General features: G+C 47.4%; 1 protein-coding gene across 2 annotated transcripts; it reads right to left on the bottom strand.

Moving 5' to 3' along the window:
- Positions 1-20,489: 20,489 nt before the first annotated feature.
- On the bottom strand, positions 20,490-48,675 carry Klf3 (KLF transcription factor 3). Of its 2 annotated transcripts, none has more exons than XM_059275898.1 (6): positions 48,439-48,675; positions 34,472-34,567; positions 28,218-28,698; positions 27,512-27,662; positions 23,190-23,350; positions 20,490-21,671 (listed from the first exon to the last, which is right to left on the bottom strand). In XM_059275898.1, exons 2-6 carry the CDS (start codon positions 34,526-34,528, stop codon positions 21,490-21,492), a joined length of 1,032 nt encoding a protein of 343 aa, XP_059131881.1. In that variant the 5' UTR covers positions 34,529-34,567; positions 48,439-48,675; the 3' UTR covers positions 20,490-21,489. The 2 variants fall into 2 exon arrangements, with proteins under 2 accessions (XP_059131881.1, XP_059131882.1); XM_059275899.1 differs by lacking the exon at positions 48,439-48,675 and adding an exon at positions 39,317-39,620.
- Positions 48,676-71,608: the final 22,933 nt, after the last annotated feature.

Below are 71,608 nucleotides of genomic sequence, written 5' to 3'. Positions count from 1 at the left end.
GGGCTATACGGTGAGACCCTACCTAAAATGAAACAAGCAAACTTGTGAGGGCCAGTAAGGTGGGTCGTCAGGTCACCATCACAGACGCCTCAGCACACACGCCTGGGACCTGAGTTGGATCCCAAGAACACGTGGCAGAAGGAAAGAACCGACTCCGGCAGGCAACCTTGGGAAAGCTCCTCTGACCTCCACACCGGGGCACAGTCTGGAACACAGGGAGAAACGGGTGGTCTGCCAGTCTTCTCAAAGCTAGGTTCTAGAAGGCAGGTACCACTCCTGAGTTAATGCTTGCCCTCGTGATTCGCAAGACTGTGTGTGTGTGTGTGTGTGTGTGTGTGTGTGTGTGTGTGTGTGTGTGTGTTAGTGAACCAAGCATTGTGCATCATATTTAAAATCGGTCAGAATTGAGAGTGTGGAGGGTGCAGCGGTCTGTGCGTCTGGGCTGGGGAAGGCAGGGACTGCGATTTGGGGAAGGTGGCCTTGGCTGCTGTCATTTCTGAGAACGCCAAAAGACCTTAACATATGACAGCTCCCAGGTCACCGGGGCAACTCTGGAGACAATGAATTCAGAGACCTGGGATGTCCCCTCTGTTTCCTCCCTTCCTCTTCTGTGACTCTCTCCCCAGCTGCTTAACACCTCTTCCCTTTCCACTGTGGGAGCAGAACCACGGTGGGGAGGCCCGGGCGGCCTGGGTTTCTCTTACTGGCTGCAGATGCATTTGGTCATCAGCCAGGTGTACAGCCACATGGGGTCAGAGGTGCATTTCCTGCGAAGAGGCTGCGGCTTCATGGGTCTTTCCTAACCCCGGGAGGGGCTTTGGATTGCACATGAACATTAATGTTATTTTAACTACCCACTGCTTCCTCCCTGACTTCCCTTCGTGTTAATGGGCCTGGAGCAGCTGTGGGCACTTTCGGCGGCTCGGGGAAGGGGGGTTCACCTAGAGGAATATTAACTAGGATCTGTCATTGAGTTTGGGCTAAGTAGGCTCTAGTCACATGTTCTGTGTCATATCCAGGGTGTGTTTTGTCAGTTCATCCCAGTGTGGGAACACTGCCAAGAATCCTTTAATCCCCCCCTTTCCACTGCCTGCACCTGACTGGAGAGGAAGCGGTGGACCCGGGGTTGTGTCACAATAAGAGTCTCTCCTGCAAGGATGAAATTTCAAATAAAAGCTCCCCAGAAGTCCTGATAAGCATCTCAGGTAATTAGGGACTGTCCACCAGGAGCTACTATTGTGGGGATTGGCTTGCCTTGGGATTCCTTGTGTTGTTAGTTTGAATTTGTTCCCAACTGATCATCCACAGAAGTAACTGGCCAGTTATGCATTCTTGTTTGATTTATTGTCCTTCCTTTTATCACTCCCCCCCCCCCTCTTTTTACCGGTGGTTTTTTTTTTTTGGGATAGACTCTCTAATACAATTAAAAAGAAATGAGGGGGCTGGTAAGATGACTTTTGAAGGGGATGGAGTTCAGTTCCCAGCACCCACATCAGGTAGCTCACAACCACCTATGACTCCAGTTCCAGAGGATGCAATACCCTCTGGCCTACAAGGACACCTGCCTGCAGGTGATACACATAACTCAAGTACACACACACACACACACACACACACACACACACACACTTTTTAAAAATAAATGAATATTTTAATTAATTAACTAATTTAAAAAGAAACTGATTAACAAATATCCTGTGGCACCTGGCCCAGACATACCAATAAAAGAGAAACAAGGTTGGATGTATGCAGGGTCAGAGGCTAGCCCACGAATAGTACTGACAGACATCGGGTACATAAAATTCTAAGCATGGTACTTGTCACCAGCTCTGCTCCAAGCAGAAGCTCTTTCCTGTCAAGAATATGTCTAGTCAAGTAATGCAACCAGTGCATTGGTGCGTGAGTCATTTACGGTTTTTCTTTAAAATGTTTTACATGTATTTATTTATTGTGTGCGTGTGCCCGTGCCATGGTGTTCATGGGGAGGTCAAAGGACAACTTGCAGGAGCTGGTTCTCTCCTTCAACCGTGTGGGCTCCTGGTATTGACCTCAGGTTGTCAGGCTTAGCGGCAGGTGCCCTTGATAGAATGAACCATCTTTCCGGCTCTACATGTTTCCTTTTGACAGAATCACAAGAAACAGATTTTATCAGAATTTCTACAGAAACAAAGTATAAAGTTACAGTAGCTATACCTGGCATCTACCCATCTATGATGTCAAGCATTGAATTATCTAATGACTAGTAATAAAAAAGAAATGTTAGGGCTAGTGGGGCAGCTCAGCAGGTAAAGGTACCTGCTGCCAAGCTGGATGACCCGAATTCAATCCCCGGGACGGTCATGGCAGACAGAGAGAACCAACTCCGTGAAGCTGTCCTCTGACCTCTTCACACAGGTACAACAGACCCTACATACAGTAAATAAATAAACATAGAAAAACATTTTAAAGAAATGTTAGTTACCCAAACTATGGAAGACAGACTTGTCTTCATGTTCTCCAAGAAATATTATGATTAGCCAGAAGTGATGGCTCACACCACGAATCCCAGTACTCTAGAGGGCTAAGGCAGGAGAATGGCTGTAAGTTCGAGGCCGGCCTGAGCTACATAGCAAGACCCTGTGTTACCTCGCCCTGCTACTCAAAAGAGCAATGGGACAAAAATTATGTCCTTGAGATATAAAGACTATACAGACGAAAAAAAATATGGTCAAGCTGGGTATGGAGGCCCATGCCTTTGATCCCCAAATTTGGGTGACAGAGGCAGGTAGACAGCCTGGTCTACACAGTGAGTTCCAGGATAGCCAGGGCTATATAGAGAAACCCCGTGTCAACAGACAGACACACATCCACAATGTGATCAACAAGCAGGTGTGTATGGTCAGGTAGGTCATTAGGAGACACCAGGAGACCTCTAGATTTTCTAATGTTTAGATACCTATTTCCTTGAAATACAGTTTCTTTGGGATTTCTTTTCACCATTGAAATGACCGTTGATGGCTGTAAATGATTTTGTGTTCATCTTCTTGTAGTCTTTGTTAGCCCTCCTGGACACCATAGTCCGTGACATCAGGGGTGCTAGACAGCCCTGAGCCTGGGACGCTCCTGGCTCATTACATTGTATTTCTGAGAATGCCCGTGAGGCTGCCAGCCCAGCTCTCCCTTCCTCCCACCCCTCCCAGTAAAGATGGCTTTCTCCTGGAGTTTGTGTCCTCCTGAGCAGGTACTGAATTCTTGTAAAACCAGTGACGATTTTTTTCGATGCCTGGCAAGCAGAAGACCGGGCAGCATATTCAACGAGGTCTCATTAAAGTTCACGTACAGTCACTCCTTCCCTCCATTCCTTACAAGGGAAAAGAGGCATCAAAACGAAACCAGCCAGAGGACTCCTTTCTCATTCCAAATATCCAGCTCAGCCCTTTGCTCAAGCGTTTGATGTTTAGAAAAAGCGAGTTCCGATGAGTGAGGTTGAAAGCTTTTGCTTATTGAAGGAGAAATCAGCAAACGTAGGCTAGCTTGAGGATGTCACAGAATTTCAGGGGGTGGAGGAAAGTGGCTGACTGAATCGAATAGCTGGCACAGGGCAGGACCAGCTGGATCTTTTGTGAATGCTCTCTGGACTAATTTTTTTTTTTCTGCATAGAACTGAGTTGTGCGGAGATAGAGTAATGGAGCCCCAAGCTGAGTTATAGGGCTCTCATTTTTTTTTCCTTCTCTTTGTTTCTCCTTTTTGCACTGATGTCCAATTCGAAGTTGGAAGCTTACGCCGTTGTGCATGCGTTAAAAAAAAAAATAGAATATGTAGCTTTGAGCGTTTCTTCCTCTTCCTTCTCTTCTTCTTTCACCTTCTTCTCTTCCTTCTGGATTCACTACAAACCCTGGCTGGCTTGGGACTCAGTGTGTAGACCCAGCTGGTCTGGATCTCGTAGAGATCCTCCTTCTTTGCCTCCCTAAAGCTGATAACACATGCACATCACACCCTTCCTTTACATTTGTTTTCAATTTTTAAAAATATTTGTTTGCTAGGTGGTTGTGGCACACACCTTCAGTCCCGGCATTTGGGAGGCAGAGGCAGGAGAATCTCCAGTTCGAGGCCAGCCTGGTCTACAGAGTGAGTTCCAGGACAGCCAGGGATACATGGAGAAACCCTGTCTTGGAAAACCACACACACACACACACACACACACACACACACACACACACACACAGGGTAAGAAATGATTTATTTATGAGGGTATCTTAGTTACTTTCCTGCTGTTCTAAGATGATCAAGGCACCTTATAGAAGAAAGAGTTTTTGGTCTGTTTCAGGGGTGAGTCCATGACCATCAGGGTTGGAAGCGTGGTGACAGACAGACAGACACAGCACTGTAGCTGTACCAAGACAATAACCACAAGGCAGAGAGAGAGCTAACTAGGAATGTGGGCCATTTTCTTTCAAACCACCACACTTTCCAAATTGAAAGTCTTTAACCAGTGGTGGTGGTGGTGGCCGTGGCACATTCCTTAATCCTTTAATCTATGAGTTTAAAGCTAGCCTGGTCTATGGATTGAGTTCTCTGAAACTCTGTCTCAAAGAACAACAGAAAGAAAGAAAGAAAGAAAGAAAGAAAGAAAGAAAGAAAGAAAGAAAGAAAGAAAGAAAGAAAGAAAGAAAGAGAGAGAGAAAGAAAGAGAGAGAAAGGAAGGAAGAAAGAAAGAAAGAAAGAAGCAAAGGAAGGAAGGAAGGAAGGAAGGAAGGAAGGAAGGAAGGAAGGAAGGAAGAAAATAATGTCTTTCATTTCTTTCTCATGACCTAGTTGTTCTTCTGGGGGTTCTGTTATTCATAAATAAGAGGACTGGGTATATACACCCTTGTTTTACTTCCAGTCTTAGAGAAAATGCATTCAGATTCTCCCCATTCTGTTGATGTTAGCTATGCTTTCAATGGTCTTCTCTCTGTTGGGATACAATCTTCCTATCTATAATATTTTTCAGGGCTTTTATCACAGAGATAAGTTGAATTTTATCAAGTATCTTTTCTGCTCTATTGAGATATTCACATGGTTTTTGCCCATCATTCTATTGGTGTAAGGTGTCACACTGGTTGATTTACATCTTAGGCTGATTAGGGTTTTTTTTGTCAACTTGGCAAAGGCCAGGGTTATCTGGAAAAAGGAACCTTCAATGGAGAAAATGCCTCCATCAGATTGACCTGTAGGCAAGTCTGTGGAGCGTTTTCTTCATTAATGATTGTTGTGGAGGGCCCAGCCTGCTGTTGCCAGTGTTACCGATGGACAGGCGGTCCTGGGTTGTATAAGAAAGCAGACTGAGCAAGCCACAGCAAGCAAGACAGTAAGCAGCACCCCTCCATGGCCTCTGCTTCAACTCCTGCCTCCAGGTTCCTGCTTGAGTTCCTGCCCTGATTTATCTTCGTGATGGACTGTGATCAGGATCTATAAAACAAATAAACCTGCCAGGCGGTGGTGGCACACACTTTTAATCCCAGCACTTGGGAGGCAGAGGCAGGAGGATCTCTGTGAGTTTGAGGCCAGCCTGGTCTACAGAGCGAGTTCCAGGAAAGGGTCCAAAAGCTACACAGAGAAACCCTGTCTTGAAAAACAAAACAAACAACAACAACCAACCAACCAAACAAACAAACAAACAAAATCCACAAATAAACCCCCTTTTCCCTAGTGGTTTAAATGATACCATTCTTGGGCCACAAATTCTCAGGCATTTGCATACTTGATCCCTAGTTGGTGACAATTTGGAATGGCTTAGGAGATGTGCCCTTGCTAGGAGAAATGTGTCATTGGGGGTGGGTTTTGAGATCTAAAAGCATCCTATCATCCCTAGTATACTATCTTTGATTTCTACTTGTGGTTTAAGATGTGAACTCTCGGCATGGTGCTCCAGTTTCCATGCCTGCCACACTTCCCAGACTTGCTGTCAATGGACTCTTACCCCTCTGGAACAGTAAGCCTAAATAAACCTAATGTGTGTTGCCTTGGTCACGGTGTTTTATCTCAGTAATAGAAAACTAAGACAGAAGTTGGTACTGGAGTGGGAGTACTTCATTGAAGAACCGGATTCTGTGGTTTTGGGGAGAAATGTAGAAGACTTTGAGACTTTAAAAAAGTGATTGACGACTGTAAGAAGAACTTAAAGGTACTTGCTAGCAGGAGCTTGGAGGACAGTATTGCTGAGAGCTATGTGGGCTGTGGAGGGTGGAGGTCCAGCTCAGGAGCTTTCAGGGGGGATAATATTAGTGACCGTGCTAGAGGGTATTCTGTGATATTTTGGCAAAGAATGTAGTGTTTTTCTGTCCTGGTCCTAAAAATTTGCTTGAGGCTACATTTAAAAGTAAGTGACTAATTTCCTTGGAGGAGGAGATTTCAAGACAGTCTAAAATTGATTCTGTTGCATGGTTATTAGTAATCATGCTTATGCAGATCTTCAATGAAATAAAAAAAGTGGGGCAAAAAGAAACACAAAATGTACAATTCGAAGAGAACAGAAGCAGGAGGCAATTCAGTGTTGTAGACAAGGCTAGTGCTAAAAGAGACAAGGAAATTAAGGGGTAGCCTGATCTGCAGTGGAATAAAGCGAAGTGTGCCCTCAGGGCAAGATCCCACCCAGATAAACTTCCAACTTGTGAAAGGCAAAGACATAAGGACTTTTCTGCTCCTAGAGAAGAACAGCAAACAACTGTAGTTGTATGTTTACTCAGGTCCTGTCCGGCCCTGAGGTCCCTCAGCTGCTTATAAAATTCAGAGGCTTAATATTATTTATAAACTGTATGGCCTATGGCTCAAGTTTCTTGCTAGCTAGCTCTTATAACTTGACCCATTTCTATTTATCTATAAGTTGCCATGTGGCCGTGGCTTACCAGTACTTTCACATCTTGCTTCTCCTGGCGGTGCTGACATCTCCCCAGACTCCACCTTTCTCCTTCCTTTCTTCTCCTTGGATTTTCTGCCTGCCTCTAAGCTGCCTTGCCATAGGCCAAAGCAGCTTATTTATTAACCAATGGGAACAACATACATTCACAGCGTACAGAAAGACACCCCACAGCAAACAACAGCTTCTGAAAATGTGACTCTAGAGGGCTAGGGTCTATCCCAAGCAGTAGAACTTGATCATGGTGTCAGTTTTAGGGTCATGAAGGATACAACAGTTAAGGGGTTGTGGAATCTCCTCCCAAGGTTTCAGAGAACCACTGAGGCCAGGCAACAGGTGACAGGGGGGTCCATATGGGAGGGCCCTGAGAGGGCAAGAGATTCCAAGAGGCCATTATAGGAAACTATGGAAGTGAAGCCTGGGTTGTGTTGTAGGCTCTAAGATGCTAGAGATGCCAGGCTGTCGGGCATCAACCAAGGAGAGGGACATACAGGGAGTGAAAATGTTCCAAAAAGGAGAAGTATGCTGCAGGAAACAACAAGGGAAGAGTGAATCCATCTGAGGCCTTTAACATCAGATATAAAGCTATGGGGTTTAATGTTTGCTCTGCTGGGTTTCTGCCTTGTTTCCGTCCAGTATTTCTTCACTATATCCCCACTTCTCCTCTTTGGAATGCATATTCTGTGCCATTATATGTTGAAAGTATGTAATTTTCTTTTACAGGGAGTTACAAATGAAGAGATTATCTTGAAGCTGGGTGGTGGTGGCACACACCTTTAATCCCAGCACTCAGGAGGCAGAGCCAGGTGGATCTGGATCTCTGTGAGTTCGAGGCCAGCCTGGTCCACAGAGCGAGTTCCAGGACAGACTCCAAAACTACACAGAGAAATCTTGTCTCAAAAAACCGAGAGTGAGAGAGAGAGAGAGAGAGAGAGAGAGAGAGAGAGAGAGAGAGAGAGAGAGAGATTGAGATTATCTTGAGTCTCAGAAGAGACTGGACTGAACTTTTAAACAGTGTTGTGACTGTAAAAGAGTGTGGGAGTCTTTTTAAAAATTGGACTAAATATATTTCTCATTATTCTAGTGTCTAAAGATCACAGGGCCCAGGAAGTAGAATGAGATGTCAGTCATCTTCTCGGCCATTTGAATACTTGGTCCCCAGTTGGTGACATTGTTTAGGGAGACTGAGGAGGTGTGGCCTTGCTAGAGGAAGTGTGTCCCTGGGGGGTGGGGGCTTTGAGACTCAAAAGCCTCTCACCACCCGCAGTTTGCTCTCTTTGCTTCCTGCCCGTGGTTTAAGATGTCAGCTCCTAGCTTGCTGCTCCATCCTCCATGTCTGCCGGATGCCACACCTCCCAGCGATAATGGTAATGGATTCTTATTCCTCTGGAACCGTAAGCCTAAATAAACACGTCCTTCCGTCAGCTGCCTTGGTCGCAGTGTTTTATCACAGCAGTAGAAAAGTCACTTAGAAGCTTTCCAGGTTGGCTTTGCAAATGGTCTTTGTCGCAGCAACAAAACTAAGACGCATAGGTTGAAGTATCCCTGCATCCTTGGGATTCTGCCAACTTGATCGTGGTAAATTACCTTTTTAATGAGCTATTGAGGTTAACTTGGTGATGTTCTGCTGAGAAGTTTTGCTCCTGTGGCCATCAAGCCTATTGGTCGACAGCTTTCTTGTGTTTTGCTCCCCTCTTACTTCAGTTTGGTGACGGCATAACGCTGGCAGGACAAAAATGAATCGGGAAAGCCACCAAATACTGTCAAGTCACCCATTAACGTCAGCGATACGCTTTCAGCACAACCACTCCGTTTGAGGTTTATTATTTTTTTTCCCCCCTTTAAATAGGCTAACACGTTGGGGACTGGAGAGATGTGACTCCCTAACAGCTGTTAGACCCCCTTCCCTGCTGCCCCAGCTGCCTTGACTAAATGACGGTCAGGCAAGCAGCCAGCCAAACTGCCCTCATTGCGAGCCAGCTCTTTTGGACACTTTACAGTCGCTCTGAGGACACTGCAGCAGCTGCAGTGGACCACGACAATCACAGCTGAAGATAAACTCCAGACAGCCTGCGCCGGTGGGGTTGGGGGGCCTTGGTGAACTTTGGATGACCCTCAGCCATTTTTATCCAGGCCAAAGAGGGGAGGGGGGGGGGGGACACAACACGGGACATGACACTGCCTAAAGGAACCCAACCGAAATCCTGTAACTGATTGAGAACCTGTGCCGTGATTGCTTCCATTTCCAAGAAAGATTGCTCTGATCGCTGCCAGCTCCTGTGCCCCACTTTCTTCTGGAATATAAGCGACTCGTATGGTCCATTGTGGGTGGTACCACCCCCGGACTGTTGGTCCTCAGCTCTAGAAGAAAGCGGGCTGAGCAGGCCAGGAGGAGCAAGGCACTCTTCTGGCTGCCTCAGGTAGTAGTAGGCATGCACATGGCGCACAAACACGCAGGCAAAATACTCACACGCGTAATAGAAAAATAATAATTTAAAGTAGGTGCCCATGGTGGTGTGGGAGAAGCTGGTGTGAGTGACACGGATGGCCCACGTGAGCACAGTGCCTTCTCCCTAAGGTCGCTGTTTCAAGACAGCTGTCGGCTTTTGAAGCAGGAAGTGGGTCTTTGCAGGAGGTGTGTCTTCTCGGAGCCGGGTGGATCAGGGCGGGGGCAGACTAGCCAGGCTTGCAAGCACTCAGGAGCTCCGTATCAGAGTTCTTTGCCTGCAAGACCCTGAGTGGATGGAGGTTCTGAGTTTTCAGAGAAGAAAGGAACATTGAGTACAGTGAGTATGTACGGTGCCCGGGACTCGATCTGGGAATACATGCGTGCACACATACACACCACTGAACAGGTTCCCAATTTCTGCTTTGAGCCAGAGTGTTTCTCTTCTGCTGTTTGCGGCTGCGTATGCTGGGCTAGCTGGCCCGTGAGCTTCTGGGAATGGTTGTTTCTTTCTTCCATCTTGCCTAACGAACACTAGGGTTACAGACACGCCCCACCGTGCCCTGCTTTCTGTGGATTCTGGAACTTTTCCTTGGTTTTAGTTGCCGTCTCCAGCCTCTGTCTTTTTTTGTTTTTTAAGATTTTATTTTATTATATACACAGCATTCTGCCTGCAGGCCAGAAGAGGGCACCAGATCTCATTACAGATGGTTGTGAGCCACCATGTGGGTGCTGGGAATTGAACTCAGGACCTCTGTGGAAGAGCAGTCAGTGCTCTTAACCTTTAAGCCATCTCTCCAGCCCCCAGCCTCTGTCTTTTGTTCTTAATCATGACGGTAATCATGACGGTGCCGGGTGCCATAAAGGGTGGGAAAACCAGAATTCCTCACAGCCACTGTGTCCAGTCTCAACGAGACTCCATCCACCAAAGGTTACACATTTAAAAAAAATCTCTCAGTTCCAGTGTGTAACCATCAGCTGTGACTGTGTTCTGTAACTGGGTTGTTTTACCTATCTTAAAATGGATGTACCTGTGGAGCTGGAGGTTCATAAATGTCTGTAAGTCCAGTCCCAGGGAATCTGATGCCTACACAAAACACCCATGTGTAGCGGTAACTCCCGCGCTACCACCACCCATTCACCATGTCCAAGTGAGGGGCTGTGGATCAAATAACAGAGACAAGAACAGCGGGGTCATTCGCCTCAGCAGAATGCCCAATGCGTTTATTGAAGGAGGGAGGAAGCCTTAAATACAGGCTTACAGCACAATGGGAGAACCTCGGAGGGCAGAAGTTTGCTACCGGTGTTCTACATTCTTGCATCTAAGCTGTTTACACCAAATGCAGGATACACAAACAAAGAACCTCTGGTGAGCATTCAGGAAGAAGGAAACCTGCAGGGAATCAGCATAGGGAGGACATCTGTTCAAGGTCAGCAAGCAAGGCAACAGCTACCCAAAATGGGGCCAGGGCCCTACACCCATGTACATTACACACACACACACACACACACACACACACACACACACACACATTTTAATGGATGCACTTTGAAGAGCAATTTATTGCTTAGGTTTGTGCAGACACATTGGTCATTCTGCTCTCTAATTATTAAACATGTACATAAATAATATGTCAGTTTAGTCCATTCTTAAAAATAAGTGACAAAAGCCATTAGGCTGAGAAAATTCCAGCACACTGAGGGGAACAAAATGAAACTCAACTCAGGTGACAGGTACAGTCTAGGAGAATGAAACTTGTTCTTAACCAATTATCCTCTGACCAGACACCCACCAATCAGAATTCACCAAACTAACTCTAACTATGGACTTTCCGTTTTAACTAGTCAACCGTTTTCCTTGTCTTGCCTCCGAGAATGTGGTCTAAGTTTCCTCTTCATGCCCCTTTAATATAACCCAACAACCACCTGCAGCCCTGCTGCCGGATCCTCAAATCATAGACTGTTCAAATAAACGAAGATTTTAAGGCACCCAAGTTTATCTTTTAATAATATCTTTTAATAAACTATCTTCCCTGGATAGAAATACCCTTCTCTTACAAGTCACATTGAGCTTCGTAACTTCTCCCTGGGAAGAAACCCTAATCCTGTTTGTTGTTGTTGTTGTTTTTAATTTTTCAAAACAAGGTTTCTCTAAGTGGCTCTGGCTGTCCTGGAACTCACTCTGTAGCCCAGGCTGGCCTCAAACTCACAGAGATCCACCTGCCTCTGCTTCCCAAGTGCTGGGATTAAAGGCGTGCGCCACCACTGCCCTGCTAAACCTTTTTTTTTTTTTTAAACCATGGCAGCACTGAAACCATTGGGCAAGAATAGGATTGCCCGTCTCTGGTGACAAACATCCTCAGTATACAGAACCATTCCCTAAACAATTGCTTCTTCAGCTGGGAGGATCAGGGGTTCAGGATCATCGTTGGCTACATAGTAAGTCCAAAGCCAGCCTGGACTGTAGAAAGACAAAAACACCAAAATTTAGGTTCTTTTTTTTTTTTTTTTCTCTGATCATTCCCATGGGCAGAAGAACACAGCTTGCCGTACAATTCTTCCTATAAGGACAGGACACCCATATGACATACAGTGGGGATACTTCAGCCCCTCTTCTGGACTAGTCTAAGCAAACGTTCAATTAGGATTTCACAGTCCCATCTGATCACCTTGAACTTGAAGCCAACTACCCCAGTTTAGAGCACGGAGCAATTCTCTGGAAAAAAACGACTGGAGAGTTCCCTCTGGGAAGTGGCAGGTGGACGTCATCATGTGTCTTTATAAGACGCAGTCTAGGCTGGAGGGAGCTGCTGGCATCTAACGAGGTGGTTTCTTCATTTTATTTATTGCTTCAGTTTGAACCTGAAGTGCCCCTCACAAGTGTATGTTTCGAACAACTGTTCTATTTTTTGGGAAGCTCAGGAGCTTTTAGGAGGTGGGGCCTAACTGGCAGAAGGAAGTCACCGGAGGCAAGCCTTTGAAGGGTAGACCCACCTCCTGGCTAGACACATTCACTGCTTCCCGGTCCACTGTGGTGACACAGCCTCTGCCATTCACCTGTACTGTCAGGAGCTCCAGGGTCCGTTCCTCATCACGGGGGACCAAACCTTCTGGAACCGTGAGCCAAGAGAAACTGGCCACCCCTTAAGTTTGTTTGTATGTTTTCTGCCAGGTAATTTTGTCAGCCTTACAACAACAACTAGTAAAGAAAAAGGGCCCAGAGAGGAGAATCTACTGCTGTGATAAGCCTGGCTATGTGGTTCTGAGAAACTGGCTTTCAAGAAGAATAGAGAAGAGTTTGGAGGTATGGGCTAGAGAATGCTGTAAGTTAGCTTAATGAGTAATTTTGGTGGGAGTTTGGGAAGACTGGAACACCAACAGAAATACAGACAATGAGGACTGCCCACAAGTTTTGAGACGGGAACAAGAACTGGACTGAGAATTGCATTAGACACCACGGTGTTGCACTGTGGCAGACGTGGCAAAGAATTTGTCTCTGTTTTGTCCAAGTGCTGAGCATCTGAGTGAGGCTGAATTCAAAGGTAATGGACTAAGGCAGCTGGTGGTGGTGCACGCATTTATCCCAGCCTTGGGAGGCAGAGGCAGGCGGATCTCTGAGTTCAAGGTCAGCCTGGTCCACAGAGTGAGTTCTAGAACAGACAGGGCTACACAGTGAAACCCCATCTTAAAAAAAAAAAAAAAAAAGTAATGAACTAAGTTATCTCAGTAGAGCAAATGTCAAGACAACATAGCACCAAGGCTGTGGTATGGTTACTGCTGGCTGCTTCCAGCAAGGTTTACAGTGAGAATTGGAAACAAAAAAGGTTACAGTGAGAATTGGGAAGGAAAAGGTTTACAGAGAGAACTGGGAGCAAGATTTGAAAAAGAAACAATTGGGCCAGGACAAGAAGTGTGAATGTGGCTGCAGCTGTGGGCAAGACCAAGTGGGGGTAGTTTAAAGAGCTTAGCACCACAAAAAGCACTTTGTACAGGAACAATAGGAGAGGTACCTTGAGCGAGAAATCCTATCTATTGAAGGTTCTCGGATGTGAACATAGAACCAATTTGAATTTCCTTAGTGCCGGAAAAGAGAGATTCTTCAGACTCCCCTGCTGGGAAAGGACCACCTAGGGAGTGCTTTCCTGCATTCAGCAAGGCAGGCACTCAGGGGTTACTGCAACATCATCCAATAGACTCCATCTACTATCAGAGCTGGCAAAACTTCATGTTCCATGTGGTTCTGGTTTTTAGGAATGTAGAACACCAGACTTAGAGGGTTATTTATGGAGGCTTGCCCCAAGATTTTTTGAGAAAAGCCTGGGAGGCTAGGCAATGTGTAGTGGGGTTGGATTCCCTGTGCAGTGGTCTAGAATAAGATATATGTGATTGTTTGAGTGTAATTGCCCCCCCATAAGCTCATTGGGAGTGGCACTATTAGGAGGTGTGACTTGGTTGGATGAAGTGTGTCACTGTGGGGGTGGGCTTTGAGGTCTCCTGTGCTCAAGCTGCAGCCAATGTCTCAGTCTATATCCTGTTGCCTGTGGATCAAGATGTAGAATTCTCGGCTCCTTCTCCAGCACCATGTCTGCCTGCCTGCATGTCGCCATGTCCCACCATGATGATAATGGACTGAATCTTTGAACTGTAAGCCACCCAACTAAATTCTTTCCTTTGTAAGAGTTGCTGTGGTCATGGTGTCTCTTCACAGCAATAGAACCCCCAACTAAGACATGATGTGTGAGGAGACACTGAGGGAGAAGCTGAGGCAGTGGAGAGCCTAGGATGTTGGAGAACATGGGATGACTGAAGAAAAGGACGAAGCACTGAGTGGAACTGGCCCAGCAGAGGCTGTGAGTGCTGCACCATGGGCAGGTCAAAGGGCCAAGGCTACCTGAGTCTGTTGGGAGTATGAGTGATGCCACCACCCACCTGGGGCACTAGACACAGGCCTGCTGGATTTGATGTTTACTCTGCTAGGCTTTGGTCCAATACGTGCTTCCAATTCTCCCATTTTTTCCCTTGTGGAATGGGAGTATTTACTCTGGCACTGTAGAGTGGAAGTATATCATTTCTTCATTTTGCAGCAGTTCACAATTAAAAATTTCCCTTGAGTTTCAGAAGAGAATTTGGACTTTTCTGACTTTTGGAACTGTTAGGATTTCAGGACCTCCTAGAAGTTGGACTAAATGTATTATGGGATGGCCATGAGCCATTGAGCATGAATGTAATGGTTTGAATCTGAAGTGTCCCTACAGGTTCAGGTTTTCAACACATGGTCCCCATCTGGTAGCATTATTTGGGGAGGCAGTGGAGTCTTCAAGAAGTATAGCCTAGCCGGCAGGATTCGGTTACCAGGGGTGGGCCTTCAGAGGCTGGGTCCCTACTCCAGGCCCCTCTGCCTCCCTCCCCCCACCCGCCACGTGGTGAGCTCCTGCCATCGGCTTTCACCTGCACGGAGTACTGAGACCCTTTCTCCCTTCTGTCAAGGGCTTTGATCCCTACAGTGACACAAAAGTAACCAATAAGTTTGTGGCGAAGATAATGGGAGAAGATGGGAGGTTGTTATGTTTTGTCTTAAATAAAAACACTCTAGGGCTGACAGGATAGCTCAAGATGGCTCCATGATGACAAGCCTGAAGACTCACATGCTTGAAGGAGACCTGACTCCCAAACGTGGTCCTCTGACCTCCACGTGCACTCCGGGGCACAAGTGTGCGTACACACACAATAAAGAAATGCAATAATTTTTTTAAAAAGGAGCTTTAACTCCTAATCAGAAACTACCTGTTGTTTTAATGGCATGTCCACTAAAGGCTTGAAAAGTCATGTTTATCCAGACTTACTTTTTTGAAGCGCTGACTTGCTAAGTTATCAATCCTATTTAATTCCATATAAAAACTTAGGGCATAGCCAGGAATGATGGCACACGTCTTTAGTTCCAGCACTCGGGAGGCAGAGGGAGACAGATCTGGTCTATGGAGAGAGTTCCAGGACAGCGAAGGCAAAACTTTGTCTTGAAAAATCAAAACCAAACAAAAGCAAACCAAACACCAAAATTCAGGACAGGTGACTGACTCAGGGGATAAAGGACTTTACCACTAAGCCCGGTCAACCTGAGTTTGAGCTCAGGGACCCACATGGTAGAAGGGGAAAAACCAATTCCTGCAAGTAGTTCTCGCACCTCTACATGTGAGCATTGGCCTGTATACACACACACACCCAGAGAAGTACGTTAACAAAATTTTTTTGTGTGTTGGTAACCTTTTCATCTTGGAGATTATATAATCACATCATTCTCCCTTCCTTTTCCTCCTTCCACAATTTTTTTCTAAAGATTTATTTTTATGTGCATTGGTATTTTGCCTACATGTATGTCTGTGTGAGGGTGCCAGAGCCCCTGGAACTGAGGTTACAGACAGTTGTGAGCTGCCATGTGGGTCCTGAGAATTGAACTCAGGTCCTCTGGAAGAGCAGCCAGTGCTCTTAACCCCTGAGCCATATCTCCAGTCCCCACAACATTTTTTTTTTAAAGAGGAAAAAATTTAAAGTATTTTATTTCTTGCAAGTCCTAGTCTTGTTATGATGCAATCCCTGAGACTGGGTTTATAGTTTATAAAAATAGTTTAATCTCAGTTCTGGAGGCTGGGAAGTCCAAGACCAAGTGAGGGCCTCGTGCATCCTCTAAACAAGGCACCGGGTTGGAAGAGGAAGGGACGTGAGCATGTGTGGAACAGAAAAAAACATGAGAGATTGCTTCAAGCTGGAACCCTTCTCAAGATAACCAACCCATCCCTTCAGGAATTAACCCAGACACACGAGAAAAGCATCCGTGGGGACCTGACCCTATGACCCAAGTGCTTCCCACTAGGGCCCACCTCCAACATCGCTGCGTTGAAGAACTGCTCGCTAGCATGAGAACTTCTGGGGAACACACTGAAGCGAGAGTGTGCTGGCCAGTCTTGTGTCAGCTTGATGCAAGCTAGAGACATTTGGAAAGAGAACCTGAACTGAGAAAATGTGCCCCCACCAGACTGGCCTGTAGGCAAACCTGAAGGGCATTTTCTTTTTCTTTTTTTTTTTTTTTTTTGGTTTTTTCAAGGCAGGGTTTCTCTGTGTAGATTTGCTTCTTTCCTGGAACTCGCTCTGTAGACCAGGCTGGCCTCGAACTCACAGAGATCCGCCTGCCTCTGCCTCCCGAGTGCTGGGAGTAAAGGCGTGCACCACCACCTGGCTAAGGGCATTTTCTTGATTGATGGTTGCTATGTGTGTGTTGGGTGTGGGAGGGGGAGTGTCCCAGCTCACCGTAGGTGGTGCCGTCCCCAGGCAGGCGATCCAAGATGGTGTAAGAAAGAAAGCAGGCTGAGCAAGCCACAGGGGGCAAATCCATATAGCACTCTTGTGTCCTCTGCCTAAGTTCCTGCCCTGACTCCCTTCAATGTTGGGCTATGATATGGAAGTATAAAAAAAACCAAACCCTTCCCTCAAATTGTGTATGGCCACGGTGTCTTATCACAGCCTTAGAAACACTGAGTCAGAGATTGGTACCGGGAGTGGGGCGTTGCTATGACAGATGTGACATTACACTTGTACTTTGGGCTGGGAAAGCCACTGAGTGCTCAGGTATCAGTGGGCAGTCGTGTGGGAGCTTGGAAGGGGATGTTAAGAACAAAGCAGAGGATGGAGGTCTGGTGTGAAGTGAAGTGTCAGAGGGAAGGGTGAGAGTCTCTTAAAGATTCCACCAGGGGGCAGTGGTGGCTCACGCCTTTAATCCCAGCACTCGGGAGGCAGAGCCAGTCGGATCTCTGTGAGTTCGAGGCCAGCCTGGGCTACCAAGTGAGTCCCAGGAAAGGCGCAAAGCTACACAGAGAAACCCTGTCTCGAAAAACCAAAAAAAAAAAAGAATGTTTTGGCCGGGCGGTGGTGGCGCACGCCTTTAATCCCAGCACTTGGGAGGCAGAGCCAGGCGGATCTCTGTGAGTTCGAGGCCAGCCTGGGCTACCAAGTGAGTTCCAGGAGAGGCGCAAAGCTACACAGAGAAACCCTGTCTCGAAAAAAAAAAAAAAAAAAAAAAAAAGATTCCACCAGGGCCCTTTGTGTGATGTTTTAAGAAAGCGGTGGTCTCTGGTTAACTGGAGCTTAGGAACCGGCTGTGATTAGTAAGACCAGCACGGCTGGAGTAAAAACCGCTCTGCTAGGACAACGGATGCTGCTCTGCTGGAGCTGAAGCTGTGATGAAGGGTGCAGAATCAGAGGCAGAGTATTCTAGGATGTGTTCCCCCAGGGCCATCATGCACAAGGAGGCGCGGTGGATCGGGCTGGAGACCAATCACTTCTGCAGTACCAGGTGGGTTTACAGATGAACGCTGCCTTGTCTGCAGCTTTATGGTTTAAGTTTGACCTTCCTCCCGGAAGTTACTAGGTCATTGCTTTAAGGCTCTGCACCCCTGTGGTGTACCTACTGGCTAGATCTACTTCCTTTTCCAACCATTAAAAATGACTGCTCAACCGTGACTCCCTTTGGAACTTTACAATGCTCTCTTCCTTGTTCCTAGGGACCACGGCCTATAGGAATCACACGATCATGTGTAATATTCGGATGGTTTTATTAACAAGTATATAATACATATATTGCATACTGTATATAGTATATGAGGACTGTACAGTACAAATTTATGTTCACAGTTTGACATGACAAAATGTCATTACTGAATTCCCATTGGACTACAGGGTAGAAACAGAGAAGGTACATTTAAACATTCACATCTTTAGTAAGAAAGATTACCAAAATGTTTCAGTATTTGCAAGTATACTAATGCATGCTAAAAACCTTTACCCATTCAGTCTTATTAGCTTATAAAATATATTACACTTTATTAAAAATTTCTGCATAGTTTATACAAGTATTAAAGTACTGTAAATGCAATAACCCTGCTATGCTTGCAGGGAGGGTTTAAGAGATGCTAAGCAGAGAGGCTATTCTGACCCTCTAACACTAAGTACATAACAGGAGGAAAAAAAAGTGCTAGTATTTGTAAAACACATTGTAGCCCCCGTTTAATGCATGTAAAATGGCTTTGTAAATGGATTAAGTGAATTTGCAATCATTTAGAAACTGTTAACCTTGACCAAGAAGAGAATAAAGAAAACTCAAGTGACTTCATGTACGTTAGCAATTCCTTCAAGACGATTCTATTTTCAAACCAAATTACTTTTAAACCTCTGATCTCTGAGATTGTCTTTACAATCTAAAGGATGGCGTGCAGATTACAGTATCAGCAACTCTCTCAAATTCCACATTAGTGCAATACTGATATAGTGCATTGGGTGTTTAATACAACATACACATACATAGATCATTCCCCTGTAATTCTGTTCCAAGGCTCTCAAAACGTCCGCGAATTTAGCATCTTCTTAGTTGAACAAAGCTATGCCGCACAGTCTCCAAACCAAGTGACTTTAGATTGCTAAATGCCCATTTAATGATGTACACTCCTACTGGAAAACTGGAAAACACAAGATATTCTGATTTCATTTTAACTTCCCCAAGATGATACTTGAGCAGTAATCGAATGAACTCTGTAACAATTTACATGGCCCTGACTTCATGTTTACAGCCTGCTCTCATCAATTTAAAACACTGCAATGGGACCACCACTGACTGTAACACAGCACGTCATCAAAAACCCAGGGCATATTATCTTGTATCTTCCACAAAAAAAAAAAAAAAGCTTAAAAAAAAACCCCAAAAAACTAAGAGACTACATTTCTCAACATTTATCATAGTAAAATACAAATACATATACATATAAGAAAATTTGGTAAGGGCCAATGAATGAAGAGTATATCAGACCAACATGGGAATAGAGAACGAATTCTCTGGGTTACTTTCCTTTCAGATTTAAAACGGATCTTTCTGATTGAACTGTTAACATGATCTAAGCAAGCTAAAGAGTAACGTAATACAGACTTTTGAACACAATTTAAATACGTCACAAAGCCATTAACTGGACTTCGGCGCAAAGCTGCAGCAAAGCTAATTCTGTCCTTCCCTGCACCCTTTCCTTTCTCATTGGGGTTGGAACACAAACGAGGACCACTTCAGGACACGATGGTGTTGGCATGAACGTGACTCAATGCTGACAACGGAGACCCTGCTTTTCCAAGAGACTTTCCACTCCCCAATTCATGCCGTAGTTGCAAACAAAAGAGAAAAGTGAGGGCCTAATTAGCATGCTTTAGTAGCCTGAAAAAAAATTTTTTTTGCAGTGCTAAAAAAAAAAAGAATGTAAAGGAACCCAAGTGCCAAGATAAAATTTCTTTAGTTTTCACCTACATTTACCCTCAGCGGGGTTCACAGGGCTGAGCAGGACCTCCTGCATGCAGTCCCTGCAGCTTTGAACCTAGTGCCATCAAAGAGAGCTCCCTGCTCGTGTGCAGGCCGCCAGTATCACTGGACGTTCAAGAAAAATCAAGTAGCGTGTTCCTCCCAGTTGTATGGGCTCCTGAGCTGTGGCTGGGATGAATTGTTAGGATTCTCTCCTCTCTTCTCCTCCATCCTCTGCAGGGATGGAGGGGCTGTTGGTCATATGCAACCATATCTGACCACTGTGCCCATTTTCTTCCAATTTATAACCAATGGCATTTCTACGTGTGGACCGTTGGCATTTGGACTACGGTAGTTCAAAAGCCTGCTTTTGAAAAAAACGCCCCCCCTCCCCCCACAAATGATGCTACTTATCTTCAACATCAACACGGGTCATTGTTTTTAGTTTGTCCTAACTGGATACACAGTAGCGACAAGAAATTGCCAGCTCCAGCAGAAACTTGTGGGAATCTTCAAGCTACATATATAAATCCCTGAATCGTGGTTTTTTTTTTTTTCTCTATTTTTCAAAAATCTGTCACCAAAATAAAGATCTATGTGCTTCACACTAGTTATATTTACAAATAGTGTCTGTCACTCAGGTCTTAATTCAATGACTTCCCTCAAGCTTAGTGGATGCTCATGTATGCTATGTGTCATGGACACGAACGACAGCTAGTTTGACACCATACAGCTCACACAAAAAAAGCTCCCTATGAGAGCTATGTGACTAACTGGATATGGGAATATAAGTACCACTCAACATTTTTCCTGTTTGCAAAAAAAAAAAAAAAAAACACTCTTAGCAGGTTGGGCGGGTAGGAGAGACCATTTTATACTCTGTCTCAAAAGTTTTTGTTTGTACATGACCGGGGCAAATATTTCTGTGGATTCCTTACTCTCCATGCTTTGTGACCCACAGCGAAGGATCCTGCAGGAACGGAGGTGGTGGCACCAGTAACCCTATGGGTATCCAGCTTTGCAGCAAGGGTCTGCTTAGGTGAGTTACGCCTGGGGATGACATTCAACAAAAGCACCGCACAGCTAATGTTAATGGCCCAGACAGTCCTATCCAGGAATGCCGACTTCCTCCTCCACTCTCGGTAGCTTCTGTTTCTTCCCCACACCCAGACAGAACTCGGGCTCAGCTCCTGGGGTGTCAAAGGCCTCCACATGAGCTTCAGGCACCACGGAGGACAAAGGACTTGATGTCACGGAGTTGGTGATCCAGGCCAACAAGCAAGTGGGAAGGGCCACGGCAGAGGCGACAGGACCAGCTTGACTTCTCTGTGGATCTTGCTAACTGGTGAAAGGAACCACATCCCCTTGGTTGTCAAACACAAAATGTGGCGGAGGTATGAAGGTCTCTGGCAAGGACTAGCGGGCTGGATACTGTATTTCTGATACATTTACTTTGACATTCTTTTGAGGAATACATGGAGAAACTGACAAGTTGGTCGTTAGTTTACATGTTCCCTTGTTCTCATGACATTAAACGTATCTATCTGTAAGGAGGGTTTGCTTAGCATCCCCGGAAAAAAAAAATGTTCACATTCTTTAGGTCTGACCCGTGGTAAGGAAAGGGAGGGTTAGAGAATCGACTACTGACCATACGGAAGTCTTGAATGATAGAAATTCAGAGATTCAGACCAGCTGAATCGAAATTAAAATGTACATATAAAAAATGAGTTAGATAATGGGCAGGAAGAGAGGAACAGAGAGAGAGAGACACACACAGACAGTGAGAGAGACAGACAGAGCGCCAGAAGAGTGGGGGAGTCACACTGAGGTGGGGCAGGCTTTCAGACCAGCATGTGGCGTTTCCTATGGAGGGCAAGATGGTCGGAGCGGGAGAAGCTTCGGTCACAGTCCGGACACTGGAAAGGTTTGATTCCAGTGTGTTTGCGGAAATGTCTTGTGAGTTCATCAGACCGAGCGAACTTCCATGTGCAGCCTTCCCAGGTGCATTTGTAGGGTTTTTCTCCTGCGAGGAAGGGAGAGGGAGTTTAACTCAACCGTCTTCTGTGGGAGTTAAGAAGAGAAGCTAAGATTTTTGAACTAACACCCTTGGGAAAACGCAACTTTCGAGATAAAGCCATACACATGACTCTCTCTCCATTAGAAAAAAAAGACAAAGAATCGGGGTAGGATTTTAAAGAGTTCTTAGGGCAGGAAGAGCCACTCCGAGGGGCCAGCATGGAGGAGAATTCTACATCTTTAGGTCTCCAAGCCTTAAACTTAAATGGTCCACGGTCCCGTGTACTTCGTAATTCCACTGAAAACTTGTGAGTTTTTCTTAAGCTTTTCCACAGTTTTCGGAAACTATAAAGTCCCTATCCACCAAAATACATGCTAAAGAAGGCAACAACCTGCTTTTTTATTTAGTCCCTGACAGTGCTTCAAGCCCCTATGTACTGAAACCGGAAGTGTCCTCTGCCTTCCACACCCCTTCCCGTAGGCTACCCGGCACTCACAGGAAGGCCCTTGGGGGAAAAGGCTGGTAAGAGCCAGTAGAAGACCCTCACAGATGAGCAGTGCTTCTTGGCGATCTTACCGTATATAAAGTCAGTAACACAAGTTGGCGGCCACCCCTAACACGAAAATTCAGAACGCTCTAAAACAGTGGTTCTCAACCTGTGGGTCACGGCCCTTTCCGGGGTCACTTAAGACCCTTAGCAGACACAGATATATGCACCACGATTCGTAGCAGTGGCAACGCTACAGTTATGAAGTAGCAACGGAGATGTTATGGTCGGGGTGACCACAACACGAGGCGCCGTGTTACAGGGTCGCGGCCTCAGGAAGGTTGAGAACCACTGCTCCAACCTGAAACCACTGTTACCTTCAGGCTGTGTGTGGAGCAGGGGACACCCAGTCTCCAGCAGGGAACACATTAGTCCCTGTTTAGTGACCCTCGTCCCTAGAATCCCTGGCGTAAGTGTTGGGATTTTTGGCTGTATTTTGCTACTTAGCCCCCACACACCTACGTCTGAATCCAAAGACTCCGCACCACTCTAATTTTAGGCGGGAAGACGTGAAGCTCCACCCTTCGGGTCCCATCCACGCCTCGCAGATGATTTATGTGCTAACCGGTCACTGCTGTTCAGGAGCACCCCTCATACAGCTTCCTCCTCCTCCTCCTCTTCCTCGTCAAAAACCACTGCTGTTTTTCTGTCCTGAACCCCAGATTCCTCTCTGTGTATATTCCCTGATAAGAACGACCCACTAGACTCAGAAAAAATTACATTCTGAGCTCTACACAAAGGTCACAGAGCAATCACTGTTGGGTTGTACTGTCCACTGAAGGCCCGAGCCAAGAGCAGGCTGACGCGAAAAATGAGTAATAATAATAATAATAATAATAATATTGTAAAAATCTTAGAGTCTCAGAGCGATTGGAATGTCAGATTTTCATATTGGGCAGTCAAGCTCTGCCAGGCTCTGAAGACCAGAGGAGCCGACTTTAACAATGTACACCGTGAGACGCTGATGCTTCCCCTACCTGTATGAGTTCTTCTGTGTGCTTTCAAGTGCGAGCTCTTAGTGTAGACTTTGTTGCATCCATCGTAGTCACATCTGTGTATCCTCCGTTTCCTTTGGGTATCCGGGGACTCCACAGGTAGAGGTCTCTTCCCAGGCTGCACTATCACCGACGGATGGTTCCTATCAAGGTCAAGGTTAAATGCAAAACATTGAGCGAAGGGGGCTTTCTTTTCTTCAGTCTACTAAAAAATAAAAAGCATGTACGACATCGGGCAAAAAACAAATGAAAACCCCCAACAAAATTTAAAAAATAAGAATAACAATAACAACAACAAAAAAAAGAATTAGCTGTTCAACCCAAGAAGCACTGCTATATTCATTCAACAAACATGTAGCGAGCACCTACCATGAGCCAGGCACTGTGCTTGGCACCGGGGCACAAAGATGAATAAAAACAGGGTTCCTGCCCTCGAGGAGCTCACACTCTAGGGGGAGACAGACATGGAGATAAGTAACGACAGCAAGAAAGTTAGGGTGCTACTCGAGGGAGGTGCCCGGTGCGGGAGAGGCTCGCAGCGGCAGCTGTTTGTAGACGGTGTTCCTGCTCAGCACGGCACCGGGTTTCCCACAGGCTACCTGACTGGCATTTTCCTCCAAGGAAAAATGCGAACCGTCAAATCCCTGCTTCTTATGCCAACACGCTGCCGGACAGATCTATGTCCTCGCCTTCCTCGTCCTGTCTTTCCGTGATGGCTGACTCATGTTTAATGTTCAAATGCTGGCCCTTTCCAAGGAGGCCTTCAGTGCTATGGCGGTTCCTGCGTGATGGAGGCCCCTAGCCGTCATTAGTGAGGTGGGGACGGGGACACCTCATGCCTTCCATATCTCAACCTCTCTCATACTTGTCCAAGAGATCTTGTGCCATACCTGCTCACCATGCCAGAAAGAGAGCAGGGGCAGATGGGAAAAAAGGGTGTGCATAGTTTTCCCCAACCCTTTCCTGCAGACTGACACTTGGCCATTCACTTTCTCCTGGGCAGTCACGTGACTTAAGTAAGCCTATGCAGTTGGCCTCTAACTGTGAGGAAAGGCACGACTCTTCAGTTGGAATTTCTGGGTCCTAAAATGTTCTAAATGATGCATGACCGATTTCTGTGTGGGAGTGGATTAAAAAAAAGAGTAAAGGGTAAAAGAACTTGATATGGACATTTCTCGAGTTTCTGAAATTAACATAAATGAAATGTTGGCTATTAAGGGCATTATTGAGTGTCTGCAATATTTTGAGACTCAAAAAAATTTGAGCACTTTTTTTTTTTTGGCTCGAGGTGTGTTAAGAGGAGCCTAGCAAACCGTAAAAAGGTGGGTTCCTTTTCCGTGGCCTTCCTTACTTCTATGGGTACTTTAAACCTTACTCTGATGCCTGGGAGCATCAAACAGAGAATAAGGTTGATTTGGGAGAGCCCACGCCAAGGGGATTTAGAAATCTTGCCCAACAGCCGGGGTCTGTGGGTTGAGAACCTAAGTCACTCAACACGGTCATTACGACCGCTTTCCCCAATGTCACTAATTGTCGCTGTACCCCAATTTCCTCTGCGAAATGGGGGTGTGAACGCTACCAACTAAAAAGGCTACTGGGGGAACCACAGGACAGCGTCTGTGACTAACAGGAGCCAGCCGCTGGGGCTGTGTTCAGAAGTCCCCTGCCCCTTTGCACCTCACGGCTGCCGGCCTTCGCGTGGCGCTCTCTGGGTGTGGTAAAGCCACCGAGGAATATCAAGCTAGTGTCTATTGGAAAAGGCGGCAGCATGGTGGTACTGGCTGGGAGATAAGGGGTCTTGGGAATCTCATACTCTTCGCTTTTCCACTCATTTTTTAAAAAGAGATCATCTGGGATCATACAACCATAGAATAGCAGCTACCACGTACCAGATCTGCTTTGAGTTCCTTGGTTTACGTTCCCATGCCCACCCTTCCCTGTCTTCTGCTCTAAATGCAGCTTCACAAAGGTAAATACAGATGTTTTTTGAGTGCATTTAGAAAGGACCCTACAGCTGTAATGAGTTTCTAAGCTGTGAAGCCCGTGCCTCGGCAGCGGGGTTTCTAGGCCAGTGTTGCTGGGTGCCAGTCCACTGTCCTAGGCACCTGGCTTCAAAGGATTCTTTCCTGGCTAATGTGTCCTGTGTAGGCTGCTACCAGACCCACTCCAAGACATTACTTAACCCCATCTGCGAAAGAACTACCCAGAGCGCTTGTTCCGTTGCAGCTAATCTACACTTTTTTTTTTTTTTTTTTTGAGGATTAGGACAGCATTAAGTAAGCAATTACTCGTGAAGCATTTAAAAGCATCTAGCAGTGAGATCACTAAAGGAATATTACTTGAAACAGGAAAGAAAAAAAAATACACATGTATTTTGTTTGTTTGTTTTTCGGAGACAGGGTTTCTCTGTGTAGCTTTGGTGCCTGTCCTGGAACTCACTCTGTAGCCCAGGCTGGCCTCGAACTCCAGAGATCCGCCTGTCTCTGCCTCCCTGAGTGCTGGGATTAAAGACAGGCGCCACCACTGCCCGGCCCCGTGTATTTTTTGAGACCAGGTCTCACATAACCCAGGCTGACTTAAATGCTTGCTACTCCTGCTTCCTCCTCCCTGATGCTGGGATCACGGGGATGTGCTACCACACCTCGCTGGAAACAGCGTTTTTCGTTTAAGCAGTATTTATAAAGAATGGGATACTGCTTTCAGATACTCTTCCGCAAGGTCTCACGGCTTAATTTGTAACTTAAGAACTTCAGCCAACCCTCTGCCACCGGGTCAGCTTCAGATAGGGCGGCAGGGGGCACAGCCAGAGAGGCACAGCCACTCAAAGCAGGACCCCGGGGTCGAGGGCGGGACTGTGGGTGTAGCCTAAGTAGCGGCCTGGCTCACCAGTGCTCCATTTGCTCTTCATAAGAGGTTCCCTTGAAAGACTTACGAGGTGGGCACCATGGCGTGTGCCTGTAACCCTGGCACGCAGGAGGCTGAGGCAGGTGAGCCATTGAATGAGATCAGCCTGGGCTACACACCCGGACCTCATCTTTAAAAACAGACAAAAACATCCTACGACTGAATTTTTGAGGGGAGGCACTACGCGACTGTGAAAAAACACAGAGCACAGGCTTCCGGGATACTTCCTTTGCCGGGTGCCGCGGCTGGGGAGAGGAGACGCCCTTCGTCATCCATGAGGGACTATCGAGGCCAGCATCCCTATACCACTACCTCAATACATCCCTGTATCAGTGTGGAGGGAGGTTCACACGGGAGCCAAAGGTGGGCATGACTGCAGGAGATTGGACGTCACCAGAAACTGCTGCTGTCAAGCCAGAACTCAGCCTCGACTGTGGAGTCACGTGACAAAAGGAGGGCAGAAGACAGACAGGAAAGGTGGGCAAAACATTTACTGAAGCCAGAGAAAAGACGTGGGAGAAGGATGATGGTGGGGGGAGAGGGGCGCGACCCTGAAGGGACAGTGGCTGGCTGTTGAGGCTGACCACCGGACCCAACGCCGAAGCGCTATAGCACCGAGACGGTACAGGAGTAATCACAATAAAAAACAAAAGCAGAGGATGTGTGGGTAGTGAGCACTGGCTCAGCCTATGGTCCCCCACACGCTGGAGCACCAGGGGTCAAAGGCCACCTTCTCAGAGACAGCTCACCCCAGTGGTCACTTAACCACGGATGGGGGTGCCATCCCACCCAAGCACATGTTCAGATGCTGGTCAAGGCAGACATCTTACTGGCCGGTAGCTCTCCAAGGGAGGAGAGGCCCCGTGGGCAGCTGTGACTCAAAACACAGCGCCAAAGATTTCCTTCAGCACCGAGCTTCTCCGAGCTGCACAGAAACCACCTGTGGCCAACCCCGCTGTTGGCCCGAGGGTTTTAACACAAGACGTTTTCACCAACAGACACACTAAACCGTATCCGAAGTGATGACTGTGGGGGGCGGGGGCGGACTCTGTTTGACACATGAAAACTTGCTGGGATTCAAGCTGATGGGAACATCAAATCCAGTCTTCGTGAGAACACTGTATACGTGTATCCCAGACCGATGGAAAAAGAAAAAAGGTCCCCGGTGGTCACCTTGGGGGACCCGTTTGCTGAAGTGGAACTGCTGCAGGCGTGGCTGGTGTTGCTCTTGGAGACTGTCTCGACCAACGTCACCGAGGCATCACCCAGTGACACCACACAACACAGGATGTCCCCGGTCATCCACAGCACATCACATGTTTGCAATGCCACGCTCCTCCACTCCAGGTCCCCAGGTGCATGGCACTATTCAAACACCGGGCGCACCTAAGGATACTTACTCTTGTAACAGTGCTTGTGGGGGGGACACTGAGTTCATTAAAGGGGGTGACATTTCTTCAGGGTAATAGTCTGTCCTCTGTGGTTCAATCCCAGGCTCTATTTTAATTTTTTTCTGTAATATGGGCTTCTCATAGGATTCAATTACAGGTACTAAAAAATAAAAAAGAGAGAGAGAGAAATCATTCTCTATATAATGTATCAACTTCACCTTATAAAGTTCACTGCCCCGCTTCTAGCTACTCCTCTCATGTATGCGTATTTCTTCTCCAGCGAGGGTTAGAGCAGGACTCAGTTTGCGAGGGATCCTCACTCCTTTTGAAGCAGAGAGAGGGCCCTGCGCTTCAAGATGACTCTTCATTACAAAGTCTGGCTACCCTCACGGTCCCCAGCCTATGGCTGGTAAACAGGGGCCTTTTAAGAGCCATGAGCGGCATGATCAGAAAGTACTTAGGCCCCTGTCGTGCCTAGGACCACGCTGGCACTCAGCAAACCAAAGCATAAACGATACCGTGAATGTAACTCATTACTGGACATCCTCCCAATATCAACACTGCAGAACGAAAACAGACAGAATTGCCGAGGGGGCACAGCCCAGGCCGTCCTCTTGAGGATGTAAGCTCTGCCTGGAGCCCTCACCCGACTCCTGGGGGGAAGCCGCGGTCCCCCAGGCAGGCGCCTGGGTGGAGGGGGCCTGGGAGACTTTACCTTGCATGCTGCTGTTGGAGCTGTCCATCTCTTCCGACAGGGAGACCATGAGCGGCTGCTGGAGGTGGCTGGTGTACATGAACGGGACCGGCTGCACCACCACGGGCTGGATGACAGGGAGGATGCCGGGGCTCCGGATGCCGTGTCTGGACAGCGCGGCGGCCATCACCGGCGGCATGGACAGCGGTACGAAGGGCTGCACTCCGGGAGAAGGGGGCGAGTATTTCTTAATGGGCGGGCTGGAGGGCGGCATGCTCAGCACCGGCGAGGCTCTCCGGTGGGATGGGAACTTGAGGGAGGAGGGAGAGCTGCCAGCGGAGGGCGGCGAGCCGCGCTTGTTCACAGTGAGGTCCACCGGCTCCATCTGTATCCCGTGAGTGAGCCCTTCTGGGGTCTGGAAGAACTTGTCAGGTAACGGGGTGGAGTAAATGACCCCAAATTTGTTGGGCTTCATCGACTCGATGTAATTCGCTGGGTAGGACTATCAGAAGCGAGAGAGAAAAAAAAAAAAGAGGAAAAGTGTAAAGAGACATACTCTAGATCGAGAGACGAACGACCCCTGAAAAGCCACGGGGGGCAGTTCAGCCAAGGCTAGAAATTAAGGTTATTGGGCCCCAGGGGAAAAATAAATGCTATGGTTTTCACGTCATGTGGAGGCTGATACCTACCCTGGCTGCATTCTAAAGTGGTCTGCGTCACCAAAGGCCTGTGGCCTTCATTAGGAGTCAGCACTGATACCATCAAGAACAGGCCAAACTATACAACCCACTGCTTTTCTGATGTTTTCTTTTCTTTAACCTTTTTTTTTTTTTTTTTTTTTTTGAGACAGGGATACTGTGTATCCCTGGCTAGCCTGAAACTCACCATGTAGACTAGGTTGGCCTCAAAGTCAAGAGATCTGCTTGCCTCTGCCTTATCGGTGCTGGGATTAAAGGTGCACACCACCACACCATTCATCCTGAGCTTCTCTGGCTGGGGCCTTGACTGGGATTATCTTTGGGATCGTACTCTTTCTTCACTGGGCCCAGACAGGCTGAATCTCTGCCTGGCTATGAACTGCAATTGTTTGCCCTTATCAAAGTATCATTCTGGACCCAGGGCCAGTCAAAGCACCCAGGCAGAGGGGAACCAGGCAAGGAGACTTTAATCACCTGTCTTTATCGGGTTCTGGTGCCACCTTTTTTTCCTCCTAACCTTTAAAGAGATGTTTATTATTACCACTATTCTGAATTATGTGCAGGTATGTGTATCTACACGGAGGAGTGTGCACGTGAGTCCAAATGCCCCAGGGACTCACTCCGTGATTGAGACATGGGGTATCTGAGAGCAGCAACAGGAGACAGCTGTGAGCCACCCGACAGGCATGCCGCACTGGGGTCTTCCCGCAGAGCAGCAAGTGCTCTTCACCACTGAGCCGTCGCCTCTCCATCCCCCGGAAGTCACTTTCGGAACTTTATGACCACATGCTGCTCCCTTCTGCTCCTCTTTACCTCTGTCAGTGTCACCTGCGTGACCCAGTGACTTCCACGGCCCCTGCGGGAACTCACCTTCTTTGGCAAAGCCCCAAATTACAACGATAGACAGTGACAGATCTGCTGGACGCCGGGGGAAGAAACTACCAGGTACTGTGCAGAGTGTGCGAAGGAATAAAACTAGAAGTTCAGGGCACAAGGTTTTGGCATCAGCTCTCAGCGAGGGGCGGAGGGTTGAGTAACGACAATCCGTACACTCCTCTCTCTTATTTATTTAAAAATTGTCTTTTGTTTGTCTTTTTTAGGCTCTAACTCCATTGCCCAGGCTGGCTTTGTACTTGTAGCAATCCTCCTGACTCTACCTCTCAAGTGTTGGTCTGCACCAGCCCACAGAGCTTTCTTTCTTTCTTTAGAACTGGCCCCACCCAGGTATAACACAAGAAGAGAGGTCCAAATTATACAGCAACGTAAACATTAATAAGCATATTTAAATTTAATTAAAATAGGTGGTATTAAAAGAAGCCCAGTGCTCACTTAAGAAATTAAGACACTATATGCACAAAGAGGATCTCAGGAATTAAGGAGTTTCATACACTTTATTTAAATTTTCCAAAGGACACAGTTCTGGTGGGAGGCAAATCTTCATGAAGCGGAGGGCAGCCACGGGCCTCTTCACACAGTGCAGCATCTTCCTGATCTTCAGCCCCGCTCTTCCTAGACCTCACAGTGACCTAGATTTGCAGGCCCACAGTTGCTGGCGGCTGAGCAGGGCGCAGAATGAGGGCACACTTTCCAACGCTGTCACAACTGGATTTTCTATCCGTGGCATGAATTTAAGGCAAGTGGGAATTCAAGACAGAACCAGGGGGATTTGCAAATTTAATAATATCCTCAGGGTTCCCAAAGTCGGCAAGGAAGAAAAAGCCACCCATCAGGCTGAGTGTGATACACACTTTGCATTTTTATTCACACTTAACACAAATGAATGTCCCTGACCTCTGTATACTGCCTGCATGTCTACTTTAAAGTTCCCGGATAAGTTCAGGGAGGTCCTTTTGGACACTCAACTCTGAGTACGTAATTAACTATTTCCAGTTCAACTGCCTCACAAGAGGTTGAAGAACTGTGGTCCTTTCAATTGGCTCACTGGCAGGTTCTAGAATCTTCCCTACTTAGGCACGCAGCCTAACTGCAGTGGCGGACACCCATTTGGCACGCACAATGTAAAAACGGATGCACATTAGGTATGACTTGGGATGGGAACCCCACTAAGCGGAACAGAAAAGTCTTCTCTGGCCACTGGCAGGCATGAATGGAACCCCAATATCCTCCTATTCCGTCTTCAGCAACATAGCTATTTAAAGACGAGACACAGACGAGGGTCTACCAGCTCTGCCCCCAGCCCCAGGTTCTTTTCTTCTGTGAAACTGTCCATCGGGATGGCCACGCCTCTGCTGCATGTATGTATTTGTTGACTGCTGCTTGTCTCTGGAATGCGAGGCAGGGGCTTCATAAGCACTCCGAGTCTGGATGTCTGGGATGAGTTCATCGGCTCTCGGGAGCTCTTCACTCCTGTCCAGGCTCAGAATAATGCCGATCCTTCTGATTCTTGAAGACAGGGGGCTGGGGGGGGAGGGGGATGGGGAACAGTGGGGGGTAGGCGGGCAGAGGCTTGGCCACTCTCCCAGGGGCCTTACTATTACTTTATACAGCGAGAATTTCCAGTTCCATATTTTCTTAGGAACGGCTTCGGAGAGTTACAGGACAGTCAGTGGGTGGGACAAGTGACAGGAACAGGAAGTCTCTACTGCTGATGACCATGAAAACAAGGAGCATCTGTGACAGGGCCAGGCCGAAGAACTCAGACCACAGGTGGGGCTCTGGGCACAGGAAGGCGGAAGGCGGGGCGCGCTCATAAACACTTGCTCTGGGCTCAGCAAATGTTCTGAGGCGAACAGAAAGACAGCTTTCTGTCCACCCAGTCCAGGAAAACCACCAAGGGCGGCAATTGGGACAGAGCTCGGGAAATGACTGGTTTTTAAGGACCTCTCACAGAACAAGGAGTCTGCTGGGTGACAAGAGTCACCAGAAAAGAAAAAGGAAAGAAGACTTCAGAGGGAAGTTAGAGGAAGATTCAAAAGTATTTTTAAATGTTTCTCTTCAGCTTGTTTTCTTTCCGACGGCCTGAATTACAGCGTCTAGTTTTTACCTTTCCCATTAGTCCTTTCTATCATGTGCACAGACTTTAACAGGGTTTAGATTTCAGTAGAAGAAAAACGCTATTTCCTTACTTTCTCTAAACTATGACAAAAATAACAAAGAATAGGACTGCTCTGGCCAGGATTTTCTTTAAAAAAGGGAAAGGTGGTGGTGGGGAGCGATGACTATGAACAGACATATGGACAGACACAACAGCATCGTTATGCTTTTTCTTAGGATTTAAAAAAAGGAAAAGTTCTGGAGGCTGGAGAAGTGGCCCAGTGGTTAACAGCACTTGCAGAGGACCTGGGTTTGGTTCCCGGCACCCACGTGGCAGCTCACAACTGTCTTGACTCCAGTTCCAGGAGACTAATGTCCTCTTCTGGCCTCCTCAGACACTGCATGTACTCACGCATACATGTAGGCAAAAATACCAATATACAGGATAAAAATTTCTTTGTAGGCATAGTGGGGCATGCCTGCAATCTGAGCACTCAGAAGGCTGAGGCAGGAGGATTGCCATGAGTCAAGGCCAGTATGGGATACACAGCAAGACTCCGTCTCAAAACCAACCTTACAAATGTCCAATGTGCCTTTTTGATTCCTCCACATCTTCCTACGAAGGTGGGGGAGACGGAACCGACCTGAGCACAAACTGGAACCCTCTCTACTCCTCCATGGTAAGGACTGAATTAGCTTCTGGAGACAGCACGGAATGCACTCTGTGTCAGGTGAAGCTGACCGCTAGCACACGACGGAGGAAAAAGTCACTAACTAGAAAAAACACTTTTACACTTCACCTTTATACGTGTGCTTTGTTGTTCTGTGAACTTGACACAAGATCAGGGTACCTGGGAAGAGAGACTTTGACTGAGAAAACCGTCTCCTGGAGACTGACCCGTAGGCAAGTCTGTGGGACATTTTCTTGATTAAATGACTGATGTGAAAGGGCCCAGCCCACTGCGGGAGCTGTGGGCGGCGTTATCCACGGGCCAGCGGTCCTCGGTTGTATGAGAAGGGTAGCTCTTGAGTAAGTCCCGGCAGTATCCCTCCAAGGTCTCTGCTTCAGGATCCTGCCCTGATTTTCCCTCAGTGATGGGTGTGGCCGGGCAGGACCCGAGAAACCTTCCGACCACACTGCCCTCTTTGCTTTGGATCACGATGGTCATCACAGCAATAGAAAGCAAAATGACAGAAATGACTGCATTCTAACACATAAGAAGATAAAGAGTCACTTCATCCCCTCCCTCCACAGCTAAGCTGCATTTTCCTTGCACCTGGTTATCTCAATTTGGTAATGTGGGTCTTCCCGTTAGCTGCAAATGGGCTCTCGTGAGCTGTATTTTCATGCTTGATTAAGAACGCTGGATGTACACACCAGTCAAATGTACCAGTGATGGCCATGCACCATTGATAAACATTATATTCTCCAGTTACAGACCAGAGAAATGTGTCTATCTTTTAACGTTCATTTTCCTGGAAGATGATCATTGCAACAGCTGAGGAAAAGGGGTAGGAAAAGGGGCAGGAGACAGCAGTGCAGAGACGCTGTGGGAGAAAACTCTGTTTCTTTGGTGACTGTAAGTCTAACTGTTCAATCATTCCACTTAAGTATGTGATAACTGCGTTATCCAGCCACTGTGCTGGAATGTAAATGCTGTCTCCTCAAAGATGCTCTCACTTCACTTTTCATTATGGACACGTGTGGAGACATCCTTCACTGGCTTAGTAGTATCCATGGCAACTGAGTTCCAGGCTCCTTAGAGTGACCCCGTGTCCTGTGTAAGTATTTCTGGCAGGAACCTCCAACAGCCAGTGCAGAAGGATGATCTAATTCTGCAAGCCTCTCGTCCCCAGCCTTCAGATACACATCCAGGCCAAGATTTTTTTCCCCCTTGTGAAGATTTTCCAATCCCATGGAAGAAAAGAGCAAGACAGACTGGGAGTGTTGCCTGTTAGTCAGTACCCGCTAAACCACATCCTCAAGTCTAAACTACTCCTGCTTCGAAAAGCCGGCAGGCACCTCTCTGTCACCCACGTCTCATCTCCAGGGCACTAGGGCTGGACCTACACAAATACCTGGACTGACTCTTAGTCCCCTGGTGGCCTAGCAGCACCATGGCCTGGCTCGCAACAGGGGGACAGCTTAGCCCCGAGGCTTACAAAAGGACCATGGATGTAATTCCCACCCAGCCACAAACTATTCCAAATGTAGTAAGAGTCTGGCCTCGCTGCCAAGTCCCTCCTCTGGCCGGCTTCTCCTCAGTCAACCCTGATAGAACCACAGCTCCGTATGGCTTCTGTCAATGCTTTTTTCTTAAATTACTTTATTCTCAACGTATTTTAACACACGCATCTGTGAACTCACTTTCAGTGTGAACAGTTCGGCCTGTGGCTGACCCTATCTAGGGGTGTGGGGAATGGGTCCTAAGGATGGATAGTGGCACCTCGTTTATTACTGGAGGCTTTGAGAAATGCCTCCTGTCAAATGCCTGTCAAACACATGTTTGGAGCACATGTTAGGAAACAACACAACACATAACGTTATCAGTGAAGAGAGCTGTTCGGTCTTGGGAAACTCACCACAGAGACAGGGTCCATGGCCTCCTGCTTGACAGGGACTGGGTCAAACATGAGCATTCTTTTAGTTAAGCCTTCTAGGGTGTTCTGATGTTTGGCCTGGAAAACAAAACAACAAGCCTAGTCTTAATACCAAGGTCACATAATCTAAGAAGAATAAAAAACAGCCCCTTACCCTTTTTTCTCCACTCTATCTTCTCTCTCACCCCCAGAATGGCTAGAATTGTTTGCCTTACCTACTATGAAAGATGCCCTTTCATATAATTAAAACCAGGCCTCACGGGCAGGACTAAATGAAGCAGCATTTCTTACTCAACTATACAAACCCTGACATTTCTGGAACAATATGTACAGCCTCTTCTGGCAGGAACCTTGCTTGGCATTGCTGGGCAGCTCAGCAGAAGATCCACCCCACCCCCATGCTCATCACAGAAAAAAAACAGGGAGAACGAAACCGAGAAGCAACCAGCACGGATACCTGTGTTAACCCTCCAGACCCTCTGAAGTGGGAATGTCGTACACGCACTGTTAAGTACCTTTACGGCCACTTAAGACTTTATTGAAAATGTTTCTTTGTTGTAATGAGTACGGACTCAAACCATCAAACTCACCACGCACGTGAGCAGATCAGTTTAAATTGTCACCTTTCATTAGACACAAGGGCCAATGGCCAATGAGATAGCCTGGTGGGCAAACATGTCTGCTGCTAAGCCTGATGACCACAGTTCGGTCCCCAGAACCTGCATGAAGCAGGAGCAAGCAGCCCTCTGAACAGGCACACACACAAACAAAGGAGGAAATAATAAAAACATTGTGTGTGTGTGGGGGGAGAACAAGGGAATCCGTGGCTGATATGTAAAATTAAATTAAATTATAAAATTAAAAAAAAAAATTGTTGGACCCTGGGTTTCCAAATGTTCACCACAACAGACAGCATTGACATTCTCTGCACTGTATCCCACGTGGTCTAATTCTCACGACAAATTTTCCAAAGGAGAACTCTTTGATTCCATTTTGATGGCCCTCAAATGATAAATCATCTTATTTTGAGCTAACCATTACTGAGGCTGAACCTTTTTCATTTTAATTTGCCATTTACATTTCTTTGAGAAAAGTCTACTCGGTCTTGAGACATACCGTCCTACACCCACACTCACTCACGGGTTACTATATCAGCGCGCTCTTACTCTAATGTAAAGGCAAGGCCTACCTTGGGCCTGTCCTGTCCTGCTCTGTAAGCACAATCTGCTGCACAGGGCCACTGCCCAACTGCTACGGACTTCACCCAGCTGCATCGGGCCCTCACCCGTCCCAACTTGGGTTACACGTTTAGCGCTTTGATTTGAGGCAAGGTCATTCAAGGTCACACGTCACCCTGGTTCAGATGGCAAAGCGAGTTAAGTTTTTCCTGAGAAACGTGGCATGCCTGTGATCTCAAGCACTGAGACTGAGGGAGGAGAGCTGCCCCAAGTCTGAGGCCAGCCTGGGATACACAGCAAGACTCTGTCTCAAAAATGAAAAACCCCACCAAGGCTGCAGAGAGGCTCAATGGTTAAGAATACACACCGCTTTTGCAGCAGCCTTGAGTTGGATTCCTAGCACTCATCTTGGACAGCTCACACCCATCTCTAACTTCAGCCTTTGGGGACCCAATGCCCTCTCCGTGCCTCCATGGGCCTTTGCACTCACCAGCACATACCCACACAGAGACACACAATTTGAAAAGAAAACTTTAAAAGAAGTTACAGGTTCTAGAGTTGTCTGTGCATCCGCTCCCTCGGTGTGGAGGATGTCCCTCCCATCCCCATGGTCCCATGACTGCAGCGTCCAGAGTCTTGTAAGCATGTGTTCTAGTCTCTGCATCCTGTCCTTCAGTCTCTGCATCCTCTCCCTCAGTGTGGAGAATGTCACGGCCTCATGACTGCAGCATCCAGAGTCTCGTGAGCATGTGTTCTAGAGTCTCTGCATGCTCTCCCTCAGTGTGGAGGATGTCCCACCCCCACGGTCCCATGACCACAGTGCCCAGAGTCTCCTGCACATGTGTTCTAGAGTCTCTGCATCCTGTCCCTCAATGTGGAGAATGTCCCGCCCCCACGGTCCCATGACCACAGTGCCCAGAGTCTCCTGCACAGGAGCTCCAGCAGTTACACACTGTCACACAGAAGCACGAATGTGGTACCAGGTGGCTCCTGGCCTTCAGCACTTCGACGGAACCTCTTCTGATTTTCATGTAAATATCACCCACCCCACACGGCCCTGACGTCACAATGAATTGCCCCATACCCTAGGATGTATCATAATCTGCAAACACAATGTGACACCAGGTTGCTCAAACCCATGGTGTCACCACCCTCTCAGGTATCCCAGCAAAAAACAAATGGGCAGCAAAAAATGGGTGATCTCATTAGGAAGAAAGCCTCTTTGTGTCTTAGGATCTAATAACCAGCCCTAATCCAGCAGCTCTGCAGCTACACACACTCACACACCCCACACCTTAGAGAAGGTGCAGCATCTCTTGGTGTTGCCAGAGACCAAAAAACTAGTTGACACCTCTGCTTACATTGATAAGGTCACAGCTTAGCAGCTTCCCACCAACACCTCAGCCCTTTAAATGGAATTCACTAGCACCATCTATCCCACAGGATGGTTATCTTGGCGCTCACATTCCCAGGTGTGGAAGGAGAGAGACCTGGCTTTGAGGCCTCAGACTTCTAGCCCCGAGGCAATACGTCTCATAAGCAGGATACAGACTACACTCCTTCAAGTTTTAGGAGCCTTTTCCTCTAAATTACTCACTTCCACACATGTGCACAGCGTTTTTGGATATGTGGTACATACTAAACACACATGAGACTTAACTCCTTGGCTTCAAACCCTGGAGCAATATATAAAGATAAATGCCTGGAACCCTCAGCTGTTAGCAAGAGCTTCTAATACACACCTAGATCTCAGCACTTCTGAGGAAGTTGGGGCAAGAGAATGCCACAAGTTCAAGGCCAGTCTGGGCTCCTAAGAGAGTTGGGAGGAAGGGCTGGCTACACATACCCGTGAAATGATATTCAAGTTTATTGTTTCTATAGTTAAAAGTTTAAAGATAAAGGGGACGGAGGACAGAAAAAGAAAATGGATTGTGTGAACACATCAGGCTGCCTGTTCAAAACAACTGCAGTGACTTCTCTGCACCAATCGCCTCGGCCACTGCTTTAGACTTCAGGGGTTCTGGTGAAGGATCAGGAAAGAGGCAGTGTAACTCTGGCAGGATGCTTGCCTTCTTCCGAAAGGCCCTGGGTTCAATCCTTTAGACCTGAACTAAAGTTAATATTTAAATCATGAAAGAATGACCACAGTGCCACCAAAGCGCCTTCCAGCTAAGTAAAAATAAGCTAAGACCTGTAGGAATCGGGGTCTTTAACAGTGCTGTGCTCTGCAGGTATTACTGTCTCTTTTTTAAAAGCTCCTTTTTCTACTTTTCAGACAGGGTCTCACTATGTAGCCTTGGCTGACCTAGAGCTTACTAGTAAACCAGGCTGGCTTAGAATTCAGAGCTCCACACCTGCCTCTCTCTCTCTCTCTCCCCCAAGTACAGGAATGACAGGTGCATACCACCACACCTCACTCATTTTCAAAAAGGGATTCTGAAACCACCGCGGCTTGTAAAGCCTTTCGCCGCACCGGCAGCAATCCTCAACAGAACCAGTAGGTGGCGCACTAAAACAGGCATTGGCGCCTTAGGACGCTGGCAGAAGACAGGCGTGTGCCTGCCTCAGGGTCTTTAAAAATCTTGTGGGTTTTAACCAAGCTGAGGAATCCTATTAACCACTTTATGTGGGTATCGCAGAGATGAGGAGCCTCAAATGTGGTTGTTGTTTTTCTGTTTTCCAACCAAACACACATTTACATCTTAGTTCTGTTTCCGCTCAGCACTCAATCTGAATTAAGCAATGGCAAGATAAAACAGCAAAACCTACTTTTGTTTTTTAAAACTAAGTTACTGCGGCGCTTAAAAACCAACAATATAAGAAAATCACTTTTGCCCAAATAACTTCCCGTAATTGGAGCAACTGGTGGGTGATTAGGCAGGGGAGGGCCTGAAAAACTGAATTTTCATTTAGAAGTGACGCCCCTTCTGAACATCCCCCGACTCCAATTCTATTTTTTGACGGCAAGGGTCAGATCGGATCAAGGGTCAGATTTCTGTCAACATACAAAACTGTAGAATTACATATGGGAAGCCTGGCGAATCCTTGAGGCGACTTCTAGAGAGGCTCAGAGTACAACTGCTTCAGAAGAGGAGTGAATGGGGGCGGGGAAATAAAGTCCACAACTTCTCAGCTTGTGGAGGACAAAGTGAGACTGGCCTGACACTCTCTTTTCTTTTTACCCCCATCCTTCGTCCGCGTTTCTTTCCTTGGGTCCTCCAAGGGTCCCCCGTGTGACTAGCTCCCCAGCCCAGCCTGACCCTGAGGCTTGTCCCAATTACCGGCTTCCCTCCAAGAGAACCTCAGACAGGTGTGCAGAGAACAGAACCATGGGACAACCAACCACCAGGCGATAACCAGCAACGGCCCCTTCTGCTCTCCCAAGAGTGAATTTTCAAACGAGGAAGTCTGTCAGTGGTCCCCACCCTCACTCTCCAAAAGACCCGAGGGGTAAAATCTCAGCTCTCTGTGTATCTTGGCCAGGAGGGCAAGTGTGTGGAGCTGAACTTCCTTTGGAAACCTTTCTTTACATTTCCTTAGCAAACTCTCGGAGCGCTCCCAGGGAGGAGAACTCTGCAATGGCCTGGCCAGAGACCCGGGAGCCACCACCTAACTAACTCAGAGGCTGGCCTTGAGTGCTGGCACCTACCTGGAAGGGTGTCCAGTTTTCACACCACCCAAGTCTCTTCACCCACCTCTGTCTTCTCCTGTCGATTTGAAAAGAGTCCCACGGAATAGTTCCAAAGCTTTGCCTCTCATAAATTATGTTTGCGGGTTATACCGTGTTTTGTAAAAGGGAGAGAAATGAATTATTTCGCTGCAGATGGAATATAATGCTCCAGAGAGCAAACAATCTGCCCTCCTCCTCGGCGAACAGGCCACCCAATTTTTTCTTTTCTGCCTCCACCCATCTGCTCCACCCCATGGAGAGCTGCCAGGGCGAGTCCAACTTGTCCAAACAGGACATGGCTTCAGATAAGATTCTGCCCACACCCTGTACCTCGGAAAGACCGAGTGAAGCAATTGACTTTCCATGTAAGTGAGGACAGGTGCAAAGGTGACAAGCAGGAGGTCCCTCCACATTTCCACACCAGCCCCTTCCGACAGGGGGTTGGGGCGGGGAGACCCAAGCCTACTCTACCCTTCAGGTCAACTCTCAAGTTCATGGGCACCTGCTTGGTTGGTTCCACGTGTGTGTGTGTGTGTGTGTGTGTGTGTGTGTGTGTGTGTGTTTTCCTCCTTCCTTTATGCTCCCTGGCAATTCTGTGTTGTAGTTTTTAAGGGCAAGCAACCTAAGATAAATTGAAAAATACCCGCAACGTCTAATCCTGCTGTGTACACAGCTCCAAAGACCTCGCCCTAGCCCTCCCAGTTCTCCTCTGTGAGGCGTTATATAATCAAACCCAGAAGGGCTGCTGTGAGGCCACAGAGCCTCTCCTCTGCCTGGCTCACTAGGAGGTGCCCTCCCTATCGCTGGAGACCCACCTCACTCCACCCTGCTGGGCCTCCACCCGTGGAGCCCCACCCTGCAGGGAGTGGGAAGGCTGGAAGGGACCTGACTGGCCCCAGGCTGCAGCCAGTTCCTGGAAATTCCACCCTGAGCAAGGATGGCTAGGATCTTAAAAATAACCAGAAAAAACTGTTAGGGTGGTGTAGTTCCTGGTCCAGGAGTGAGTGTCCACCATGGAGTGACTGCACCTTCAGACACAAAACTGTGTGTGTATGTTGGGGGGGGGGGGGCTGCCCTCCCCGTCCACAGTAAACACAAACCAGAAATCGCTTGCAACCACTGCTGGGCAACATGGCTCCAGCCCAAACCCTCCTCCTCCTCCTCCTCCTCCTCCTCCTCCTCCTCCTCCTCCTCCTCCTCCTCCCAGTCTCCTCTCTAAGAGGTTGCCCCTCCCTCCCTCCCTCCCATTTGCCTTATTTTCTGGTCTTTCGCCATGGAAACCTAAGGTCATCTGTGAAGCCTGCCCCACCTCTTTCCCCTTCCATCACTGCCATGGAGGCCAGGTCCTCACTCAGGCCTCCTGTGGAGTCCATGACCCAGTAAGGCAGCCCAGCTCCCTTACCACCCATCCCTACCTCTTCTGCTCCCTCCTCCAGGGGAGCCTGGGGCTGCCCGGGCGGGGCCATACTGCCCGTGCTTGTCACCAGCTCCCTAACCAGGCCCGGCTCTCCAAGTGGCCCTGCCTCCCCCACTCTCAAACCCCAGGCTTTTGTTCATTTTTGGCCCTGATGCTGGGCAACAGTGTGGAATGCCCCCTCCTCTTCCGGCTTATCTAAATCCTCCTAATTCTTCAAAGACCTGCTCAAGGCCCTCCCTATGTGGCCAGCTGACTGCTCCCTAGTACATCCAGGTTGGCCACCTCTTACCTAGACAGGCTGGGTGTGTCCTCCAGCACAGCCCAAAGGGTCCAGGCAGGTGCCTCCCTGACACCTTAGGAGGCTCCCTCCCAAGAGAGAGTGAAACAAACAAAGATGTTTCTTCCTACGCTGGGCCTAAGGAGCTAACAACAAGCAACCCCTCCCCCCAATAATAATAATAATTAATCACAAGCGACCAAGCCCTGAGCAGGACTTCCGCAGCCATCTCCTTGGGAGCACACTTGAAATGTTCCAAGGGTGAGGGAGGGAGGGCCCAGCCCTACAGGAAATAAACGATCAAAACTTCCTGAAGAAGTCACTGCCCCTCACCTTAGCCTTGCCTCTCCAGTCTCCGGAGGACCTTCTTCTCCACTACTACCATTTCCCAACTGTTTTTCCTATCCCCCCATGGAGGCCTTTTGAATAAGCCTAGTGTCAAGGGCTCTGAAAAAATCTAAAACAGAACATAAGAGAGAATAAGGAAGGAAGGGGAGGCAGCTGGAGGTGAAAGGGTTTGTGTGGGCCAGTCTTTATTTTCTGTAAGCGATACTTCTGCTCATATTCCCAGTTCTCAGGAGAAATTGTGGGACTGTTACAAATGTGAGCCCAGCCTGGGCTACACAGAGAGTCCCGCGTCTCAAAAACAGAGAGGGCTATTTTTGTTGACCCATGAAAACAAAGGCTACCACGGGATGTGTCCGCCCCTGCTTGCTGGCCACCACCACCTTCATGACGAAGGTCCCGCTCTTTACTCGTCCGTGTCATTTCGTAACTTGAGTGGGAACTGCCTTCTCATTTCACAGGTGAAAAAAACTTCAAGGGCGAGGTCTAAAAACCTGCCCAGTTCACACAGCTGGAGCCAGGATTCGAACTCACGAACTCACGTTCACTGACGTCAAGGCTGGCCGTTTGGCGCACCACTCAACTGCCAGCATAGAGAGGGCTGCATGCTAACAGTGGGACAGTGACTTCTAAGAGACTGGTCCCTGGGGAAAATGGGACTCAGTGACAATCTTGCAGTAGCCAACAGGAATGATTTTAACCCCTCCCAGCTGGCGCTGGCTGCCTGCACCCCCTCTTTCCAAGCATATCTGGACACAAGATCAAAAGACATATTCTGAGGTTCCCGAAGTAGGGTATTAGTCTTGCCAGCCTGTGCACCTGCGGCTGGTCCATAAAACTGCTGAGAAAAGTTGGCAGCTTTACCCAAGTAAATACGGAAATCCTCCCAGTAACTGCAAAGGTGGAGGGGTCAGGTCTCCATCCCCATTTTAGAAATGAGGAACTACAGGAAGAGGCGAAGGGACTCGTCTACGCTCGTGGAGCTGCAGCCAGGAACCAAAGCGTGACTGTTTTCAGACCTGGGCGGAGGGAGCCATTTTTGGGTGGAATCGTCTCACCCTGGGATCACTCCCCAAGACAGAGGGTGTGGTGTGCACACGGGTCCATGGTAAGCAGTGCCATGGGGCGGGTTCCAACAGCAATTAAGATTTCAAAATGCCTTTTCAGGTTAGATCACTCAAGGCAGCTCCCCTCCATCCCGTGGCATAACTCAGAACGATGATGGCACGCAGTGGGAGATTAGCACTAATGACTAGGTGTTCAATAAATACCTGGGAGATGAACCAATGTATGGATGTCCAACTACGCTTCTCATGTAGGATCTACATGAAGGGCAAGAGCCCGGGATTAACCCGGGATGGAGGCCAGGGAAACATCTCCTAAAACACAAAACGTGACCCCTTTAAGGAGTCAGGGGAGACAGAAGCACCGGGTTTGAAGAGGTAACGCGGAACAGGAAATTGATCTCCCTAATCAAAGCATTTGGGAGTGCAAAAGCTTTGAAGGTACCAGGGTATGAAGTACACGCACAGATAAAAGGAGTGAACGGCAGTGATTAGAGCCAACAGTCCACAGTTCTTGGAAAGAATGGCAGAGGCCACAGGAGACCAACCCAGGCTGTTCTCCAGGGTAGTGTGCCCGACTTCAACAATCTCCATTCCCTCTTTGCCTGTCCAGATTGGGCTGCGCTCCATGGATGGGGGCTGATTCCAGCTCCGAACCATCCCCTGCCTCATCCCTAACCCTTCCCAAGACTGGTAACTGGAGTATGTCCCCGACCAGGCTGGACTCACAATGCCACTCCTGGGAGGGTTTCCATCTGGGATACCCCCTTTCGGGAAACCAGGGGGAAATCTAGACTAGACCAAAGGAGCTTGTTGCTCCATCTGCACCCCAACCCCCCTTGATAGTGCTGGGGAAATGATAACGTATTCAGCCTTCCAACACAGTGGGAAGGAGTCTCAAAGACCTCCAGCAAGCAGTTTCTGCCAAAGAACTTCACTACAAACACGCAGGCCGAGGCTCAGAGGGACAGCTTCTTTAATGGGGCACTGCAGAGTCACGGTCCACAGTCGGGGTGGGGGGGCCGGGGCGTGGAGACAGTTGGGGTGTATATACTTTTTCTCTTTGGCTTTGCGAGAAAAACACCTCTCGTCCTGATCTGCAAAGTGTCTACAGAGCACCACTTCTTTTTCGTACTAACTTTCAAGGAAGGAGTCTTTGGGGTGGATGGGGTGGGGGAGCAGCTACCTCCTCTAGACAATACTCTCCCTTATCAGGGCAGACTCGGTCTGGTTTCCTGTCTCCGAGCTCTGGCATGACGGCCTAAGATGAGAAGCAGCGAGGCCTGGACAGACGGGGCCTGAAATGGGAAGCCTGCAGACCATGCCCTCCTCTCCTCCTCAGAGGCACGGCTGAGAAAATAATCACTTGGCAAACCAGGTGTTAATTGCTCTAAGATTCTAGGGATTTCTTTCCCCATAAAAGCTAGGCTCAATGATAACTAGTAACTTCAAGAAGTCCACTTTCCAGAATAATGTAATTCCTACTACTTAAAGGACAAGGTTGCTTATGTCTTTTTTTTTTTTTTAATGCAAATGGGTGTAAAAGTAGCAAGAAACACTGAAGAGGAAGGCCACCATTTTATAGCAAAAGTGTAGATTTGGAAATAGAAGAAAAGGCAAGAACCTGGAGACAATGAAGTTAAATTAGGCATGATGACTTATCTGGTGAGGAGATGAAAACTATTGTTCCCATGTCTTATAATTATAGCAACTACCAAAAATAAAAAATGTGATTTCCCCAACAATTTAATACAGCATTTAAAAGTTTGCAGCACTTCTGACGGTAGATTAGACCCTAATCAATCCTATGAGCCACCTCCCTGGCCCGTCCCCACCCCCAAGCAGAAAGAATGATCAGGAGAACACACCTCATCAAGACTGTCTAGTTGTGTCTACCCAATCTAGTTGTGCTGTTTGCAACTTTGGAACTAAAAAACAAAACCAAAAAAACCGCTTCAATTTGAAGACTTATGAACTTCAGCTTAAAGGTCTCTTGTGCTACTGATCAACTTAATATTTCAAGTTGCCTTGTTCCAAGAGAGAAAGAAAAAAAAAAAAAAAGGAACCAAAGCAACACTGGGAATTTCTACATCGCCCAAGATTTTTCAAGGAAGGTATCACTAGCCAACCCTTGGGCTCTGGTAACTTTTGTACCAGAGGCAGATGGAACATTGCACTTTGTATCACTCTATACTCTCCTGTTGTAACTAACTCTAGCAGGATGGGCAAATTAAACACAACTACCTATTCTCAGGACTGGCAGGTCAGGCCTGATTTGTATGGTAGCATCTCTTGAATTAATTCCATTAGGCACCACTGTAGATCATCCCTTTAAGTTTTAAAGAAAATCCCCAAGTTTGAAAACAAAAAACAAAAAACCCACATAAAAGTCCCCGCCCCCAATCCTTAAAAAAGTTTCTCAAGAGCTTGAGGGGGGGGGATTACAAAAACTTGTTTTTAAACAGTTTATCTAGACTAATGAAGCCACAAGCAAAAAGGATAAAAAACTGATATTATGAAAGATAATCATCCTTCTGTTTTCAAAACAGAAGATTACAAGTTTCCAAACTATCATTAAAGAAAATCAACCAGTCAGTACCTAACTTTCCTTTTCCTTAAGATTTTTATTACTCTTAAATTGGGCTAGAAATCAACTCTGGGATAGAGGAAACTCTTTGTCCTTAAAAAAAAAAAAAGAAAGAAAGAAAGAAAGAAAGAAAGAAAGACTCAGCTGGTTTAATCTTTATCCTTAAAAGAAATAACCCTGGGATTTTTTTTTCCCCTTCAATACATGCCATGCTTTGCTTGAATAATTTTTCTAGAGTTTTCTCCTTCAAAACAAGCAAGACTTTTTCCAACTCAGCCCAGGTGGCCAAGATATTTAAATTCTCCATCCCCAGGGCCTACCGTGGGCAGCCCAAGTGAACATGAACAAGGTTGGGCCACAGCTTTCTCATAATGCTAGATCTTCAACTCTTGAGGAGTCAATCCTGACCTAATTGGACAGCTTCGGGGCAATGTGCCTATCTTAAAAGTGAGGCTCTACCCATCTTCACAGGAAAATTGCAAAAACAACTTCCTTTGGATGTGTCCATATGCCCATGAATCCCCTCACATCCTAATCCAACGATGGAATATGTTTTAAAAGGTAAAAGTATTGATTTGCCCCTATAAACAGTGCAGCGAGAGGCGTATGTGAAAAGGTTAACCGACTTCTCATTATGACATAACACAGGCATCTTAAGCAATCGAAGTGCAGAGACATGATAACTCCTGGGTGGGGATACAGAGTTTAGGGGCAGGGACCATGGCCTGGTTTAGGCTACTGATCGACCAGAAAACAGCCTGAAACAGGAAAGAGCACACATATGCCACTTGGAATGTATGACGCAAACCCCAGCCTTGAAACAAAGAACAGGAAACAGCCCGGCCGGCAGTGCTGGAGAGAGAGCACAGAGAAACATTTAGCCGGCCCTCCCTGACCCTATATTCATGAGCAGCTGGAGTTTTTTGAGACAACAACAGGGGGGTGGAGGTGTTTGTTCTATGGGTGTGAATAATAACACCAGCTTTATACAGGGGACCTGCCCTATTTACAAATAGGAGCTGCCACACAGTAAACATCCCGAATGCACAAGTCATTTTATCATCTTCAGGCTGCAGAGACCTTCCAAATTACCTAGTGCCAGCCTCCCTCCTGATTTCCTTTGTCCCTTTCAGCCAGGTCCCAAGGGCTAGCAGCCCCCAGCCCTGACCAAATTCTACGTTGGGATAATAATTTGAGCCAAACACCATGCATGTTGGGAAAAATGGAGAGCATGGCTTTAAGAATCCAGGCTACAACTGGGTTAACCCCACAGAACCGAAGCTGGACCATGTTAAAGTCTCCCTTAGTCACAGCCAAATTGGAGGAAGCACAGACTTTGACTATGTAGCCGCTTGAAAAATCTCATTCTTTCTCAAAGGTAGAGGACACCGCTACTCACTGGTTCTCCACATAAATCTACTGAAATCCACCTTTTGGGGAATGTGATTTTTTTTTCCCCCTCTCCTGGCAGTTCCCTTACTCCAAAACTGACATGCAATCCCTAAACCACGGCACCAGTTTTTACCCAGATATTTTCTCAGTGTCTATTCTTCCCTTAGGTATTCTTAAGGCAGCAAAGTCCATTTAAAGTCCCATCCACAGTATTTTTCTTTAGACTTTCTTAGCCAAGATGGTTTAACTCAACTCAGGTTTCCATTATCAGAGATTTAAGGATTGGTATGTAGACATAAGTACAGGTTAAAAAGAAAAACGGGGATGGGGGGGCGGGGGGCGGGGGGGGGGAGGCATCGCTGTACCCATAGCAACAAGATTGGATTTTAATATAGAAACTTTGCAGACAATAGCTTTCTCCACAGCTCCGTAGTTTTCTATCGCCCAAGGCTTCGCGACCAAAGCAGCTACTTTTCTTTGTTATTCTCATATCTCCATTCTTACACTTGTGCTCTCCATGTCAGCCAACCGATCTCTACCGTGCACCTTCACAGGACTTAACCAACGGTGCCGGGCTGCAGCAAAGCCCACTGCCGAGAAAGCCGCTTTCCTTCAGGGAACTTCAATTATCAAACACCTTCTTTCAGGTTTCTATTAACAGCCTAAGGTTAGCACACACGTTTAAGCCAAGGAATGATTCCGAGGGATCGGTTCTTCAAAAAGCATAGCTAACTTGCAAAATTAGAATGTTTATATTACATAGTCCCGTCCCCCCCCCCCCCGCCCCGCTGAAGACTTCCCTGGGGTGAGGGACATTATCATGCAAGCAGAATTCTCTTATTAAAAAATGCCCCTCAAATTCACGCATAAAATACTCATATCAACTACCGGCCCATGCCCCCCTAATTTTGCTTAGTAACAAGATACTAATCTAAATGAGTTCGGAATGCCAATTCATACTTTTCCCCATGCACCAGACTCTCTTGAGACTATTAGAGGAAAAAAAAATAATAAATTCTTCGAATAAAATCTCAACGATTCCATGTAAAGTGTTTATTTTGAAGAAATACAAGGTGGACAACTTCCAGTGTCCATTTCACCTGAATTATTCAAAGTCTTATTCATATTCAACTATTACTATTGTGTCCTGCAGGAAAATTTACACAAGTGTTTCTGTTATCTGCCGAAGACATGGATGTGACAATTCCAACTCTTATCTGCCACCTCCAAGCCAGCCACTCTGAAATGTTAGACAGGTCCCAAGGGTCCTGGTCCACACAACAGTCCTGTGGTCCCTAGGCGGCTCCGGTTCCCTAACCCCCAAGGCGCTCTCCACAGCCAGCCAAGCTGCAATCCTTTGCGTTCAGGCACTGCGGCAGGTTCTCTCCACGTCCCCAAAGGCAAACTCTCCAAACCTCAGTAATTCCCCCCCCCCCCCCGCGCGCGCGCCCTCCCCGCCCCAAGCCAATTGACCCGGCAGCTCGCCCGCTCCGGGTACCAATCAGGAGATGCTCCTTAAGTCCCAATCGCCCCCAAGTTTCTTGCCAGGGGCGCCGGAGGCTGGGCTCCAAGTTTGCTGGGGCGGGCGGCAGCTGGGGGCGCGGGCGGGGGGCGGGAGCCCCGGAGTCGGGGTGGGAGGGGGAGGAGCAGGCGCGCGGCCTCGCAGCTACCTGGCTCTCTCCAACGCGGCCGCACGCGGGGTGCGCCGGGGGGGGGGGGGGGGCACCGAAGGGAACCCAGCGCGGGAGGCCGGGGACCACACAGGTGAGCCCCGCCCGCGGGCTCCCGCTCCACGGGGTCCCCGTATCCCACGATCCAGCCCGCCATCCCCTCCCCCTCGCTCCTCCACCCCGGGCTCCGATACACTTTCCCAGAGCCCAGAGGCGCCCTCGCTGCACCCTGAACCCGTTCTCCGCGCCCCGATTTCTCCAAAAGAAAAAAGAGAGAGAGGAGAGAGAAGCAAGCAGATGCGACCCAAAGCGGGTCGCAGGAGGGCAAGGTGAGGGCGCGGGGACTTACTCTGCCAAGCGCGGTGCCAAGCGCAGCGGCCGGGAAACCCAGGCCCGGCTCCCCGGCGCCCGGAACCCCGCGGGCGGGCAGGTCAAGTGCTCCGGGCCGAACGGCGTCGGCGACAGGGACGGCGACCGCACGGGCGCGCGGGTGGGGTCGCTCGGCTCAGCAGGCGCTCGCACTGCGCTCGGGCCGCGGGCTCCGCGCGGCTCGGCTCCCGGCTCCCCTCTGGCTCCTTGGCACCAACTCCGGGCAGTCACATGACGCCGGCGCCGCTCGCTCTGCGAGCCTCCCCGGGGCTGGCGGGGTAAGTAGAGGCTGGGAGCCGGGGTGGGAGGGTCAGGGAGGGGCAGCGGGAGCCGCCGCAGCCACCCGGGCTGGGAGGGGTCCCCACCCACTTGGGTGGAGGCAGCCGCCGGAGGGGTCGGCGAGTCACTGGCAAACACGCACCCCGCCCTGCCCTTCCCCGCCCCCGCCTCCCGCGCCGCCCCCGCCCGCGCCCCGCCCAGTCACCCGGGGCCGGCCTGACAGACACTCATTATTCCCCGGAGCCGGGCGCCGCCCCGCCGGCTCGACCTGTCCCGCGAGGCGCGGTGCGGCCTCGGGGCTGGGCGTGAGCAGCCCCCGCCCGGCTCTCCACCCTGGGCCTCCACCCGGCCCAGCGCTCCGCCCCGTGCCCTGCTCCCAGAGCCCGCGCCCCGCCCTGGCCGTCCCGGCCGCCTAGCTGCCGCCCGAGCCCCGGGGGGAAGGAAGGGCGGCGCTGGCCGCTCGCGGCGTCACACGGCTCGCGGCCCGTAGCATCGCTTCCAAAACACACACAGCCCCGGTTCGCGGGCGGGCCGAGGAGGGGGGAGCGGGGCTGTCAATCAGCGGCTCCCGCGGGAGGGGCGGCCCCTCCCCGGCGGGAGCGCAGGAGGGCGGTAGAGCGGGTGTCGCGGCGGAGGACGCCGAGTCCCGGCGCCCGAGAGCGCGGTGGCTCCGAGCGCGATCGGGGACCAGGGCAACGGGGTCGCGCTGCGGCTGCCTGCGCGCTGCAGCTCTGTGTTCCGGGACTCTGTGGCTGCCCTTGTCCTTTCACCCGCCCTGCAAGGACAGCCCGGGGGCGCCTCCAGCCCGGAGGGACTTTTCTTGGAAAGGTAGAGACCCTCGGAGGCGTGCAACTCACTAAGGCCCCGCCTGCCCTGGAGCGAAAAGGCGGCTGTGGCTCGGCACTGCTGCCAGAAAACTTAGCAAACTTCGGGCAGATCCTCCCACCTGGGGCGAGAGCTCAGGCTGGCCCCGGGCTTAGCCCCGCGCGACCTTTTCCTTTCACAGTGTTTAGAAAGCAAGCAGCCTCGAGGCGCTTTTCTGTCGGACTCGTGCAAGGACGATTTCGCATAGCTTGGTGCTGGAGTCTGATGCCTTTTGAGTTTCTTTTTAAACAGTATTAATGTAATAAGGAACGTAATAAAAAGAACAAAGGACAAATTGGTTCAATTGTTTTAGTTTTGTGTAATGTTTTAAAACAACCCGGCTTCGGTCTATGGCTTGTTATTGCTTCAAGATGTTTTAAAGGCCCTTTAAGTTCACCATTCTCACTTTGATGCCTCATCCAGGCATGTTACTACTTAAAACGTAGTGATACATAGATTCCCCGTCCCTTAATATAACTACACAGTACAATAAAACTAGAACCCAGTTAACCTCCAACATTGAAATTGCCTGTCCTGAGGAGACCCAGCAGCCACTGGTTCAGATACCATCATAATGCCCTCTATTAACTTTTAAAATATAAATGATGGGAGACTTGGGTAGCTTATTTGAGTAAAATACACACAAAAAAAAAGACAGTTGATTTTTGTGTCATTTGTTAATTGCTTTTAGACCCATTAGCAGTCTGCTTGAATGGCTTGGATCTGAACGAGCTGAAACACAAAGCAATGACTATGGAATTGTTTACTTGGCTCACAGTAGGTGCTCAAAAAAAAAATGCATGCAGGTTTCAACTCAAGGGGACATGGGAAGTTGAAAACCCATAACCATAGCGCTCTTCTGTTGTTCACATGGGCGTGGGACCAAAGAAAGGTAAAGTAGATATGTTGGGGAAAAGGTGGCCCAGGATGAGAAGGTAGTAGCTTTGATAGGGGGGTGGGGGATTGACAGGTTAGTGAGCACTCTGGATCGGGTGGCTCCCAGGAGGAAGGTCAACTCAAAACCTGTGTTCAAACGCATCCATTCAGTGCTGAGCAGCTCAGTGAGAGACAAGGAAGCCCTGCTAGGTGGGCAAGTCAGAATTGCCTGAAGTCATCATGGACTCTTGCCCTTCCTAGCAAGTCACCGAACCCTCTTCCATCATTACCTGCTCCTTGACCACTACCATGATCCCCCCTGATGTCAACAGTCTCTCCCATTTGTAATACGGCTACCCAACGTGGAAAGAGAGTAGAAGCAACGGAGTAAGAATGTTCTTTCTACATAGAACGCACATCTAAATGTGTCAGTGTCTTGGGTGACTCAGTTTAGACCGAAGCTCAACCTTTCTCTACTGATGGGTTCCTGTATTAGTTACTTTTCCATTTCCGCGATAAAACACAAATGACCAAGCTAAGAGAAGGAAGGGTTCATTTGGGGCTTACGGCTTCATCACCATCACGGTGAGAAAGTGTGGCAGCGGGTAAGTTGGCATCAGGACCAGCTGCGAACTCACATTTTGAACAGCAGACAACCAGCAGAGAACTAACTGGGAATGCCAGGAGGCTTTGATACCTCAAGCCGGCTCCCTGGTGACCCATTTCCTCCAGCAAGGCAGTTCCTGAACCTCCCCCAACAGTGCCACCAGCAGAGAGCTAAGTATTCACATGCTTAAACTACCACATTCCACTCACTGGCATCTCTCATCTGTGGCCATGGGATAATGCAAAAATGCATTTAGTCCAAATTCAGAAGTCCCCATAGTCTTTCGGTTTCAACTCTGTTTTAAAGGTCTCAAGTCTCTTCTGAGACTCAAGGCAATCTGTCAGTTGTAACCTCCTGTAAAATCCAAAAGCAGATGACTTACTTCTAATGCACAGTGGCACAGGGTGTATATACCATTTCAAAAGGGAGGAATGGCGGTATGAGAGGAAACTGGAACAAAGTATGAAGCCCAGCAGGGCAAACTCCAAAATTCTCTACCTCCTTGTCTGATGTCAGAAGGCTTAGATGTCACTGCCCTTGTTTTTTGCTTCTTTGGGGGGCCCGTCACCCAGCTCCTGGAGGCTTATTTATTCTTAATTATAAACAATTATAAACACGCAGCTTTAGCGTGGCTTTTTTTTTTTTTTTTTTTTTTTTTTTGGCCGGCTTTCCTTAACTTACATTATCCCGTCTACCTTTTGCCTGTGGGCTTTTCCCATTCTCTTACTTCTGTAAATCTTACTCTTACTCTATGGCTTGCTGTGTCGCTGGGTGGCTGACCCCTGGAGTCCTTCCCTGGCTATTTCTTTTCTTCCACATCTCTTTTTCTCTTCCTATATATTCTCGCTGCCTGCCAGCCCCGCCTATCCTTTCTCCTGCCTTGCTATTGGCCGTTCAGTGCTTCATTAGACCATGAAGGTGTTTTAGACAGGCACAGGAACACAGCTTCACAGAGTTAAACAGATGCAGCACAAAACAAAAGCAACACACCTTAAAATAATATTCTACAGCCCTTCCAGCTCTGCTGCCTGTAACACAGTCTTCTCGCTTGGGTTCTTCTACTCCCTGTGGGCCGCTCTCCTTGGCAGACTTCCCACAGCTCTGGCATCCCCAACATCTTGGGGTCTAAATTGCAACTGTGGCTTCACTTCCTCCACAGTGTCACACAATAGCCTTTCAGGGCCCCCACAAAAGGACTCTTCTGCCATATGCCTGACCTCAGCGGCTCTCTGAAACCATGGAGTAAGATTCTGTAATTCCTTTACTTGTACATCCTTCATGACTGAAGACAGCACCTGTTGCAGAATATTCCTTTACGCTGTGTGCAGATGTGTCACTGCGACTGGTTTAGTGAAGAGCTGGATGGCCAAGAGCTAGGCAGGAAGAGATTCGGCAGGACTTCTGGGGACAAGAGAGGCCCCGGGGAAGAAGAAAAGGCAGAGTCACCAGTCAGATGTGGAAGGAGCAAGATGTGCAGGATGAGAGGTAAAAGCCACAAACCACGTTTCAGTACGTAGATGAATAGAAATGGGTTGGTTTAAGTTAGAAGAACTAGTTAGGAACAAACCTAAGCTAAGGCCAAGCATTCATAATTAATAATAAGTCTCTGTGTCATTATTTGTGAGCTGGCGGTCCTGACAAGAAAGTTTGTCTACAAGCATCACCTGGACAACACTGTCTAGGTCAGCTCCAGTTTGGGATGGATCCTCTTCCCCTTGAGTGACATTGGCCGCAGCTTTTGTTTGCTCTTCCTTTCCAGGGGCAGAGAATTCTTTATCTCCTTCAGCACAAGCCTTAGCTGCAACATTGAAAGTTCCCAGTGCTCTCTTTCTCTCCAAACTGTACATTTTGTGTTTCTTTGTGCCCTGCTTGCTCTTTTTTTTATTGTAGATCTGCATAACCATGCAACAGTCGATATTAGGCTGTCTTGAAAGCTCCTCTACCAAAGGTATCAGATCAGTGGTTTTACACTTAATCTCAGGCAAATTCTTAGGGCAAGGGCAGAAGGCAGCCATAGCTTTTGCCAAAGTCTCACAAGAGCAGTTCCCAGCCTAGTTGCTCTTAAAATCCTTGTTTCCTTCTGAAGCCTCTTGAGCTGGTCATCCACAGTCTCCAAAGCTTCCAGCACTAACGTCTTCCAGGTTCCTACTAGGACATCCCATCAAGCCATGCTTACAGAATTCAACTGCTTTCTAGTTCAGAGCCTTACAGTCTTCGACTTTATCCCAACCCCCCCCCCCACACACACACACAAAATCAGTCTGTCACAGCAATACCCCACTCCCTGGTACAAACTTCAGCCTTAGTTCATTTTCTGTTGCTGTGATAAAAGATCTTGACCAATGCAATTTAGAAAAGGAAGAGTTTATTTGGGTTACAGTTTCAGAGGGATGAGAGCCTATCACCATCATAACAGGGAAGCATGGTAGCAGGCAGGCATGGCTCCAGGGAACAGCTGAGAGCTCACATCGTACATGGCAGGCAGCAAGCAGAGAGAGCTAACTGAGGTGAGGCTTTGCTATCTCAAAGTCTGCCCCCCTAGTAAGGCTTTCTCCAGAAAGGCTGTGCATCCTGAGCCTCTCCAGACATTTACCAACATGGGACAGACCAAGTATTCAAAGGCCCAAGAATCTGAGGGACATCTCATTCAAACCAACTCAGTTCTCTACCTCCCACGTTGACTCCTTTCTCCTGTTCTCTCTTCTCACCCTTCTTCCCTGGCCATTTCACATGCTTGGGTCTCTAGGACAGTGGTTTTCAACCTGTGGGTCACGACCCCCTTTTGAGGTATTCACAGGGGTGAAATATCAGATATCCTGCATATCAGATATTTACATTATAATTCATAACAATAGTAAAATTGGTTATGAAATAGCAATAAAATAGTTTTTGGTTGGGGCTCACCACACCATAAGGCACTTTATTAAAGGGTCACAGCATTAGGAAGACTGAGAACCACTGCTCTAGGTGGAGAAGGCTCCTTGTCTTTTATCCCAACATTTTACCTCCACATTTATTTCCCTAAACTGTTTACTCTTTAGGTTGAGACTTAAATGATGGTGTCTCAGAGTTATATCTCCTCCTACCCACCATCCTCCACCCTCCTTTGGACAAATTAAAATGCTCCTGCTAGGTGCTCTAATAGCCTGCAATTTCTCTTTTCGAGAGGAGGAAGATTGGAGATAATCTTGAACTCTGATTCTCCTGCCTCTACTTCGCAACTTCTGGCCTTATAGGTATGCAATACCACATAGTTTAATAATGTGTGTATGGAGTGTGTGTGTGTGTGTGTGTGTGTGTGTGTGTGTGTGTGTGTGTGTTTAGAGGCCAGAGGTTGGCACTGAGTCCTTTATCCCCCTCCACCTTATTTTTTGAGATGGGATGTCTCAGTGAACCTTCTGCCCATTGATTGCCTAGACTGGCTGGTCAACAAGCCCCTCCCCCATTCTTCTGTTCTGCTTCTCAGTCCTGGGATTGTAGACATGCTGCCATACTTGCATGGGTGCTGGTGATCCAAACCCAGATTCTCACTCTGTGCTGCAGGTTCTTTACCAACTGAGCCATTTCCTTTACCGTGGACAATCCCTCCCTCCCCGCTTGGTGTTGGAGATTGGACCCAGGGCTCCAGGCCAAGTTATACTCTAAGCCAATAATAATTATTTGATCCATGGGTTCCTTGAGGACTTTCAGCCATGCTGGATTTTTGAAGATTTGTTTTTTCTTTGTTTGCTTATTGTTTTGTGGTTCTGAGGATTTAACACAGGGCCTTCTGCATGCTAGGCAAGAACTCCACTACTGAGTTCTGTACACCCATTTCTCCTCTTATAACACTTTTATTCTTTGTCTGTGCACCATGATGATTTCTCAGTGGAACCAGAATGGAACCTCCAAGGACAGGGATTGCTTCTTGAGCAATATTACATGTCCAGAGTCTGGCTGTTCTGTGACAGCATGTCTCGTGAGTAGATGTGCTTTATGAATCGGGAAGAAGGGAAGATCTCAATGCAAGAACTGAAGGCTGAGCTCTGTGGTACAGTGGTGGCCTAGAATGTCCAGGAGAGGGAAAAAAAAGAAAGGGAGCACTAAACCCAAGTACTTGGCAGTGGTGAGGAGGGTAGGGAGGAGGAGGAGCAGGAGGGTGTGCCTCTTGCTGAATATTCTCAGGCACTGGAGTGGAAAGGTAATATCTGAGTGGGGTTTGTCACTTGGCTTTGCTTTGTGTTGTTTTTGCAGTGCTGGGGGAATCTAAAAAGCTGTTGTCTGCTGGGCGAGCACTCTAGGGCTCCATGCTGAGCTGCTGCTAGCCCCAGACTTAAGATTTGGTTTTCTTTTTGTTTTCTTCCTTTTTTTTTTTTTAAATTAATTTTTTTGTGGCAGGGTCTTGCTGTGGGATGTCTTTCTGTGTGCTGTGAATATGTGTGGCTCCCATTGGATGATAAATAAAGCTGCATTGGCCTATGGCAGGGCAGGATAAGGTTAGGTGGTACCTTCAAACTGAAGCCGAGACAAAGAAGGGTGGAGTCGGGAGAGATGCCAGCCAACGCCAAAGGAGCAACAAGATGCCAGCAGACTGGTAACGCCATGGCCACGTGGCAACATATAGATTATTAGGAACAGGTTAATTTAAGATGAAAGAGCTAGCTAGCAAGAAGCTGAAGCCATAGGCCATACAGTTTGTAATTAATATAAGCCTCTGCGTGATTATTTTATAAGCGGCTGCCGGACCACGGGGCCAGGTGGGACTGGAGAACTTTCCATCTACAGGGTCTGTTGTTCTCCAAGCTGGCCTCAAACTTGCAATGTAGCCGTGAAGGATGAACTGTAACGTCCTGATTCTCACGTGTTCACCTCCCCAGTGCTGGCATTACAGGTATGAACACCTCACTTAAGGTTTATTTCCTAAACCTCTTATTTTATTATTATTTTTTTTTAGAGAAATGAGATGTTTTTTGTTTTTTATTTTTATTTTTTTCATTTGTTTGTTTGAGACAGAGTCTCATGTCTCCTAGCCAGGTTGGCCTCGAAATCACTATATAGCCAAAGATGACCCTGAACTCTGGGTCCTCCTGCCTCTACTTCCTGAATGCTAGGATTACAAGCATGGGCCCCCACACCTGAGACAAGGGCCTTACGCGGGAGTCCAAGCTAGCCTTGAACTTTTCACGATCCTCCAGCCCCAGTCTTCCTAGTGCTGAGATTTCAAACATGAAAGACTATGTCTGGTACATGGTTTTCTTTGTATCCTCAATGCTAGCACAGTGCCTGACCCAGGCTTAGGTGCTCAATCACTCCAAGATAAATACAGTCTCTCCAGCTGGCTTTTGGGGTGGCTGCTTTCCCCAGCCAGCCCTTGCTGACAGCAGGCTGGTCTGCTTCAGTTCAGGTAGCTCAGGCTCAGCACGGGCCCGGCACAGGCCACCCCTCCTTGTCTTCTGCATAGCCACAATTGCTCCCAGGCATTCACTGCAACCCCACCTTTCTGGCTGGAGAGTAGGTAGGTGTGCGACCTAGTTCTGGCCGTTGGGGTAGGAAGGCAAGTATGCCAAGGCCTTGTGGGAAATATTTTTCTTCCTCATAACAGGAAACCCCCAGACCTACTTTGGAAATTGTGATGTGAGGATGTGATACTTAAGCATACTGCAGCCATCTTGTTTGCATGAGAAAGCTAGGATTTCAAGTTTCCACATTCATGCTTCTCTTCTCCTCCCGCTTAGTTTTTAGTTCAGCTGTTACTTCTTCAGGGAGGACTTCCCTACCAGCTTTGTTTATTGTTTCTGTGACAGAAGCAGCTCAGGAAGGGAAGGTGTATTTGGCTCCTAGTTGGAGTGGACAGTCCCTCATGGCAGGGATGGCACAGCATTGAGAGTAGCCGTGGCCATGGCGGCGGAAATGCGTGGCAGCTGGTCACAGCGCATCTGCGGTCTGGAAGCAGAGAGACAAATGGTGATGTTCAGCTCACTTTCTCATTTTTCACTTTTGTCCACTCTGGGGTCCCAGCCCTTGGGGCAGTGCTGCCCGTATTCCGAGGGGTCTTCCTTCCCCGGGTAAACCTGTCTGGAAACACCCTCACAGACACCCCCAGCGGTGTATCTCCTAGGCGACTCCAGAGTGAAGATAACCATCACAGCTTTCTTCACTACACTATCTGTCTCATTCCATTCCTCTCCCTTCTCCATTCACGGCCCTATGGAAACATGCCATCGACCAAAATTAGCTTATCTTCCTGTGTGTGGGGGGGGTGGGGATGTGAATGTGCACACGAATGTCTGTGGAATCCGGGTTGATATGGGGAATCTTCTTCAGTTCTCTTTCACCTAATTCTTTTGAGACAGGATCTCAGTCAGACTCAGAGCTCACCTATATGACTAGTCTTGCTAGCCAGCTTGCTGTGAACACTTCCTGTCTCTACCTTCCATGGCTAGAATTATAGGCAAGCAGCCATACCTACCCAGTATTTTTATGTGGGTTCTGGGAACCTGAACTCGGGTTCCTCTTGTTTAAGGGGCGAGTGCTCTAACCACTGTGCCATCTCCCCAGCCCTATCTTACTCTTTTTAAAAAAAAAAAAAAAAATTGTATTTTTTGTTCCTTAGAAGGAGGATGAGGACACTTTCATTCATTCCTCTGTTGTAGACAGCAAATAAAAGGTATTCCCCAGGGATTTACAGATTAATGAATGACAAGATGACCACAAGATAACCCAGACTGGACAGGATGACCACGAGATAACCCAGGTTGAAAGTGACTCCGGGTCTGGTAGATCCGTGTCTGCAAAGTCCCAGTTTCTCTTGTGCTTTCATCAAATGTAGTTCCATGTCAGGCAGCTGTTCGTGTGCAAAAAATAAATAGCCCTGAGATTTCCTCTTTTCTGTTAGGGTTTAGAAGCTTTCGGTTTCTTGCTCAGGGAAGTTTCTCCTCCTTGTCTGAGGACGGGAGAAGTGACAAGAGCAGAGATGTGCCATGTGACTGTGAAATTGTGGACAGCACAGGTCTGCATGCCTTGGAGAACAAGGCTACTGTCTTTGAAGTGAAGTGGGAAGTACACAGAGGGCCGCCCGTCTCTAAAACACTGCCATGCTGTGGAAATTCTTTCAAGCATCTCTGTAAGTCCCTACTTACCCGTCTGTTCATCCATCCATCTGTCCAGTTTAAAACTGCCAAGAAAACATTGAGTATCAGAAGTGTTGAGGTTGAATTAGATGGCTAAGAATTGGTTTGGTTTTAGGTAGAATATTGCTGCATAGTCCAGTCTGGCCTCAAATCCTCAATTCTCCTGCCTGTACTTCCTGAGTCCTGGGATTATGGGTGTGCAGTACTCCACATGGTTTGACAACCAAGAGTTCTGATGAAGTCTGCACTGTGTGTGATTCCCTGCCTGCTTCACTCAGGAGTGCAAGCATTCCTAATGCAGGTGCAGAGTGGCCCTGAATTCTGTTTTGGCTGGTCATGCAATTCAAAGACAGTGGCACCAAAATAGCCAGGTGTGGTGAGACCCAGCTGTATTCCCAGAGGTAGGGTGGGTTGAGGCAACAAAATTAGAAGTTTAAGATTAGCCGTGGCAAGCCAGTGGTGGTGGTACACACCTTTGATCCCAGCAATTGGAGGCAGAACCAGGCAGATCTCTGAGTTTGAGGCCAGCCTGGTCTGGTTAGGGCTACACAGACAAACCCTGTCTTGACAAACCAAACAAACCAACCAACTAAACAAACAAAAAGATTAACAATGGCTGCAGATTGAGTTCAAGACTTGCCTGGGCTACTCCAGATCCTATCTAAAAACAAACAAACAATTGACAACAGAATTAGGGGGCGGGGGAGTGTTCAACCAAGAACAATAGCACAAATAGTTGAATCCTTGGATCTCGGAACCTAAGTAGGAGAGTTCAATCAAGAGGATGTGGGGAGATAGCTAAGGGATTAACATCTGGACATTCCAAATATCTAGAAAGTGAGAGCACTGGGAATAACGTCATGAGTGACCTGGAACTCTCCAAGGTGAGGGGTCAAAAGGGAGGCCTGTGAGTTTAACATCTACAGGTGAAGCGGTCCCTGGGATGGCGTGGTCCAGGGAATGTGGGTGGAAGAGGAAGCTAGAGAGCAGAGACACTCCTGAAGAGTCAACAGAGAGGACATCAGCGGGCACTGTGCACGGCTCCATGGGGATCCTGAAGTTACTCAGAACCATGGCCACGGGATCCTGTGAAGACTCAGCCTCCTTCTGCCACGGGATCCTGTGAAGACTCAGCCTCCTTCTGCCACGGGATCCTGTGAAGACTCATCCTCCTTCTGCCACGGGATCCTGTGAAGACTCAGCCTCCTTCTGCCACGGGATCCTGTGAAGACTCATCCTCCTTCTGCCACGGGATCCTGTGAAGACTCAGCCTCCTTCTGCCACGGGATCCTGTGAAGGCTCAGCCTCCTTCTGCCACATCTTCAGTCTATAGGAAAAAACCTGCCAAGAAACTGCTGGTGGCAGTTTTGCTGTCCTTAAAGTAGCTTCCCTGAGTCGCGGGTAGCTCGAGGTAAACATTATCATTCATGTTTAGCTGCCCATTGGTTATTTTTTCTTATAAATATGTCAGTAGCTTAAGTATTTCTATAGCATTGAGATTTTAAGTTAGCTCTGAGGGACCAGTCAGAGATATTAAAGAATTATCATATTATTTCAGAGGGATCTGGTTCATAATTCTGAAGTCAGTGACTTATACATGCAAAGATTTATATAGCAATTTTATTGCTGATTGGGAACTGAGTTTGTTCATTGTTATTTTACTTATCTTTTTTTTGTTTTGTTTTGTTTTGTTTTGTTTTTTTTTGAGACAGGGTTTCTCTGTGTAGCCCTAACTGTCCTGGAACTCACTCTGTAAACCAAGTTGGCCCCCAACTCAGAGATCTGCCTGTCTCTGCCTCCCGAGTGCTGGGATTAAAGGCCTACACCACCAGGCTCAGCACTGTTATTGTTATAATAATAACATCACACATTGAGCATGGTGGGTTCGATGTAGTGTGTCCCCCAAGAAGCTAGATCTCCAGTATGGAGGTGATAAGTAGGACCTTTAAGAGATGGGACCTTAGCAGGTCCATGGTGGTTCCTGCCTGCAATCCGAGTATTAGGGAGACAAAAGTGGATCTCATATTCTAAGTCTGCTTGGGTACATGGGAAGACCCATGTTCTGTTTTGCTATTTTAAGTGTGTGTGTGTGTGGGTGGGGGTACAATAACTAAATCACATCAGGCCAGGACATCCCAATGATAATGATAATGGAGATGCTAGAAGAAGTGATATTTGTCAGATATTTGGAGAGAGGAGCCTTGAGTCTCATTTTGGGGTGTAAAGAACATAGGATAATATAGGATAAAGGTTCCAGTGGGAACCTGGGGTCCGGGGGTAGCATAAGGCAAGACAGGACAGACCAACTCAGGCTATGTCATAGAGAAACTGTAACTCAGCACTAGGAAGCATGGATGGATTTTGAAAAGATAAATACCACGGTAGCATATAAAGCGGTATTAAAGGACTTGGGGAGATGGCACCTGGCACGAACACGTGAGGACAGAAGTTCAAATCCCCAACATCCACACACATGCTGGACAGGTGTGATGGCTGCATGTAGTCTCAGTGCTCAGAAGGGAGAGAGAGGATCCCTGAAGCAAGCTGGCTAGTGAGACTAACCAAATTGACACGTTCTGGGTTTAAAGGAGAGACCCCGCCTAAATACATAAAGTGGAGGGCAACCGAGGAAGAAACTGACATCAACCTCCAGCACCCCCCCCCCCCCGACATGAGACCACACACCCATTAGAATACATGTACACAAAAGTGTACCCAACACACATACACACGTACAAAAAACCACAGAAGGAAAAAGAAAAGGTGTTATGCCTGTTAGAATGCTCATGCCTGTAATCCAACACTCAGGAAATAGAGGTGACAGGCTAAGGAGTTAAAGACTACCCTGGGCTACCCAAGACTCAGAACAAACAAACACGTGACCAGGGAGGTGGTTCAGCAGGTAAATGTGCTTGCACATGTTTGGTTGGGACCTCCAGCTCACCCCATTCCTGTGTCTCTCTCTCTCTCCAAACCCCACCCGCCCAGAGTCTCCCACAGAAAGGAAGGTAACAAAAAGCTCAGATCCACATTCTTGGTGGTTACTCTAGCTTTCCTCCCCTCAAGCTGCCAGCTACCCAAGTCCTCGCCTGAAGTGCCTGGCTTTTGACCATACTTGGGTGTAAACCCAGACCATCATCGTGCCTCACCTACAACCTATAAAGTCTCCCTGCTTTCCTTTGTGGGCGTGGCTTCTCTGGCCTCCATCTCTGGGACTGGAAAACCCACCCTGGAGTTGCTTTACTCAGTAAACCTGTTATAGTATTTCAGTTCGGCTTGATCCAGCTTGCCGCATTGATGGAGAAACCTATTATCAGGGGTCAGAAAACCTGTTACCACATAAGTCTGATGACCTGAGTTCAATCTCAGAAAACTATGGTAGGAGAGAAAAATCTCCCAAAAGTTGGCTGTGACCTCTGAACATGTGTTGTGCACTCATATCATACACACACACACACATTAATAATAATAATAATAATAATAATAATAATAATAATAAAAGTCAAATTAATTTTAAAAGAAAAATACTAAATAACATCATTGAATAAGCAGCACCTATAATGAACACAGATATTTCCTGACTTCATATGAGGCTCCTACCCAATAAATTCCCCCCCCCCCTTCTTTTTGAGACAGGGTTTCTCTGTGTAGCCCTGGCTGTCCTGGAATGTACTATGTAGACAAGGCTGGCCTTGAACTCAGAGATCCACCTGCCTCCTAAGTGCGCCACCTCCACCCCATCTTGAACTGATCTTACGAAGTTGAAGATGCAAATGCAGTTCAGCACCACAGTCCTCCATGGAGAACTGCCATGCATAGCAGGGCCAGAGCAGATCCCATGGCCTGTCACCAGCCCCAGGGGAGATGGAAATCTGAAATGTAGTGGTTCCTTTTTACACCATTGTAGAGTGTATTAGTCATGGTTCTCTAGAGTCATAGAACTTACAGAATGAATCTCTCTCTTTCTCTCTCTCTCTCTACATACACACACACACACACACACACACACACACACACACACACATGGGATTATTAGAATGACTTCTGGGCTTTGGAAAGTCTTAGAATGCGGTTGTTGCTCAGTCCATGAGGTTGGATGTCTCAGCTGGTCTCCAGTATACACTGGAATCCCAAAGAAGTAGGCTCTAGTGCCAGTGAAGGAGTGGACTTGCTAGCAAGGTGAGGGCAGACAGGCAATAGAGCAAACAAAAGCTTCCTTCTTCAATGTCCTTACACAGGCTTCCATCAGAAGGTGGATTACGATATGAATTACAGATATGAATTAAAGGTGTGTCTTCCTACCTCAAAGATCCAGATTAGACCCTCCTACTTCAAATTAAGCAAAAAAAACTCTCCATTTTTGGATTCAGTTCTAGATGTAGTCAAACTGACAACCATCACTGCTGTGGGATGTCATTCTGTATGCTGTGAATATGTGTTTTCTGATTGGTTGATAAATAAAATGCTGATTGGCCAGTAGCCAGGCAGGAAGTATAGGCAGGATAAGCAGACAAGGAGAATTCTGGGAAGAGGAAGAGCAGAGTCAGGAGTTGCCAGACAGAGGAAGCAAGATGACAAGGCAGAACTGAGAAAAGGTACCAAGCCACATGGCTAAACAAAATAAGAATTATGGGTTAATTTAAGTGTAAGAGCTGGTCAGTAACAAACCTGAGCTAATGGCTGAGCAGTTATAATTAATATAATCTTCTGAGTGATTATTCTATAAGTGGGCCATGGGACTGCGGGAGCTTGGTGGAACCAGAGAAAACTTCCAACTACACATCACAAGTCATCATGCTTCAGGATGGTGGGGAACACGGTAAGGCCAGTGGATTCCATGGTCATGGGCCCACTATTGCACTTCTCTGGCTGTGAAGTGACTTCCTTGGTCAGAAGCAATACTGTATGGAATTCCATGGTGGTGGATATGGCATTCTGTGCATCTGTCGATGGTGGTTTTGGTGGAAGCACTATGTGCAGGAAAGACAAATCCATAACCAGAACAAGTATCTACTTCAGTAAGGACAGAGTGTTGTCCTTTCCATGGAGGAAGTGGTCCAGTGTAGTCAACCTGCTACCAGGTCACTGGCTGGGAATGGTGCTATATTGGGGGCTCAGTGTTGGGCTCTGCTGTTGGCAGATCTGGCACTCAGCAGCAGCAGCTGTGGCAAGGTCAGCCTTGGTGAGTAGAAGTCAGTGTTGTCAACCCCAGCTCTGCCACCATGGCTACTTTGTTCATGGGCCTACTGGGCAATGACAGGAATGCCTGAGGAAAGAGGGTGACTGTCCACAGAACAGGTCATCCTATCTACTTGATTACTGAACTCCTCCTCAGCTGAAGTCACCTGTTGATGAGCATTTGCACGGGACACAAGTATCTTCACATCCTTCAACCATTTGGAGAGATCCATCCACGTATTTCTTCCCCAGATGTCCTTCTCTCCAATTTGCCAATCATGCTGTTTCCAAATCCCTGGCCATCCAGCCAATCCATTGGCGAGAGCCCATGAATCAGTGAACAATCACACATCTGGCCATTTCTCCTTCCCAACAAACTGTAATACCATGTGTGCTGCCTGAAGTTCTGCCCACCAGGAAGATTTCCCTTCACCAGTGTCTTTCAGAGTTGTCCCTGAAAGGTGCTGTAATGCTGCAGCTGCCCACCGCTGGATGGTGCCTGCATACCATGCAGAATCATCAGTAAACCAGACCCTAGTCTTCTCTTCCTCAGTTAACTGATCATAGGGAATACCCCACGAGACTCTAGGTGCATGCTTGGCAACAGATGGCATTGTAATGGGAGTACAAACCGTAGGCATTTGGGCAACTTCTTCATGTAACTTGCTTGTGCCTTCAGGACCTGTATATATGGGCCCAGTCACGTATATACCACTTCCATTTGATAACCGATTGCTGCTGTGCATGTCCTACTTGATGACTTGTTGGGTCAGGTACCACCCAGCTCATGATGGGCAGCTCAGGTCACATGATAACTTGGTAGCCCATTGGCAAACGTTCAGTTTCCACTAAGGCCCAATAACAGGCCAAGAGCTGTCTGTCACAGGGAGAATAGTTGCCTGCAGATTAGGGTAGAGAATTGCCCCAAAATCCCAAGGGTCTCTGCTATGATTCACCTATAGGGGCCTGCCAGAGACTCTGAATAGCATCCCTATCTGCCTCTGACATGTCGGGTACCAGTAGGTACCAGTAGGTCTCCTGGAGCACATGGTCTAAGTGGTAGAGTAGCCCGCACGCAGCCTGGACCTGGTGAAGAACCTTCTCTTGTTCCAGGCCCTATACAAAGACAGCAGCTTTCGGAGTCACTTGTGAAGGGCCGGAGTAACACGTGCAGGTGAGGAATGTGCTGCCTCCAGAATCCAAGTGGGCCCACCAAACGTTATGCTTCTTTCTTGGTGTGAGGGGCAGGTGCAATCGCTTATCCTTCACCTTAGACAGAATGTCTCTGCACACCCCACACCACTGGACTCCTAAGAATTTCACTGAGGTAGAAGACCCTTGAATTTTGGTTGGATTTATTTCCCATCCTCTGATGTGCATATGGGTTACCAGTGAGTTCAAAGTGATTGCTACTTCCTGCTTACTTGGTTCAATCAGCATAATGTCATTAATATAGTGAGCCAGTATGATGTTTCTGGAAGAGACAGACAATCAAGATCTCATCTAACTAAGTTATGACACAGGGCTAGAGAGTTAATATATTCTTGAGGTAAAATTATAAAGGTGTACTTGCTGGCCTTGACAACTGAAAACAAATTTCTTTCTTTCAGTCCTTACAAACAGGTACTGAGAATAAAGCATTTACTAGCTCAGTGGCTGCACACCGTGTACCAGATGTATTAATTTGCTCAACTGAGGGTACAATGCCTGGTACAGCAGCGGCAATCAAAGTCCCTACCTGACTGAGAAGGTCCACATCAACAGACTCAGCCTGATCCAATTTTACGTTCCTTCCACTATGAACCCACACCCTTAAAATCCATTCGCACACACATTCTTTAGATTTCTGCTTGAATGAATTAGCAAACTCATTCAGCTCTTTAGTAGTGTAGCATACCTCCTCACAGGCTACACTTTCTACCTCCACTCTAGGAGCTGGCTTTGTCTTAAGTCTGGGTATAGGTCTCCAGACAACTCTTGGTGGACCCTGCTGGACATCAGTATTGTCTGGCCTGGCATGTCCTTCAGAGAAGGTCACTGCTGGTTTAGCAGACAATGAAGGATTCATTTCCTCAGTCAGAAGTGAAAAAGGCGATATTTCAAGGGGTAGGGCTGAGGGCAGAGTGTCGACTTCCTTAGGTGAGATTAAACCCTTGAGAATCTGAGGGTTCAAAGTTCTCAGCTTCATTAGGGTCCTACCACACAGCCCCACCCCAAGTTACATGATCCCATTCTTTACCAGTTAATGCCCTCGCTTTAACTGCCAAAAGCCTCCAAAGCTGGGACCTGAATTTTTGCTGTAGTTCGGCCAGCTTGACTTTCCACAGCTTGAGCTCTGTGGCTGCTGGAAAGAAGGTTCTATTCCAGCGCACACTTAGAAACTTTTAGACCAGTGATTTTCATCCTTCCTAATGCTGCGACCCTTTAATACAGTTCCTCATGTTGTAGTGACCCCCCCCCAACCATAAAGTTATCTCACTGGTATTTTATAACTGTAATTTTGCTACTCTTATGAATTGTAATGTAAGTATGTGATATGCAGGATGTCTGATATGCGGCCCCTGGAAAGGGTCCTCATGACCCACAGCTTGAGGACCACTGCTTTAGACTCTTTATGCTCATCTGGAGCAGGTCAATTTTATCACTAAGTTTATTGCTGTCCTTCACCCGAGTCTGAGATGCTAGGAGTTGGTTAGTTTTATCACGGAGCTCATCTGTATCCTTTGTCAATTCAACCAGAGAAGTTAGGAGCACCTGATCAGTATCATCATTTTCCTTATTCTTCCCCAAATTGTCAGAAGCCTCTTATACAAGGTCATTAAATCCATTGTCACTCACAGTTGTTGAATCAGGATAATCAAATGCATTTGTCTCTTTAAGTCTGTAATGTAGTTCACACCATAGGCTTCCAGTCCTGAGCTACCTACCGGGAGAGGCTTCAGTAACCGGGGAGGCTTCAACAATTGTAGGTGTTGGCAAATTGAAAAGCTTATTTCAGATACTTAAGAGATCCGTCTTTATACTTCTCTTGTTCTAGAAGTACTTCTAGTCCAACTTCTGTATTAGTCAGGGTTCTCTAGAGTAACAGAACTTATAGAATGAATCTCTCTATATATATAGAAAGAGAACTTATTAGAATGACTTACAGTTTGTCGTCCAGCTAATCCAACAATGGCTGGCTGTGAACAGGAAGTCCAGAAATCTAGTAGTTTAAATAAATAAAATCATTAGGTTAAACCATTCAATCATGGACTGTCCATATGTGGATGCATGTATACACGTTGCGTCTTTTTGCTTTTGAGGGTTCACACACGCATTTTTCTCCCTCAGTGATTCAGCCAGCAGAATGTGAAATACACTTGAGGTACTGACACATTCATGTCATCTTCCCTTTTCTCCTTCTTCCCAAAGGACTGCCTGCCTGGCCTCCCCAAATCTGTGCATCTAAATCGAGTGACATTGCACAGGAGTCCAGGTGCATGGAGGGACTTAGCTGTGTAGTCCTGGGTCTCCCAACTTGGAACATCCACAAGGGCTTTGGAAGTTTGACTGGTTTGTCCTTGGAAAGACTCAGCATGTGGTCGTCCTTAGGAATGGGGCAGACATCTTTATCAACTTTGGGAAGAAAGATTTGCTGAAAAAAAAAAACCATGAAAATGATTGGAGTGATTGTCCCAGTGGTTGGCGGGAGGGTGACTTTTTTCTTTCCATTTCTATACTCTGATGTAGTTTTTCTTTAATAAACACACTTTTAAGAAACAAGGAAAAGTGTGTGTCTTTTAAAAAAAATTGTAGAAAGAAGTGTATAAGTTTTGTCTAATGAAATGCAAAATTGGCCCCTTGGAAGCCCCCCAGACTCAGAGGCACCTGGAAAGGGGGCAGGAGAGCGGAGAGGAGGTAGGAGGTGAGAAGCCTGGAAGAAGCAGACTTTTTAAGTTTTCAGTGGCCGCTTGAGTGGTTGGGCCTGCTGAGTTTCTTGAAACTAGAATTCTTCCTCAAAATATCTTTCTACTTGAAAAATCTCTCCAAGCAGAAAAAGCTGAAAACCAGAGGAGCCAGCAAATTAGGCTGAGCAGAGCCCAAGTTCCTATTTTTAAAGGCATGTACTTCCTGGGGCCCAGGGTCCACTCTTCCTCTCTGCGATCCTTTGCCAGGATCTATTGAATCCAAGGCCAACAAAAGAAGAGTCGGTGTTTGGGGCTATGAATGGGAGAGAGCTTCCCCAGCACCCGAATACCTGCCTTGGATCTCCTCAGCTTGAGGGAGGGCGTCCAGCCCCCAGTGTCTTCCTTCAGGCTTGTTTGTCTGTTATTGTTCTGAAGGTTTTCAGGGTAACTATAAGCAACAGATCTTGTTAGTTCCTCTTAAGACTGCCCACTCCTCCCCCACCCTTATTTCTCACCTCCCAGCATCCTGTTTGTCTCCCTGACTTGGTTCCCCTGCCCCACCCCTGACCCCCACCCAGCTGCCAGTCCCCTGAGCCATGCTTTTCTTCCCTCAGTTAACTTTTTTCATTTTATTGTGTGTACTGAGACCAAACACACCGTGCGTGCGTCTAGTCAGTTCTTGTGAATTTATTCAATTTTTAATTCACTAAGACATTGGTTTTTCTCTCATGAAGACACTTAAAGCATAGTCAGATCTGATGGTTGTCTCTTCCTTCCCTTCCCTTGAGGCAATGTATTTATAGACTGAAGGGGAATAAGAGGAAAATGTGGAAATAAGGAAATGTGGGCAGTTATGGTCTAGATATGCAGTCTCCCTAACAGGCTTCTGTGAAGGCTTAGTGTCCAGTCATTGAGAGGTGGATGGTCAGTCCAGTCATTGAGAGGTGGATGGTCAGTCAGTCATTGAGAGGTGGATGGTCAGTCAGTCATTGAGAGGTGGATGGTCAGTCCAGTCATTGAGAGGGGAGTGGTCAGTCAGTCATTGAAAGGGGAGTGGTCAGTCCAGTCATTGAGAGGGGAGTGGTCAGTCAGTCATTGAGAGGGGAGTGGTCAGTCAGTCATTGAGAGGGGAGTGGTCAGTCAGTCATTGAGAGGGGAGTGGTCAGTCAGTCATTGAGAGGGGAGTGGATCATCAATGCACTGACCTACTCAATGCATGTTCTTACCCACAGGCTGAATGCATAATCTGATGGCATTGTTTGGAGGTGAAGGGAACTTTCAGAGGTGGGGCCTAGTTAGAGGAAGTAGGTCATTGGAGGTGTGTCACTGGGGGCTTTCTCTGGTTGTTCTCCAACCTCTGCTGTCTATGAGGCATACAGCTCGGTTCTGTCATACCTTCACCCTTGACTCAGCCTTGACCCAGATGCAAAGTGAACAATGGGACAAGTGTCTGGATTGAAATTTACAAAACAGGGGCCAGAATATAAAGCTATGGGCTAGAATAAATCTGTCCTTCTATATTGTTTTATTTTTCCAGGAATTTGTCAGAGTTACAAGAAACTGACTAACATGGATAAATTTGAACCAAGCACAGGACATTTTTAGTGGTCTTTGCCTGTTTAAACTTGTCTGGTTATGACTGGGTTAGAACTATGTAATGCACGGTACAGTTGTGTTCACATCAGTATGATGTTTAGTTTATTAGATGTTTAAAAAACATATGTGTATATATGTGTGTGCAATGGTGGTCATGTGGAGGTCAACTTTACCACTTTGTGGGGTTGTTTTTTTCCCTCCCACCATGTGTCTGAGTTCAAGGAATCAAACTGAGATCATAAGAGTTGGCAGCAAGTGTCCGTATCTACTGAGCCTTTTCACAGGCCCAGTTTATTACACATTAAAGAATGTTTTAGTAGGTAGTATACAGTGGTACACACCTGTAACCTCAGCACTGAGAGGCTAATGCAGGAGAATGGCCATGAGTTCATCTAGCTCAGCCAGTGAGTACAAAGCAATCCCATGCTACATTGTGAGACTTTGCTTCAAAAACAAACAAACAAACAAACAAACAAACAAAATACCCACCCAGTATTTTAGCCAGCCAGTAATCTTACACGAGCTATGTTAGCTTTCTGCACTGTCATGAAATACCTGAAATAATCACCTTATAGTGAAAAAAAAATGTTTATTTCTGCTCAGTTTGAAGATTCCAACCTGATACCAGTTGGGCCCTTCCTTAAGGTGGCACACCAGGATTGTTTACCCAGGATTAGGAAGCCAAAGAGCTAGGAGGGGCTGAGTGACCTATAGTCCTCCTTAAAGGAATAATTCAGTACTTGAAAACCTCCCACTAGGCCCCGCCTTTTAAAGGTGCAGCCACCTCCTTATACTGTCGCCTAGACACCAAACCTTTGACACGTGGGTCTGAGGGTGGGAGGGGTTGGGAGTGGGGTGAAATTTAAGATCCAAACTATAGTATGAACTGTCTGGACTTTGGCTCAATTGTTTATTTATTTATTTTTACATTGTTGTGGCAAATGGGTCTGCTAGCTCTCTGGAACCTAGCTCTTCAAATTTTTCAGGTTTATAAAAAATATTGTGGTGGTTTGAATGAAAATGGCCCCCTACAGGCTCATAGGGAGTGACACTATTAGGAGGTGTGGCCTAGTTGGAGTGGGTGTGGCCTTGTTGGAGTGGGTGTGGCCTTGTTGGAGGAAGTGTGTAACTGGTGTGGGCTTTGAGGTTTCAAACGCTCAAGTCAGGCCCAGTGTCTCGCTTTCTTCCTGCTGCCAGCTGGTCCAAGTGTAGAACTTCAGCTCCTTCTCCGGCACCATGTCTGCCTGCATGCCGCCATGCTTCCCACCGTGACAATAATGGACTAAACCTCTGAGCCTGTAAGCCAGCCCCAATGAAATGTTTTCCTTTGTAAGAGTTGCCGTGGTCATGGTGTCTCTTCACAGCAACAGGACACTGACTAAGGCAAATATTTGTCTTTTAGGACAATATTCATTTTAGAAATAACCAGAATAGAAAAAACAATTAGCTCTCCAGCACGAGTGAAAATATAACTCTGCACAGTTGCCACAATGTTATCACAGAACAGTATACTTGTAAAAAAGGAAAATTTTGTCTTTAAAAACACTTACATTTATCTATTTTTTTATTTTTTATTTATTTGTGTGTGTGTGTGTGTGTGTGTGTGTGTGTGTGTGTGTAAGTCAGAGAACAGTTTATGGGAGTTGGTTCTCTTTCTACTCTATGAGTCCCAGGGATTGAACTCAGGTCACCAGGCTTGGCATCAAGTACCTCTACCCCCTGAACCATCTAGACAGCCCTCCATTTCATTTTTTTGAGAAGGGATAAATACTTTGAAAACTCACTGAGCACAACCAAAAGTAGTTTGTCTAATTCCAGAAGTGGAAGGTGATGGTGGAGTCCATTAAGATCACGCTTAAACCTTGGGTTTCTCTTACTATGTCGTGGATGTTCATAAAATGAAGACTTGCCCCAGATTCACTCCATGTCCGTGTTTGCTTGTGTGCTTATTGGACCAATTTTCCAACACAGTTCATGTTCCTTCACTCAGTGCTGAGACAGTCAGGCATCATGAGGAAGGTTCCTTGCTAGAGAGGGACAGGACAAGCCTTGTTGAGGGTTGTCACCTTTTCCCAGGACAGAAACTCTTGGCAGCACCTCCCCCCATTTCTTTCCCTCTCTGCTGAGGCGCTGGAAAGCATCTTTCCAAGGTCCAGCCTTTGGGGCTTTTCCGTTACTAAGTGGTAGCGCGCTCTGGCGAGGGGTGTGATGTGGATAAGGACATCACTAGCCACACTTATTAAGGCAACTCTTTTCCTCTGTACGTAGAGGACAAGCATGCTCAGATGCTTAAAAACAGTCCTAGTAGGCTTAATCTAGTCCATTTGGTCCAGAAGACCTGACAAAGCCGCATTGTATAACTCGGACCCAGCAGAGGCAGTGTGTGACGCCTTCCCTGACAACATGGCTGATTATGTTATTTCAGTTCCAGATAACAATCTTTCTATTCCACTGTCTGTGGAAATAAGGGAAGGAAGGCAACGTTTACTTAGCTTATTTTAAAGGAAACTTTTCCTGTGTCATTGTTTTTCAAAAGTGTCTCAATTTTCGTTTCCAATCAAAAAACTAAAAGCGTGCCCCCCAAATATTTTAAAATTTGTTTTTAGACTTTACATTATCCTCCCGCATCTTGAGTTTTCCAATTAACTGGACCGCTAACCATCGTTTATATTCTTATGAGGGCAAGGGCTTCATCTTCTGTTACAGCTTTTATACTTAACAGGCAGTTCTATATTATTTCCTTTACCATGGATT

Source organism: Peromyscus eremicus, chromosome 10 (genome assembly GCF_949786415.1).
Source record: "Peromyscus eremicus chromosome 10, PerEre_H2_v1, whole genome shotgun sequence".
NCBI classification, from domain to species: Eukaryota; Metazoa; Chordata; class Mammalia; order Rodentia; family Cricetidae; genus Peromyscus; species Peromyscus eremicus.
The sequence above is the reverse complement of the archived record's forward strand: the minus strand, read 5'-3'. Positions and strand labels throughout refer to the sequence as shown.

Coding starts and splice junctions, on each gene's coding strand:
- Klf3 (XM_059275898.1), bottom strand. CDS start 34,528: ATGCTCATGTTTGACCCAGTCCCTGTCAAGCAGGAGGCCATGGACCCT. Junction 28,699..34,471: donor CCATGGACCCTGTCTCTGTG/GTGAGTTTCCCA, acceptor CGCTTCTGATAG/TCCTACCCAGCGAATTACAT. Junction 23,351..27,511: donor CCACAAGCACTGTTACAAGA/GTAAGTATCCTT, acceptor TGACCTTGATAG/GAACCATCCGTCGGTGATAG.